The following is a 71,442-nucleotide window of genomic DNA, read 5'->3' as shown; positions in this document are numbered from 1 at the left end:
TGTGGGATCTTCCCAGACCAGGGCTCGAACCTGCATCCCCTGCATTGACAGGTGGATTCTTAACCACTGAGCCACCAGGGAAGCCCCTTGTTGCTAATATATTGAAGTATGATGGAATATTATACATTGATCTCAAGTCTTGTGACCTTGGTAAACTTGCTTATTAGATATAGGACTTTAAAAAAATATAGATTCCCTAGAATTTTCTGCATAGATGATCATATCATCTATCAATAGGGGTAATTTTATTTATTCCTTTACAATATTAAGCATTTTATTTCTTTTTCTTGCTTTATTGCACTTGCTAGAACTTCCAGTACTATATCAAATAGGAATTAAGTAACAATGGCTGAAAACTCCCCAAGTTTGGTGAAAGACATAAATCTGTAGATCAAAGAAGTACAAAAGTGGTAAGAGTGGATTTTAGGAGGGAAACATTCAGTTTGATGTTAGCTATTAGGTTTTTATAGACGCCCCTTATCATGTTGAGGAGGTTCCCTTCTAATCCTAGTTTGCTGAGAATTTTTATCAGGAATGAATGTTAGATTTTGTCAAATGCTTTTTTCTGCATCTATTGAGATGATCACTCCTTTTTTTTCTTTTCAGTTTGTTAATATGGTGAATTCCATATTAGAATTCCATCCCAGTTAGAAAAGAGGATCAGAAACAGTTCTAGTTCACAATGAATGATCAAAAATACTCACTTGGGCTTCCCTGGTGGCACAGTGGTTGAAAATCTGCCTGCCGATGCAGGAGACATGGGTTCGAGCCCTGGTCTGGGAAGATCCCACATGCCACAGAGCAGCTAGGCCCATGAGCCACAACTACTGAGCCTGCGTGTCTGGAGCCTGTGCTCCGCAACGGGAGAGGCCGCAACAATGAGAGGCCTGCACACCGCGATGAAGAGTGGCCCCCGCTCGCCACAACTAGAGAAAGCCCTTGCACAGAAACGAAGACCCAACACAGCCAAAAATAAATAACTAGATAAAAAATTTAAAAAATAAACAAAAAAACCCTCTTGTCTTAAAAAAAAAATACTCAGTTGGAGTTTCACACTCGTGTTAACTCTCCCGGTCCCTATCATAATATAGTTTGAATATATCTGGACCATCTGTACATCGTGCAGAATGCTACAATGGTCCTTTACATTGCTGACATCATACTGGCTGGGCAGGATGAACATGACACGGCTAGCACACTAGAGACCTTGGTAAGACACACACACTCCAGATGGTGGGAAATAAACCCTATGAAGATTCAGGAAATTGCCACTTTGGTAAGGTCCTATGGGATCCATTCATCAAGGGGATGCCACGATATCTCCTCCAAAGTAAAAGACTAATTGCTGCATCTTGCATCCTCCACCACAAAGAAGAAAGCACAGTGACTGGTGGCCTCTTTGGATTCTGGAGACAACACATTCTTTTTTTTTTTTTTAAGATTTATTTATTATTTATTTATTTAATTTATTTTTGGCTGTATTGGGTCTTAGCTGTGGCACACAGGATCTTCACTGAGGCATGTGGGATCTTTCGTTGCAGTGCGCGGGCTCTTCATTGAGGTGCATGGGCTTCTCTCTAGTTGTGGTGTGCGGGTTTTTTTCTTCTCTAGTTGTGGCACACAGGCTCCAGGGAGCGTGGGCCTGTAGTTGCGGCACGCAGTTCCAGAGCATGTGGGCTCTGTAGTTCCAGCACACTGGCTCTAGTTGAGGCGCACGAGCTCAGTAGTTGTGGCATGCAGGCTTAGTTGCCCCATGGCATGTGAGATCTTAATTCTCTGACCAGGGATCAAATCCATAACCCCTGCATTGGAAGGCGGATTCTTTACCACTGGACCACCAGAGAAGTCCCTGGAGACAACACAGTCTTCATCTGGGAATACTCCTCCAGCCCAGGTACCAGGTGGCACAAAATGATTTCAGCTTTGGGAGGGATCAGGTGCTCGTGTATATTTGTCTTTTTTTTTTTTAAGATTTTTTTTTTTGATGTTGACCATTTAAAAAATCTTTACTGAATTTGTTACAATACTGCTCTGTTTTATATTTTGGTTTTTTGGCTGCGAGGCATGTTGGACCTTAGCTCCCCGATCAGGTATGAACCCGCACCCGCTGCAATGGAAGGTGAAGTCTTAACCACTGGACCACCAGGGAAGTCCCTGTATATTTGTCTTAATTATTATTGTTAAGAAACAAATAATATAATACTTTTTTTGTTTGTTTTACTTGAAAAAGGGACATCTTTTTCTAATTTGAACAAAGACACCATATGTACTAGAATGTGCTTGAGATGAAACCTGTTTGATATCCATGGAGAGAAAGACAATGGTGGTTCTAGCCTGTGAGATAAGACACAAGCTAAATGCCCCCAAGTCTGTGAAAGCTTGGAAAGTGTGGAGGAAAAAAAGGCCAAAGGCTCAAAATGTAATGTCAAACTATTGCTTACTAAACTCTGCGTGTAGGAGGAATTGCAGGAACAATGTAGTGGCCCAAATCCTCAGGTTTCTTGGAACTTTGAAGTTACAGATGTTCTTTTAATTACAGCTTTATAATAAACACAAATATATGGAATTGTCTTTCTCAGAGGTTGGGGCCCTTAAGACCTGAGTGAGAAGTGAACATTTTTCAGTTATTTCTTCAAGTATTTTTTCAGTCTTAACTTTTTTATCTTTCCTTCTGGGACTCAGGTGACACTAATGTTAACTTTTTTTTTTTAATATATTTTATTTATTTATTTATTTATTTATGGCTGCGTTGGGTCTTCGTTGCTGCGTGCGGGCTTTCTCTAGTTGCGGCAAGTGGGGGCTACTCTTCGTTGCAGTGTGTGGGCTTCTCATTGCGGTGGCTTCTCTTGTTGTGGAGGACGGGCTCTAGGCACACGGGCTTCAGTAGTTGTGGCTCGCAGGCTCCAGAGCGCAGGCTCAGTAGTTGCGGCACACAGGCTTAGCTGCTCTGCAGCATGTGAGATCTTCCCGGGCCAGGGCTTGAACCCGTGTCCCCTGCATTGGCAGGAGGATTCCCAACCACTGCGCCACCAGGGAAGCCTCGAAATTTTATATTTTAACTGGCTTTTTCTGACACCAGTCTACCAGGGCAAGGCGGGGTGCTGCCAGGCAGAGGTAGAAAGTCTAAGTTTCTCACTTGTCCTCTGTTGACACCCAGGGGGTGGTGTTCCTTTTCACTGATGGGCAGATGTGGGAGGTCTGGCTCCAAGTGTGATCTCCACTGACAGCACAGGTTGGGGGTAGCCTTGTTACCTCTGGGCCATGGTCAAAGTCCTGACTCATTAGGTTTCTTGTGACACCATCCCAGCAGGGAGAATGAAAAGCCCCTTGTTACTGCTGAGTGGGGTGGAAATGCAGGCTTTTCACATGGTTTTCACTGACATGGTGAAACACGAGTGAGGCCCCAGGGGAGGCCTCATCGCCAGCCAGCGGGGATGAAAGTCTCCGCCCTTTACTTGGTCTTCTCTGGCATCACACTGGCAGGGGTGTTGGGGCACCTCATTGCAGCCTGGACAGGATGGAAGTTTAGGCTCCCCACTGGGCCTTTGCTGGTGTGAGTGTAGGTGGGGCTACAGTTTCTTCTGGGGGATTTGGCTGGAGTATAAACTTTTTTGTCTAAAAGTTTCTGTCTTACCGGGTTGCTCCTTTCTTGGTCTCTTGACTAGAGAGACAGCAGGTTTTTGTTGGGGCCTTTTGTTGTTCTCTTCACCCATTGGCATTTCTGAGTTGCCAGCTTCTTCTGTTCCAAATCTGGGGTATGTGGGGCAGAAAGAAAACCTACAGAGGGGCTTCCCTGGTGGCGCAGTGGTTAAGAATCCGCCTGCCAATGCAAGGGACACAGGTTCGAGCCCTGGTCTGGGAAGATCCCACATACCACTGAGCAACTAAGCCCATGTGCCCAGGGGTATTACAGCCATCTCCTTGCCAACTGTCATGCCCTTCATGCTCCAGGGCTCCCTATGGCATCAGGTTAGGCTCTGCTGATACCACATTCTCTTTTTTCTTTTTTTTTCCGGTACGCAACCTCTCACTGTTGTGGCCTCTCCCATTGCGGAGCACAGGCTCCGGACGCACAGGCTCAGCGGCCATGGCTCACGGGGCCAGCCGCTCCGCGGCATGTGGGATCTTCCCGGAACGGGGCACGAACCCGTATCCCCTGCATCGGCAGGCGGACTCTCAACCACTGCGCCACCAGGGAAGCCCGATACCACATTCTTACTTAGCATCCCCCCATCCCCACCCCAGCCCTGTCCTGCCTCCCTCAGCCCTTTTCTTCTAGAGAGCACTTCCACATGCACCCCAGCCCCCATTTCAGGCTCTGCTTCCAGGGAATCCCCTTACAGCAAGTGCTGCGTAAGTTGTGGGTCTAAATGTCAATGTCCCGCTCCTCCTGGGCAGTGTTGAGGGAAGAAGAGGCCTTGCTGCCTCTCTTTCTCCTGCTCTGGCAGCTCCGACTCCACACGTACACACACAGGCGCATATGCCTCCCTGCAAGCCCCTCCTCCCCAACTTTCTGCTACTGAGCTGCTCCCCCGAGGAAGTGGGCTTCGAGGAATTCTGTCAACCTTGAGGCTTGATTATGAGTTTTTGGTTTTCAGGTGAGACCAAGAGAGGGGATGCCCCACCTCACTCAAAAAGGGACAGAGCGATGCCTGGCAGCCTTTTTTTTTTTTTTTAATTAATTTTTACTGGAGTAGAGCTGCTTTACAGCTGGCAGCCTCTTGTTACCTGCTCCCGGCCTGGCCTGACCTGACCCTGGGGACCCTGTAGGGCTCCACACTGCAGAACCGCGGGGCACCACTGACAGGCCTGCCGGGTTGAGGCTTGCTAGCAGCCACTCGACCACATTCCACGCGGCAGCCACAGTTTGTCTTGGCGAGGTGGCCCTCTGGGCCCGGCTCCAAGAAGGGCCTGGGGAGCAGCCCAGACAAACCTGCTTTCACCACAGAAGCCAAAGCTGGCTGGGCTTGAGTCAGTGCCAGCCCCAGTGGCCAGACCCTCCTCCACCCACCTGAAGGTGGACTCAGGCTCTGGGTGAGGGGTTGGATGTGTGGAGGGGGCTAGGCTCCCAGTTGGGAGAACCCCAAGAGAGGCAGCAGGGGCAGGGACGTAGGCCAGAGGGCTTTCCTGCCCAACCCTCCACCCTAAGGCAGGCCTTCAGGAACTGGACTCACAGGATGGCTGCCCACTATAGCGTGGCCCTTGGCCATGGTGCTAGATGGATAGTCCCTTACACCCTAGCTGGAAGCCCAGCTCGAGGGGCCCACTGCACAGCGAAGGGTGTCTCTGGGGCAGCGTTCACTCCCAGGCTGGCAGGGAATGAGGAAGGAAAGGCTTTGGAGAACCAAGATGCCAGGATGCTGGGCCCCAAGGAATAACAGACCTGCTGTTGACGGTGTTTTCCTTCCCCTTTTAAACACTTGGCTCTTTTTCCCTCAAGGAATGAAATAGCCAAAGGAATGTGCAGAAACAGTCTAGTTTCTGTTATTGCCCTGGTGGGAAGCCTCTTCTATATCTTTAGAATCATGAAGTCTCTTCCATTCTGTCTCCAGTGGGGGGTGTCTATGGACTCAGAACACCCCTGCTTCCCCTTGGCAGTCCCCTCAGCTCTAATCCCAGCACCTGCCCCCCCTCACCCCCATCTCCCCAGGGGTGTCCCTCTGTGCTCCCTGCCAGGACTGAGGCAAGGAGGGGGTGGGAGTGGGGGTGTCTACCTTCCCCTTTGAGACGTGAGTGGAGGCAGGGGCTCTTGGACAGACGGTCCACGAGCACCTTTCTGGAACTCCAAAAGAGGAGACCCAGAGCTAAGAGTCCAGCTGAGGAGAGACAGGTTAGAATCGAGGTAGAATGACTTAGTGAGAGACTGATTTGCTTTCTTTCTTGTGTTTTTCCCTCCCCATCTCCCAGAAGGCAGCAGAAGGTATCATGACAGGGTGAAGTACTGAGGTGGTCTTCAGATCTCTGCATTTTGTTTCCCAGAAACCTAGCTTCTTGAAGAGAAGTGGGGAAGGTGAGGGCCAATGGGTACCTTCTGGGAGAGTAGCACAAAGAGAGAAAGAGATAGAGATAAAGAAAGAGAAAGAGACAGAAACAGAGAGAGAGAGAGAGAGAGAGAGAGAGAATGGAGCTATATGTTAACAAATGGTGTACCCTGGGTAAAGGAGACATGGAAGTGTACCATTAAGCATACAATTAATGCAGTTAATGCAGTGGTTTAACATTAGACATATAATGAATGTAATTCAGCACGTTAACAAAATAATGGAGAAATTCACATGATTCTCTCAATGTATGCACAGAAGCATTTCGTAAAATTTGGTTTCTATTCATAATTAAATTTTTTTTTTAGAAACTTAGGAATAGAAAGAAGGATGCTATAAAACCAAACATGATACTTAAATGTTAGAAGTTTACCTTTCGAGATCAAGAGCAAAATAAAATTGCCCACTAACACTACTTCTAATTAACATTGTATTGAAGGCACCAGTGGTGTATTTTGGCAAGAAAAGGAAAGAAAAGAAATAAGGATTGGAAATGAAGAAATAAGACTGTCCTTTATAGATGACATAATTATCAACTTAAGAAAATCCAAGATGGGACTTCCCTGGTGGTGCAGTGGTTAAGAATCTGCCTGCCAATGTAGGGGACACGGGTTCGATCCCTGGTCCAGGAAGATCCCACATGCCGCGGAGCAACTAAGCCCATGCGCACAACTACTGAGTCCGCACGCCTAGAGCCTGTGCACCACAACAAAGAGTAGCCCCCGCTCGCTGCAACTAGAGAAAGCCCGTGCGCTGCAATGAAGACCCAACACAGCCAAAAAATAAATTAAAAAAAAAACCCAAGATAATCTATGAATAAAGTATTACTATATGTGAGCTAAGCAAGTTTGCTGAATACAAGGCTATTGTACAAAAATCAACTGTATTTCTATAAACCCACAACAAATAGCTAGGAAGTGGAATTAAGAAAATGATATCATATATAACAGCATAAAATAATCAGATACTGAGGAAAAAATAAAAGATGTGTAAGACTTCCACACAGAGGCCTATAAAATACTGTGAAGAGAAGTTTAAAAGATTTAAATAGGACTTCCCTGGTGGCTCAGTGGTTGAGAATCCGCCTGCCAATGCAGGGGACACGGGTTCGATCCCTGGTCCAGGAAGATCCCACATGCCGCGGAGCAACTAAGCCCGTGCACCACAACTACTGAGCCTGTGCTCTAGACCCCATGAACCACAACTACTGAGCCCGTGTGCCGCAACTACTGAAGCCCGTACACCTAGAGCCCATGCTCCACAGCGAGAGAAGCCTCCGCAATGAGAAGCCCACGCACTGCAACGAAGAGTAGCCCCCGCTCGCTGCAACTAGAAAAAGCCCGCGCCCAGCAACGAAGACCCAACACAGCCAAAAAGTATACAAATAAAATAAATTTAAAATAAAATAAAAATATATAATGAGATGTCTTTAAAAAAAAGATTTAAATAGATGGAACAATACACAATATTCATAGATTGAAATATCCAACATTTTAAAGATATCAATTCTCCATTAATTGATCTATAAATTCAATACAATCTCAATGAAAATTCAGGAGGCTTTTAAAGAATTAATAAATTGATTATAAAATTTAAATGGAAATGCAAAGGACCAAGTATAGCTAAGATAATCATGAAGAACTGAGTTCGACAATTTGCTGTACTGGATATCAAAACTTACTATAAATCTAAAGTAATTAAGATAGTGTGGAATTGGTATAAAGGTAGACAAAAAGACCTGTACACATAAGGAAAATTAATTTATGATAAAGGTGCCACAGACTTGCAGTGGAGAAAAGATGGTCATTTTAATAAATGGTGCTGAACCAGTTGACTATCCATACAATAAATAAATAAATAAATAAACTTGATCCCTAGCTCACACCATATATAAAAATCAAAATATCTTCTTGATTTGGGGGTAGGTGAAGATTTCTTAAAAGGGTACAAGAAACATTAACCATAACGAAACGATTGATAACTTAGACTACGTTCAACTGAGAAATTCTAGTTATCAAAAAATCCCTTAATGAGAGTGAAGAGCAGGGGAGTGTGAAACAAGTGATAGGAGGGCTCTCACGTTGGGGTTGGTGAGAGAGAGCTTGTCTGGTGTGGTGTTCTTATGAACACCAGACTTCAAAGCTGGTGGCTTCAAGGTGGCTCATGCCCTTCGGTCACCCAGAGGGTGTTGTTACTGCACACTGGAATGGCAGCAGAGGAAGGAAGCTTGTGGGTATACGTGCAAAGGTGTGGACAGGGAGGGGAGGGTGGCCGGCCCAGGCGCAAGAGCGAGGAGCTTCTGAGAATCACTGAAGAGCCTGGCTCTTCTAGGGGACAAAGACATTGTGTGTGATCTGTGAATTTTTTCCTGTTTGGAGAAGTCATCCTCGGGAAGAGAAAAGAGATTTGGGGGTCCACTTGAACCACCTCAACCATGTTTAATGCTTGCCTCATTCTAAGTTGACCACATGGCGGGGGAAATAGACCTTAGAGGTTACTCTGGCAAACAACTACTAGTTTATCTTCAAGGGCATGAGGCTTTACTTTTTTAGCTTTCACATTTAGGTCCACAATCCCTCTTAACTGATTTTTGTGAATGGTATGTGGTAGAGGTCAAGTTTCATTTTGTCTTATGAATATCCAGTTGACCTAATGCCATTTATTGAAAAGACCATCCTTTCTGCACTGCACAGCAGTTTCCATTTTTCTGGGAGATTTTTCTTTTTCTTTTTTTTGGCTGCACCGTGCGGCTTGTGGGATCTTAGTTCCCCAACCAGGGATTGAACCCAGGCCACAGCTGTGAAAGAGCTGGACCACCAAAGAGTTCCCTGGGAGATTTTTCTTTTTGGAAAAAAATAAGGGCCCTGCCAATAAGGGCAGGAATGGGAAGAATGAGGACGTTTTGCAAAACAGTCAGCAGTAGGGCTGGTCAAAGCTGCTGCTGGGCTTCCCTTGAGCCAGTGAGACCTGTCCACAGTGGGTCCTATCTGAGCCAAGTACAGCCCCAGAGGCTGCTCGAGGATGCAGGGCACAGCAGCCTGGTTCTGCTGGGAAACATATGTGGGAAGGAAGCAGAGGATTTCCTGGGAGATGCTCTCTCTCTAAAGGTCAAGCAACCAAGTATCTGACCCCCATCTTACTTCCACCCCATCGGCCCTGTGGAAAGAAAGCCCGGTGGTAGGCTGATGCTCGGAAGGTCTCCTTTGTCACCTGGCATCTTGGTACCTCAACTAGAAACAGTCTGAGCAGAATTTCTGTCACCTGGTCCCAGGAGAGGCAGGACCTACAGATGACGAAAAACTCATAAACTTACTCCAACTAGGAAAAACTTCCCCTTCCACAGGCTGACTGCCCGGGGCCACCTCCAGTGCACACTGTTGTGCCCCATCCAGACCCCCTCATCTTTACCTCTTCAGTGTACACCTGTCTGTCCCCATCTGCCAGCACTGCATCTCTTCCCCTGAGAGCTTTCTCTAGCTTCTGGGGCCTGTTACCACCTGCGAGGCCACCTAGAAGTTCCAGAAAGGTGGTGCTCCCCTCCCACTGCCCCCGGAAGCTTCTGACCAGTGACTGACAGAAGTCGGTGTATAAGTAAGTACACAAGCTCCCTTGCCCCTCAGGTGGGAAATCTCTGAGGCGTGTGTTTTATACAGTTTCCCAGAGTTCCCTGGTGGGATTAAGCTCCAGAAAACTCACAGGAGTGACTTGCTCACAAGCACACTGTATTGGGCTTCCTTACTTTCCCTGCCTCCCTTCCCACCCCCCCCTCACTGGTGCTTCCTGAGATTGCCTCCCAAATAAACTCTCTGAGCACAAATCTTTGTCTCAGGCTCTGCTCCTGGGGGAATCCACACGAAGACAAGCTCAATTCCGGGTGCATGAGGCCACCCTGACTGATATGAACACAGGCACTGGGGCAAGGTTAGAACTTCCACCACTGGCCTGGGATGTCCAGCACCTGCAGGGGTCAGTCCCCGTGAACCAATCAATCCTGTCTTGTCTACAAGGCCTCAGGACTGTCACTAGGCTAGGACCTGGTGATATGCTAGCATTTAGGGGCTTCCCTGGTGGCGCAGTGGTTAAGAATCCGCCTGCCAATGCAGGGGACAAGGGTTCGAGCCCTGATCCAGGAAGATCCCACATGCCGCGGAGCAACTAAGCCCGTGCGCCACAACTACTGAAGCCTGAGTGCCTAGAGCCCGTGCTCCGCAAAAGTGAAGCCACCGCAATGAGAAGCCTGCGCACCCCAACGAAGAGTAGCCCCTGCTCGCCGCAACTAGAGAAAGCCCATGCGCAGCAACGAAGACCCAATGCAGCCAAAAATAAATAAATAAATATGCTAGCATTTACTGGGCAGTGGGTTCTCCATACAGATTTATGTAAGATCAAGACCAAGCTTCTGCCACTCAGTTTAATATCGTCCTGACTCAGGATGGCTGGATGTATGGAGAATGGAGTCCCTTTCGACTAGAGAATGTTGGAAGTCCAGAGAGGTGTTCTGGCTGTGAGGTCCAGAAAAAAATGCCCTTGTTGCTTTGCTGGAGTTGCTGCAGATCCAGATGCAGGCCCAGACTTGGTTGCAGGCTTGTCTTGTACTGACCCATGACTCAGGGTCCTGTTTCACTCACTCCTCACTGATTCATTGGCTACAAAAAGACCTGGTATGATATTTGCCAGATTTGGTTCATAGTGTTCATCTCAAGTGATGGCCCTGACTAGAGACTGTGTTAAAAATGATATTGTGACCCTGGTGGGTCTGTGGCATAGAACGGTTGGTTCTACTTGTCCATATCCCCTCAGACTCACTGTTCCAGAATTTGCTTACAATATCCTACAACAAAGTCTACTGGTGGCTTTTTCTCTGCAGGAGGGACAGGCAGGCCAGAAGTGTCAGAGAGTTAATCTCCTGGGAGCAGCCCCCAGGCAGTGACAGATGAGGGCTGGAGGATCAATACCCCAGATCCTCTGCCCCTTGGGTGGGAAAACCCTGAGTTATGTTCTACACTGTCTTCCAGAGTTCTCCAGCAGGGAACCTGTCTCAGGTTCTGCTTCTTGGGGAACCAAAACCAAGGCATGCGGGAAGAACATTGTGTTAGTCAGTCTGGGCTGCCATAATAAAATACCATAGACTAGGCAGCTTAAACAAAGAAATGTATTTTCTCATAGTTTCAGAAGCTAGAAGTCCCAGATCAAGGTGCAAGCTGATTTGATTCCTGGTGAGGACTCTTCCTGACTTGTAGGTGGCCATGTGTCCTCACATAGTGGACAGAGAGCTCTGGAGTCTCTTCCTCTTCATACAAGGACACAGTTCTATCAGATTAGGGCCCCACTCTTATGGCCTTATTTAACCTTAATCACCTCCTTAAAGGCCCTGTCTCCAAATATAGCCACAAAGGCAGAGGGGTTTGGGCTCCATGTATGAATTTTGAGAGGACACAATTCAGTCCAGAGCAAACATCATAATGATTAGCTCTGCCTGCTGTGGATGAGGGAGTGGGCAGTATTTATCTATCTATCTACCTATCTCTCTCTCTCTAACCTGCCACACTGTGCTGCTTGCGGGATCTTAGTTCCCTAAACCGGGACCCCTGGCAGTGGAGGTGCAGAGTCCTAACCACTGGACCACCAGGGAATTCCCAGGAGTGGGCAGTGTTGACTCAAATGGTGGCTTGAAGACAGTTGTGAGATCTACGAGGACAAATATCACATCTTATTTATACCAACCACGGCACCTGACCCATTCCAGGAACCAGTAATAACCTGCATCTGGTACAGATTAGCGCTCAGCAGGTGATCAACCTGGGAGGGCCCTGGACCGTGGAAACTGCTCGGAGCCTGAACGGAGCAGGGCATGGCTGGCAGGCTTTGGGGCTCTGCAACACAGGCTGAAGGCAGGAACTGAGGGGAGGCCAGGCGAGCACTGAGAATAAAGCAGGATTCTTAGGTAGGAGGCTATCTCATCACGGGCCCCGGTGAGATGAATCCCAGCTATTGGCAGGAACACAAGAGAAGAAAGTGGAGGCCTCTAAAGGACAGGGCCAGCCTATCTGCCTTGGCAAGTATTATTTGTCCAGAGGGCTGCAAGGCATGGGCTCATAGGTTGGGGAAGGACAGATTTCCAGAGGCCAGAGTGAAGAACTGCTGTCGGGAGGAGAGAGAAGGAAGCTTGAGGCCTGGAGTTGGACCCTGAGATCTCTGGACAGTGCACCAAAAAAGTGGCTTCCAGTGTCAGAAAGCTAGGCCTTTGGGGTCTAGGGAACACATTTCAGGCAGACAACTGGGATGCATCCTAGAAGTTGGGTAGATGAGCCTGGGAATCTTGCCTTTCTACCACCCATCCTCCCAAACTCTGTGACAGGAGAGCTGGAAAGTGCCTAGGCCTGGGAAGGAGGGAGGAGGTTTGGGGTGTCACTTAATCAGGCAATCCTAGGAGCCAAAATTTGCCCCACCCAGCAGCCTCCAGTCAGGGAGGATTTCACTTCTGAGCCTCTGTACATCTGGGTAGTATTTAGTTGGCTCTGTTCTGGTTCCCAGCAATGTCCTTCTGACACCCCCAACTTTGGTCCTGCTCAGACAGCTGGGGGACTGAGTCCTCAGTGCCCAGCATGGGCTCCCAGCCAGAGCTCGCAGGGTTGAGCCCGTGTGCTGGGTCTTCCCACCCCTCCCCAAACCCCCCAATTCAATACCCAAGAGCAGATATGGGGCAGGGAATACTTGCTCAGTTGAACTCTGATGCTGTTGAAAAAGTCCAAGGTATGAGAAGGCTGCCCAGGGGCATGGTTTAGAGTTGCAGAGCTGCTGAGAAAAGCAGACCCACACCAAGGAAGCAGACAAGAGAGGCTGGGTGGCCACCTGCACCTGTGTTTATTGTTTTCTCCAACCTCAGCAGAGCAGAATATGAGCCCAGGGGCAGCTGGACCCGTTCCATGGTTCTATGGGGCCAGCCAGAGTCATCTGTGTGTGGGGCCAGCGTCCATGAGACATCCACTGAGGACAAGATCCACAACCAGGGGGCCTGGCACTTCCTCTTCTGCACCCTTCATGCCCAAAGCCCCCACTGGGATTCATGATGTGGCAAGCATGAGTGCTCAGGACTCAAAGGGAGTGGGGCAGCCACAGAATCAAGTGGCTGTCAGAAGCTCCATGGGAGCCTAGGCAGGCCTCCTGAGGCTGCTGGGCACCACCCCTTGTCCTGGAGAGTAGTTGGGATGCCGGGATGGTTGAGATGGGTCAGACGCAAACAGGACCTTCCCAGGCCACCTCTCCCTGAGCTCATCACACTCCCCATCCCATGCTCCTGTCACCAGATGCCCTTGGTCTGCACAAGGTCCATCTCTTCCAGAGGAACCGACCCAGCAAGTGAGGTCAGGCATCCAGCACCTCCACGGGATGCTCTCCTAACAAGAGCATCAGCACAGTGCTGGGGCTTCCAACCAGCCTCAAGGGAGGTGAGAGAAGCCTGTGGGACTGAGGGGCCCTTGAGCACAGGGAGGAAGGCCTCTCCCTGTTCAGGCCTGTCGGTTGAAGTCTGCCTGCAGCCCTGGCCCTGCATCTGTCTGTGCTGCCATCCAGGGCATGGGTGTGAATCCTGGAGGGACCACTAGTCCGGGCTCAGTGGGGACAACACCTGTAGACCTGGTGGGGAGAGGAAAAGACGAAGGTCCTGTAGGAAGGCTGGCTGCAAGGGGACTGGAAGCCACTTCTCGCCTCTTGTTCAGCCTGGGCCACTGGGCTGGCTATGTGGCCTGACAGCTGTCTAGATGGGCCCTGGAGACGGAGACATGGACCCCAACTCCCCATCCCTGCTAAAGTCTTTTGGAGAGAGCCCATCCAAGGTCAGGAAGGGAGGCAAGACTCAGCCAGAGACCTACCATAATTAGGAGTACGCCAGGCCCTGAAGCCCCCGAGCTGGAGAGTGGAACTTGTCAGAATCTTCAAAAGGCTGGTCTGCAGTAACCAAGCAGGGGAGCCATAAGCCATGTGTAGCCTGTGCCCCTCTCGACTGGGGGCAGCATGCAGGACATATGGCACTTTTTGAGGGCAGAGCTATCAAGAGCCTTGAAGGTAGTCAGCCACCCCCAGTCCCAGCCTAGGCCCAGCACTGCAGACAGTTAGGTGAGGTGTGCCCCCCAGACCTCTTAGGAGGTACAGCCCCAAGCCCTTGCCCCCTAGTTTCTTCAATTGAGAGACATGACTGTGGGCTCTTCTTCCCAGCCTGTCTCTTCAGAGGGCCTGTCTCAACGTGAGGAAGCAGACGGCCATGTATCAGGACAGCAAAGGGAGGAGGTCAGCCTCCAGGAGTACAGATACCTAATGCAGCGGTAGCAGCATGTCTTCCTCCCACACCCCCACGAGATTCATCACTTCCATCACCCTTGCCTCTTTCTAACCCCCTTCCCATGGTTTGCTGCAGGAGAAACTGGTGGCCTTCTGTCCTTCCTATTCCCTGCATTTTAAGCTCCAGACACACTTAGGTTAAGAAAAATTATCCAAAACTTGGAAACAAGGCTAAATATAACTGTGTTCCACTTTGAATTATCCTAGAGCATCATCTAACAAGCCCACCCCAAGAGTCATCTTATTCTAAGGGATGCAACTCTTTTTGACTTGCTATATACACCACTGGTTAGAACCCAGGCTTTGTTAAGTTGGATGTTGACTTGGAGGAGATTGATAAATGGCAAATAACAATTATTTCACTAATAGGCTGCGGGAGGGGTGACCTGGTCTCAATTCCCTATCTGTAAAATGGGGAAGGTGAAGCTGGGCTAAACCTTATCTAAGGTCAGTCCCCCTCCATCCAGCAAGTGACCTGGTCTCTCACAGTGGTGTATGCTATCCTCCAGTGGACACAGGGAGGTACAGGTCAAAGGCACGCAGCCCATGGTGGGGTTCTTCCAGCTCTGCATGTTGGGTCTTTACTCTGGGCTCAACTGGATGAGGCCTTGAAGTGGTTTCTAGACCTTCTCCAACTGGTATTGTTGTCTCCTTGATGGTCCAGAGTGAGACCGTCCCAAGCTATGAGGCCCAGGGAAGTGGGGTCCAGATGGACCTCCTTGAACCCCTGCGGAGCTCCCTCCTCTGCAACCCCCAGGGAGAACCGGTCACCTGGCTTGAAGCTCTTGTGAGATGTGGATGGAGTGGGCCGCGCAGGCCCAGCTGCTCTACCAGGTTCCAGCGAGGCAGCACGGAGCACTCACCTGGAAGCCCCTCTCCGTGGGCTCTGGGGCAGGCCTGGGGTGGGGAGCTGGGTGGGCGCAGCACGGGGGCGAAAGCACTCCTCTGTTTGACAGCGGAGATCATGTTGACAGGCGAGAAGGAGAAGACGCTGGTGGTGGGGGCAGCCGCCGGGAGGGCCATGGAGGAGGCAGCGGCCAGCGGGGGGCTAGAGGGCATGACTCCAGGGCAGGGAGGGGCAGGAGCAGCAGGGAAGGCGGTGGGAGACACAACAGGGAGACAGCACCAGAGTGAGCAGCTCGGTTGCTGCCCTGGCATGAGCAGTATGCCCTGTGCGGGCTGCTGACCTGGGTGCCAGGCCCAGCCCTCACTGGGGGCTGTGAGGGTCCTGGGGAGACCAGTACAGGGTAGAGTCTGGAGGCAGGCTGGGAGCCTCTGGGGTTGCGGGCTAGCACTTACTCTTTTGGGGGTTCTGGAGACCCTTTCTTAGCGTTGGAGATGAGAGGGCCAGAGGAGGTTAAAAACAAACAGACAAACAAAACCCAAAAAACGAAAGCAAAACCAGAACATCCAACAAAACCAGATACTGAAAGGTGCCCGCAAAGATGAGGGATGAGCAAGAAATGGAACAGGTTAGGATTCCTGCTGAAGACCACTGGGATTCTGAGACACTAAGAAACACTGATGGGCCCTGGGGCATCAAGGTTAGAGTCAAAGGTCAGAGTTCATAGCAGAGCTGGGGCAAGTGGTCAGGGACGAAGTTTGGGGGGTACACATAGACTCTTGTTATAAGGCCCCTCTGTCCAGGATCACAGCTCACACAAGAACCCTTACTCCCCCCACAAATATGTTCCCCTTACCAATTACACTCCCCCCGACCCCCGACACTTTGTTCTCTTCTAGCTTAATGCAGGTCCTCATCATCTTCAGCCCTGGTCCTGGAGGCCTCCTGTATCTCCCTCTTGCAGCAGGTCAATTTTAAAGAAAGGTACAGGGATCCAAATCCTCAGATCTTCCTGTTCTCTAACCCCCTAGCCCCCATGGCTGTGGCTTGCTCTCCTGGGAATAGCCAGGGAGCCTCCTGCACACAGCCTTTGCCTGCCCCTCCTTCTTGCAGCCTCCTCTCTTGGGGGCTCCTGCCCAGGCTATCTCTGGATTCCCCTTTCTACAACCTCATCTGAACACAATCCCCTGCCTCTCTCTTCTAAAGACCAATAAGACTGTGATTTGAGTGTTGTCCAGGCAGCAGGCAATGGGATGAGGGTGGGGGCTTCCTGAAAGAAACCAGCAGCCTGAGGAAGCTGCTTTTGGTATCAGAACACCCCCCCACCCCCCCTCTTTGGACCAGTGATGCCTTCAACAGCTGCCCCTGTTCCAAACGTACTCAGCCCCATGGATCACCATCTCCTTTTAAGACAATGCTGACTGCTAGCTGATGAGGCCCGTGCAGCTCCGTGGAGGGCTTGAAATCAATGCCAGAAAATGTACTGTATCTCTCAAGGCCCAGAGCTCACAGCCGCATTTTGTAGCTTGGGTAGTACTGGGAGTTGTGGTTCAGTCCAGGGATGCTGGCGGCTGAAGCAGAAGACAGAGGGGAGGTCCGAGCAGACAGCCTCTGGCAGGGACAGTTCTGGAGGTCATTACAGGCACGTCCTGGCAAACTCAATGAGAATGATGCCCACTGGAGCTTCACCACAAAGCGTCGTGCACAAGGGGGAGTGGATGGGGACTGGACAGGACAATCCCACCAGATGGGACTGACCCTCAGGCCAGCCCAGGGTGTCCTCAGTTGATGCTGGAGTGAGGCTTAAGCAGCTGTAGAATTCTTGATCTCCTGGCTGAATGGGAAGACCCCAGGTGGCTGGCTTTTGCCCACTGGGGCAGTGTGCTCCTCCACTTCTGACTGCACTGTGTGTGCAGCAGAGAAGGGGGGCACTCCACCAGCTTCGACTTGGGGGGCACCCTGAGAGAGGTGGTAAGAATACTGTCCAGAACTGAAGGAAAGTAGGAGCAATGGAGCCTGGCCTGAGCAAAGGGGAGACAGGAGTCTTGGTGGGGACACCGGAGGGTCATGGTCTGTGTGGACACCAGCAACATGGGGCTTCTGGTCCCAGACATTGAGCCCAGGCCAGAAGTAGAGAGCCAGACTCAAACCCACAGCCAAAAAGAGCAGTACTCAGGATGTAGGCCATGGGAAGGAAGGCTAGGCAGGTGCCAGATATGTTGGTCTTCAGCAATAGCAAACATATGACAGGGGACAGGGGACAGGCGAAGGAATGGCAGGAAAAGCCTTCTTGGCCAGCCTTCCCCATTCCTCTGGCACAACAGCGTCTCCCAGGACTCAAGGTGCAATCTCTCTTACAATTGATGGGGGAGGCTCCTTGTAGGTGAGCAGGGGTGGAGCTGTCTCCCAAGCTGGGTGCTTTAAAAACATGTCTGCTGAATAGCTAAGCTATAAGAACCTGCAGACAGGCTGTTCTGGAACTTGCTGTTGGAAGGAGGGACTTGAGGGCAGTACATGGTAAAAGCATAAATGCCCTGTCGCCCATCCACCCAGCTCTGAGCTGCCCACCCCAAGAAGCCAGACAGAAGATGGTTAATGCCCACAGCCAGTGCTGGGATGCAAATTCACACACTCTTTCTGAACTGCATCTGGGCCCTTTATGCACAGTGGCACACTCAGGTCTGAGAAAAACCCTAGGCAACCGGTGATACTGATCCAGTTTTACAGAGAGGAAACTGAAGTAAAGTAACTTGCTGAATGTCAGACAGCTCCTGATTTGGACAAACTGTGAATCCAGGTGTCTGACTACACAGAATTCTTGCTCTGCCCAACCAGATTGCTGGGAGCCATGTCTCCCCTCCTCAGGCCCCTGCCTCTCCTGGGGGGCGTGGGGCCAGGTGGAAACCTACTTTTCTTGGGCCCTGAGTTCCCTCAGGCTTCCGGCAGGGGGCACCAGCCCTCCTCCTGAAGTCCTGGCATAAGATGGAAAGGTTGGCGGTCCACTAGGTTTACGCAGGATGTCCCCGTGTTAAAGCTCGTTTCAGTAGGAGGGGAAGGCTAGAAGCGATGTGCACAACTGCTGTCAGCAAAGAGAACTAAAAGTGCAAGAAGTGCCCCGGCGCCGGGTTTGAGGGCTGGGTCTCCAAAGGCAGAGAGAGAGAGGTCGAACACAGAGAGGGCTGCCCTTGCCTCTGAGGGCAAGGCCAGCGTCGGTGCTCATGCGACAAGTGACAGGAGCTCCCCCCACCCCTCATAGGCTAGGATGGAGATGGGCTGAGCCCCATTCTGCTCCCCGGGGCCTGGTCCCTCCCCCCCTCCCCGGGGGGCAGGGGACACTCACTGGCAAAGGGTGATGTGGCCGTGGAGCCATTGAGGAAGCTGGGGGACGCGGGCACACCGAGGCCGGCCACGCCCGGCGCCCCGTAGCCGCCGAGGCCAGCTCCGAGGCCGCCGCCGTAGCCACTCTGCTGCGAGCCCGGGCTGGGCGCGAACCCACGGGGGGACGCACTGCCGCAGCTGCGCGCGTAGCCTGCGGGAGAGCGGCCGTCAGCGGCGCGCGCCGGCAGGGAAGGGGCAGCCCGAGCTGCGCCGGCGGCTGGGAGGGCGAGGGCGGCGGGACGCACCCGGCTCCGGCCCTGGCGTGGCGTCCCCGACGGCAATGGCCAGCGGGCTGCTGAAGGCGTTGATGCCCACGACGGCGGAGTGCGGGTGGCTGGGGGCCAGGGGTCCGAGCGGCGCGGGCGCTCGGGGGGCGCTGTACAGAGCCTCGGCCACGTCTGCTGCGCGCTTCAGGAGGAGCTCCTGCGAAGACAAGAGCGGGCACGGCCGGGGCAGCCGCGGGCACCGGGAAGCGGGCAGCCCCGGGCCCGGCGCGGGGAGGCGGGCGGAGGCGCCATACCTGGTTGCCGCCGGGCACTCCGTACAGGGCCTCCGCCAAGTCGGCCGCCCGCTTCAGCAGCACTTCCTGGGGGCAAGGAGGAAAACAGCCGGACGGAGGGGCGGCCCCGGGGGCGGCAGAGGGGCCGGGAGCCGCCTCTTCTCCCCTCGGCCACCGGACACCCTTCTCCCCGCCCCGCTCCTCTGAGTACCTTGGGCAGCCTCTCGGGGTCTCCGGGGTGTCTGGGAATGACTTTCTGTAGCCTCTGGAATCCGTAGTCAATGGTGGGCTCATTCAGGGCTGGGGAGAGGGGCGGTGTTTGGAGGACGCCCCTCCCGGCACGGTGCCGGAGCAGGGCCAAGCCCTCCAGCAACCAGTCCGGGAGCCTTGCTGCAGACCTCCTCCAAGGCCAGCCCAAGCCTCTCAGAAAACTCCGGGCACCCGGGTCAGGGAGGCTCGGGAAGTTTCCTCAGTTCCTTTCTTGCTCATTCATTCAACAAATGTTTACTGAGCCAGGCCCTATGCCAGCTGCTTGGCATTAACACACATGCACTATACGATCCCATTTGTGATTAGAAAAAAGGCAACTGTATACATATTAGCTTCAGTATTCCTAGGGGCAGGACTGGAAAGTTTTGTCTGCATTTGGTCTTATCAGGAGTGAATTATTTATTATAAAAGAAGAAAAAAACCCCAACAGTCTTCATGTATCACAGCTCTGGTGGACTCTCAGCGGCGCCTGACCGTTAGGGGTATGCCTGTGTCCCAGGAATGGGCTGCCCCACACCCAGGGCTCTGGGGAGGACGCTGCAGCCTCCTGACCTGGCTCCCGAAGCCCTCCTCCTCCTCCTCCTCCTCCTCCTCCTCACCTCCTCCTGTAGCCTGGCCCCGACCTATCTTACCAGCCTCAAAGCCCTACCTACCTTCTCCACCTCCAACTCTATAGATTTAGTGAATTTCCTTTAGTTTCCCCTAAAATGTAAGGCACTCCTTCACGGGTTTTCGTACTTGCCATTTCTTCTCCGGGATGCCTTTTCCTCCTCATCTCTACCTCCTTATTCACCCCTCTGGTTCCAGCTTAGCAGTTTAGACCACACTCGTGCCTGGAGGTTTTCTCCGACAACCACTAGCTCCTCCATTGTGTAACTCTACCCAACCCATGCTGTGTTCCCTGTGTTCCCCCTTCACTCTTATACTGGAGCTCCCCGACAGTAAGTAGGGTCACTACTGAGTGTCCAGCGCCCCTTGAAGGGCTTGGTGAATGTCTGTTAGGTGGGGTGGGGGAATGGGGAAAAGTGCCAGACGGTGGAGGTGGAGAGGATACGGGCCAGTGGTCAGATAGACCTGGGAAGGGGGATGAAGCCACATCTTCAGGAGTAGCTTACACTCCTGTCTTGTGTTAACTTCTCGCCCTGGCTTCATGCAAGGTGTGTGTGTGTGTGTGTTCGTGTGCATGCAAAGTGAAGCCTGCGGTGGCTTGGGGGAACCAAGAGAACCGGGAAGATTTGGGGAGCAGCAAGCTATTCGGGGGCATCTTTGAAATAAATCTCCCTGTGGAGGTGTTCTAGACACTGGGGAATGCAGAAGGTGAAGGGGGTGGGGGGAGTTGCTCTGGAGAATGCCGGAGGCAGAGAGAATGTGCGGGCAGGGCATCTGAGGACGTGGAGGCCAGGGAAGGAAACAGAAGCACAGGGAAAGACGGTCCGGAGAGGAGGTGTCCTGGGATGTGGGGTGAGTGCCAGCAGGGGCTTAGGGGGCCTGGCTATTCGCTGACTCCTACACCAGGGCTGGTGTGTGTGGCGTGGGGCTCCATCCCACAACCCTGGGCCTCCCTTCACCCCCCTGACTCCTTACCTGTGTAGACAAAGCGGCCGGGGGCTCCCTTGCAAAATTGCTTGGACTTGTAGGACAGGGTCACCTCCACCACCCCAGGGATGTGCCGTGGGGGCGTCTGCACCCGTATGGCGTGGGGCGTGATGAGCTGCGAGGGGAGAGGGGAGGCCTGCGGGTTCTGACCCGGCGAGGGCAGGGTCCAGCCCCAGGCTGGGAGGGAGACCGGCGGGAGCGGCCCACCTCACTCCACACGAGCACGTTCCCAAACACGACCTGCAACCCGTCGAAGAAGTTGTCGCCGATGACAATGACGGTGGCGCCGCCCGTGGTCCAGCCCTCCCCGGGACTGATGGCCTTGATGCAGGGGGTGGCAGCTGGGAGGCAGGAGAGGAGCCAGGTCAGGGGCCCGTGCCAAGGTGGGGACTGGGGCTGGCTGGGCCCGCGGCAGCCGGGGCTGGCCTAGGGGTCCTGACCTTCGGAGGGGTCCAGGCGGCGCGCCCGGCGGCCATGCTTGGAGTTGTTGTGCACAAACATGTTGTCGGACACGGCCAGCACGTGTCCGTCCACGCTCACCGTTGTGGATACCACCACCTGTGGGGAGAGCCAAGGCCAGCCTGGCTGGGGCTTCCAGTAAGGGAGTGCTGGGGGGCACTGGCAACTTGAGGCCAGTGGCTGGATACTGTAGTTCAGGGTCACTGGCATGGGGAAGAGCTTCAGCCGCTCTGGAGCTGAGCTGGTGGAAGGGGGACCAGCTGGGTTAGGTGACACCCTCAGATGCACAATCTCTGGCTGCCCAGGGGAACTGACCTCCAGGAGCTAGAAAAATCAAAAGGCCTGAAAAAAAATCTCTGACTCCTTGGGCAGAGTGGCTACTGTTTTTGCACCCACATGTGTACCACAGGCTGTATCCCTAGCGCTCCAAGGCAGGAATGGGTCTTAGGCAAGCGGGAGTGAGCGTTTTGATGGAAGGGGAGCATCGGCCTGAGAGCCCATCAGCAGGAGCCCCCACTCTTGGGAGGAAATTGGGGCTACCTCCTTCTCCCCACTACCCTTCACTGGGCGGGGTGTGCAGGTTGGGGATGTGCTAAGGGCAGCTGCTCTCTGCTTCACGCTATGCAAATTAGCTGGGTTGTTAATCATGTAAAAATGTCACAATTAGCATCTCCTTAAGTGGGACTCTAATGAAGCCTCCCTTGGCAGCCAGCTTAAGTTGAGACAGAGCTGCCCCACCCCCAGCAAGCACCAGGCTCCAAAGCACTGGTCTGCGCAGGGGTCTGGCCCTGGGGCCTTTCTCAGGGTGGCAGGGCCACAGCCTCCCCGGCCGCCCCATCAGGAAAGGGCAGGTTTTACAGGGGAGAACTCTCTCCTCAGACCTACCTGGAAGCGGCGCATGTCTCGGGGATTCCCCGCATTCTTTAGGCAGTTCTGGTTGCATTTGAGGAAGAACTTGAGGAAGAACCTGAAACAGTGTGGTCGGTGGGCTCAAGGGTCTGGGGGTTCTAGAAACAGATGAAGATCCAACTGCTTCCTGCCACGCCCTCTCCCAGCAGGGTAACTTCCCCTCTGCCTGCTCACACGAGGCATATACCCCATATTCCCATCCTAAGCTGCATACACACAGGGTACATGTGACACATTCAGTAGACCTGTCCCAACGACAACTTCCCTATACAGAAAATCCCCCACCTCCACAGTGTACAGATCACACAGTGCTTAATTATCTCACAAAGTATATACTCATCACATCTATACACAGTATATTCATCCCAGAGAATACATCCATTATATATACTATATATACCTAGTACTCATGAATTATTATATACACCATATGTAGCAGGTACTCCCACTTACCTGTAAACTTAACCCACACCATGTATGTTTGTCATAGTATATGCCCATCACACGCATAGTGCATCCATATCACATAGTGTATCCTTCCCCCAGAGTATACCTATCAGCCACAAGATGTTTACTTACAACAGTATACCCATTATATCCACACTGTATATGCCTTATATACTACTACTCACAAGATACAACCATCACACATAATGTAGACCCACCACACTCAGGGTATACCTTCACAGAGGCATACACAATATGTACTCCACATCAGGTTGGACTCATCACACACATGTGGTATGCTAATCACACAGAGTCTATACCATCATGCACAGTGTGTGCCCATCCTACATAGTATATGCACAGAAAGAATATGAGTATATGCATTAGTGCACCATTTTTATGTTGTATATGATTACTCAGAATATAGTCATTGCAAATATTGTACCGTCATTACGGTACAATATAATGTACTGTATGTACAGGTCCCCCCTACAACAAATCCCTCTCACATACAATAGACTCCCTGCCCCGGCACATCTCCCGCAAACAGATCTCCCTCATACACATTCTATATCCCTTATACACATAGCAAAAACCTAACCACACAGAGCGTGTAGCCATCATATACACATGGTGTACCTGTCAGACACACTGTACAGATACAAAGTGAATACCTTCTTTTTCACATACGGTAATTAGAAAAAAGCACAGTATATGCAGCGATGTGACTGCTTTTTAGACAAACACATGAGAACTTGATCCTCCAGTCCTTCCGGGCAGCTGATGCGGATGGTGAGGCCTTGGCCCTGCCACCCCCCCGTGAGGTAACCATGGATTTGTACTCTTCATAAACTCAGGATACTATCAGTAATCTGCCTTCACCCCTACAGGACTCTGTGAGTATCCGGGAAGATGCCCTTTACAAACTGTAGTGTGCTGGGCTAAAGTCTGTGGGGGTCCTGGCACATGGCACAGCCTCCTGGGCCGCTCTATGAGCTCCTCCAGCTGCTGCCTGTTTATCAGCCCCCTGGTCTTGAACTCCAGATATGTACATCCATTTAACTCATCAGAGTTGCCTCCAAACTCTACAAACATGAAATCAGATTTATTACAAGCTCTGAAAGCTTAGTCCCCAAAGAGGAGGTCCCCAAGTTCTGGGAGGGGTGGGCACCACTCCTGGACAGAGTTGTCCCAAAGGGGCCGTCCCTCATTGGAAGCTGGCAGCAGTCACTTTCCTGGAAATGCAACTCCCCTTGCACCCTGCCTGTGACCCCCTCAGCCCCTGTCATATTCCCCCACACAATGGGCACCCTTCCGGGAACCCTTTTTAGTTCCCTTTCCATAGAGACATTACATCGGCACGCATTTTCATCCATAGTGGACACCACCCAAAGAATACTTTCATGTAGTGTAGACCTTCTATACACCCCCGCAGAGCATTTGGAGGTGCAGACACCTCATGTGACCCCAAAAAGTGCACACCCGTGTAGACACCACACACGTGCCCTCTGTACCCAACCCCACTCCCAAACCTGCAGAACCCTGGGATGTGGCTGGAGATGAGGGCTTTCCAGGCACTGCCTCACTGTGTGGCCTGGGGTAAATCCTTTCACATCTCTGGGATCCTTCCTTATTCATGAACCAGTAGAGTAGCAATTGATGCTTGCTGAGGTCCCTTCCGATCCTGTCTTCATTTCAGCCTCCCAAAGCCTCAGGCTGCTGTTTCCTGCAGGATCCTGGCTCCCTCTGGGGGGGCCCCCTTGTCATCCCCTCCTGCAGCCCTTGCCTGGCAGGTCTCCCACCCTCTCCCTTCCCAGTACAGGTTGCATCTGTCCTTTGGGTCCACACCAATTCTCACTCCCTGTCTGGCCAACCTCTTCTGGCCCTTCTAGGCTTTGGAGACCACCCTTCCCTGAGAACCTCAGGGCCCTGCCGGTACCTCCATCTATGCAGGCCTGTCCTGGGACATTTCAGTTTCTGAGCCTCGTTGGCATTATCTGCAGAGTGGTGTTGAGTAAAAAGCAGCCACACAAGGCCTGGGCCTTCTGTGGGGGATACTGAGGGTCAGTCCTCTTTTTCTTTCTCCCTGAGCCTCTAGCTCAGAGCTGCACACAGTCAATGCCATCAGTGGTGGAAGAAGGGTGGCTGAAATCTCACCCACCACCAGATGGTAGTCGGGGAGGCTGTGTCCAGCCGGCACCCATCCAGTCAGAGGCCAAGCCGATGCTAACACTGCAGACAGCCTGCGGCCCTACCACCAGTCTCAGGGTTTTTAAGCAAAATCATCTACAACTTGAAAATAAGGCAAAAAGATGACAGTGAGTCCTTTCAAAGTCATTCTGGAACAGTGGTTTTCAAAGTGTGGTGTCCAGACCAGCAGCATCAGCATCACCTGGGAACTTGCTGGAAATGCAGAATCTCAGGCCCCACCGCAGACCACTGAATCAGAAACTCCTGGGGTGGGACTCAGCCATCTGTGTTTTCATAAGCCCTCCAGGTAATTCCGATGCACCCTGAGGTTTGAGAACCACTGCTTTACAGCTGCACTATCCAATATGGCAGCCACCAGCCCCGAGTGGCACTGAGCACTTGAGATTTGGTTAGTCTGAATTGCTGTAAGTGTAAAATACATACTGAATTTCAAACACTTAGGAAAAAAGGAATATAAAAATATCTCATTAGTAATTTTTTGGTGTTGATTACATGCTGAAATAATATTTTGGATACCTTGGGTTAAATAAAATATATGATCACAATTAATTTTACCAGTTTCTTTTTGTTTTTTAAAATGTGGCTACTAGAAAATTTTAAATGACAAATGTATAATGGCTTACATCATATTTATATTGGACAGTGCTGTTCCAGAGTATTATGTTGACAAAGCCACCTAAGAGTTAGCTGATTCTCTAGGAGAAAAAACTTTGACTAATATTTGCTATTAATTGGGGCCAGACTCTATAAAGTTAGGTGCTAATTTGCAGAAAACTGATAAGGTGCAAATGATTTTTGTTGGGAGAAATAAATAACTTCTGTTCGGTAGAGAAATGAGCCCTAAAGCTTACAATTTTATTGTCCTATGGACATTAACTAGCTTTGTGTCTAACTTGGCAATCTTATTCAAGTATTTTTCACATATCCTGTTTTCTTTCCCTCCCTCCCTCATTCTTTCTCTTCTCACCTCTTTCCTCAACTGTCTATATCAGTTTCTCTTAGCCTTCTTTGAACCAGCTTTGTCATCCTGCTGGTTCCTTCATTAATAAGTTACGGAAAACCTCAACACACGCTCAGTAATAATTTGTATGAGAATCATACTTCTAACATTTTGAATATTATGCTTTAAAAAGGGTGACTAGCATCCAAAGGGTCCTGTCTTCCAAGGTTAGTCTTGAAATTCTGCAGCACATGGCCTGGAATTGGGGGATTTCTGTTCTGGTCTAGGAGAACCGGAAGTAGTGCCCAGACCTCTCACTCCTCCCAACAAGCCTGGCTACCCTCAGCCTTGGAAAGGGGGCTCTGGGCCCTTCTTTCCCCACCACTGGGAGACAGACACACCATTCACACCCCCGGAAGCTGGAAGGCCAGGGTGGGGGAATAACATGAGGACAGTCCAGGAAACTTCTCCACAGGTTGGCACCACGGGGTGACACTTTGTTCCACCCTGGGGGGTGGAGGAGAACCCAGAGCAGTCCGGGAAGGATGAGAATGGTGTCGGGAAGAGGAAGGAGGGACAGCAGATCCTTCAAGCCATGTCTGTGCAGAGGACAGATGTGGAGGCTGGGAAGTGGAGAGGGTCAGGTAACCCAGTGGGAAGGGGAGCTGTAGGAGGACACCCTACAGGGACCTAAGGCAGGAAGGGATGTGCACTTTGTTGAGGGCCTGTAAAATCCTGCTTTTCACCAGGGAAGCACCCCCCAACCCCCAAACCTGGATGAGCCCTAGTGCCAGTGTTTTTGAGCATTTCCCCTCCTACCACCTAGGGGCTGGAAGAGAGCCTGGGGAATCCCCTTTTCCCTGGCTGTGATGGGCCACAGCCCACAGGGTTGGCTGACCTGAGGGTGAGCATTTTAAGATGCCCCCTGGGTTAGGGCAATGACCTGTGCCCAATGCCATCCCTATTGTGGCCTTAAGGTTCTCTGGGGGCACAGACTCCTCATCTGGGCCTCATAGAAAGGTCAAGTGCTAGAAGCTGCCATTAGAATTACTAGAAGAAACCACCATAAATATAAGCATGAATTACAAATAAAATGCAAAACTATGCAAAAAAAATTTTTGAAGTGATCCAAGTCTAATCTATTGAGCACTTAGCAAGTGCCTGGAACTCTGCTGAGCCTACCACTTGCATTATCTTATTTAATCCTCTCATAATCGCGAGGTGGTGTGGTGTAGGTCTGCAATCATTCCCACTCTACTGATGAGAAAACCGAGGATCAGCAAGGATAAGCTACAAAGTCACAGTAGATGCCAAAGTCAGCATATGAACTCGGGACTTTATGAACCACTGATACTGACAAGAGTCATGGAAAAGTCCCTGTAAGTGGTGTTTTCGAGTCCAACCCGGCCCCAGCCACGAGGCTGCCAATGCAGGACAGTGCAGCAAGCCTTCCTTCAAAATCAGCCGTGAGAGGCAGGCTGTGCAGGGACCAGATTAGCCATTTTATGGGGATTTCCTCAAGGTTACAAATTCATCAGGGGTGCAAAGGAGAGACTCAGGTCCTAGTTTGGGGCCTTTGGCTATTGTGACAGCTGCTCTCAGTCTGAGAAGATTTTCAGGATTAAAGATCAGGACTTTAAGATGAGTCAAGAGTTGATCATTATTGAAATTCAGTGAGGGAAAGATGTGGTTCATTATTCTATTCTGCCTGTATGTTCAACATTCTTTATAATAAAAAGTTCAATAAATAAAAGACCAGATGAAGAGCTGTGAACAGTGGTCATCCAGCTAATAAAGCATGTAAAAGGTGGAAGTTATGCAACACAACTCTGATGCCTATGATATAAGTGAAAGATAAGAGCAGTTCACCCACACACCTAACTTGCCACATCCTGAACTTAGTCTAGCCTTCCTAATCATTTCTATAAATGCTTTTTATTCCGCCCTGTAAACACATCTCAGGATGAAATTAAAATGAACTTTCCTTGTCAATGGAATATTCCATACCAAAGAAGCAAATGCTGGATTGAATATGACTCAAGTGCAAACATGTGACTTGCACGTAACTTCTCAGGTGTGACACCATCGCACAAGGAAAGCTCCCCTCGCACAGTGCTTTACTCAAGAGACACTCCATACATAAGGAAAATGTGGGGTGATGGATGTGAGTCCACTGTTAAACTCTGGGTTCTCAGGGGGTGGAGAGCAGAGTGGGATAGAGATGCTCTTTGGAAGGCTGTGTCCAGGTATCATGGTGGGTTGGTGCCTGCCTGGGTTCCCCCACTCGCAGCTCCTGTGAGTGTTGGCTATTAAAGGGCTCTCAGCTGGCGAATTCCCTGGTGGTCCAGTGGTTAGGACTCTGCCCTTTCACTGGGGGGGCCCGGTATCAATCCCTGGTCGGGGGGAACCAAGATCCTGCAAGCCACGTGGTGTGGCTAAATAAATGAATAAATAAATAAATGGCTCACAGCTGCCCCCCCTACTCGAGAATTATCCTCAGCCAGAAGCATATGCTCCTCACCAGCAGCCCACAACCAAAGAAAGACTGACATCACAAGGAGGACCAACTCTTAGTACTATTCATACCCAGAACTCCCCAAAGGATCAGGCTGAAGCTAGACTCCAGCTGAGACTGTCTCCTTGCTAAGCTGCTTCTCCTGCCCGCTCCTGCTTCCCTCACTCCTTTTCTCCCTAGAGCTCTCCTCCAATAAATCACTTTCACAAGAATCCCCATCTCCAGCTCTGTTTCTAGGAATCTCACCCTAAAAAATCAGGGCACAGAACTTTCACCAGCTTTTCCCTCCCTACATCACTCTGAGATACTTAACTTAGAGCTAAAATTATGTTTGCGCTTCCAAAGAGAAAGCTGTTAGGAACTGAAAGAGCTGGGCTGAGCCCAAGGATGCTTGCAGCTACAGGCCTGTCAGGAGCAAGGAAATGGAAATCTGGATCACAAATGCTGTCTGATAGAACTTTTCCAAAAATGATATCCACTAGCCACAGGTGGATTTTTTTTCCATTTTATTTTATTTTTAAAAATTGTTTATTTTTTAAAATTAATTTTTATTGGAGTATAGTTTCTTTACAATGTTGTGTTAGTTTCTGTTGTACAGCAAAGTGAATCAGTTATACATATACATATATCCACTCTTTTTTAGATTCCCTTCCCATTTAGGTCACCACAAGCACTGAGTAGAGTTCCCTGTGCACATGTGGCTTTTGAGCACTTGAAATGTGGCTAGTGTGACTGAGAAACTAAAATTTCAATTTTATTTATTTATTTATTTTTTTGCCGTGACACACGGCTTGTGGGATCTTATTTCCTTGAGCAGGGATCGAACCCAGGCCCTCCGCAGTGGAAGCAAAGAGTCCTAACCACTAGACCACCAGGGAACTCCCTCAGTTTTATTTCATTTTAATTAATTTAAACTTAAATAGTCACATGTGGCTCAGAGGCACCCTATCAGACTGTATAGACCTAGAAAGAGGAAGTGGTGCAAGAGATACATGGGTTGGAGCAGGTGTTCAAAGCAAGTGTCCTAGGAAGGCTTTGGGAGAGAAAGCAGATTGAGAGCAAAGGGCAGAGTCAAACTAGAAATTTATTTCCAAGTGCAAAGTTGGCAAAGCAGCCTGTGGTGGGAAAATGGGGAGGGGGTCCTCCTAATTTTCACCCCAAAGGGCCTCGCCTTTGGGCTCATGAGCCTCAGAGGAAATGGAGCATCTGGGACAGGGTCTGTGCTCTCCACTGTTTTCATTGTCTGCTGCTCTCTGCCCCCAGCTCAAGGACAGAGGAGGATACAGATTGCTGGACCATTCACTCACTCAACACATCCATTAAAAAAGATGTATTAAACACCTTTTATGTGTCAGGCAGTAGAATCTAGAGGTGAAAAAGATCTTAAGGAAATGACAATCCAGCAAGAAAGACAAAAACTCAAAGTACAACCAGGAAGATAGAATGGTGGGCACAGCAGGATAACTGGCCAATCTGCGGCAGCCACTCTGGCTGGGAGAGGTGGAAGGAGTCCTAGAAGTCGCATGTGATCTTGGGCAATTTGGGTCTTGGAGGACTCGGGGCATTTTTCCTTGAAGAGAAGTAGGATGCAGGAGCCCTCCATGCAAAAGGAATAACAGTCCTGCCAAGAAGTAGGTGGTATGCATGGTGCCCAGTGGTGCCTGACAAGACTGAGAAGGGCAGCTATGGACCAGAGCTCTTGGGAGACTGGCACCAAAACATGCAGGATTTGGACCCTGTGGGTGATGGAGAGTCAGCAGGAGGTGCCTTATATTGGCTGTGTCCTTTGGAAGAGTCATTTTGCTTCCAAGGAGAGCCAGGCACCAAAGGGCCTAGGCCAGGGAAAGGATGGTGAATGAGGAGGTTGGTGTGATAGTCTAAGCCCAATTGGGGGTGGCCACAGTGGCGGTGGCACATGCTACTTCCTGGCCTTGGCCTGGGGCAACAGCTAAGGCTGAGTATCCCTAAGGCCACAGACCCCTGCCAGGCTTGGACCTGGCCTCCCTACCATGATCCCCACTTGGGGCAGAGGTGGCTGCAGTGCAGATGGGCTGGGGGACTATAAATAGCTGGGGCGCATACATTAGCATGCCAATGCACCCGCACCCCATCCTCTATGCTAATGGCCCACCATGCGCCTGAACACCTTCTGTTCCCCTGCATGCATTTGCATGCACAATTAGCATAATCTTGTATAATTAATGAACAGCGTCAATTTTAGCTCCTAAGTAATTTGATTAACATGTTGATAGGGCACTTACTAGGCTCTCCAAACCTCAGGGCTGGGCATGGGCCTGAGGAGAGGGGGAGAGGAGGTGGAGAGACTGCTAAGGGGCCCCCAGCTGCCCATGAAGAGTGGTGGTGATTCTACTTTCCCTTAATGGGGCCTGAGGGGAGGGAAGAAGGGGTGAAGGGGCTGTTAATGGGAGGTCTCTGGGCACCCCATGTGGAGTGTCAGGGACAGGCTGGAGCAGTGGGTCACATGAGCATGAAGCCTGTTTATTCCTGTGTGGACACAGACATACACATACACCCCTTGCACATCCCCCAGCCTGGGGAATCTTCTGTGAATGCAGAATATGGGATTCCATGGGAAGAACAGAACAGGAGGAGGGACTGAGAAAAAGTAGGAGGGCTGGGCGATGGGGGATGGATGGAAGCCACAGAGAAGGATGGTGTGCCTGTGAGTGATTTAGGGATGTAAAGCGGAAGGTGGGGTCCCAAGACTGAAGGGAAGAAGAAGTCGTGTGTTCCTCTGGCCTTGGGTGGGTGAGCCAGGCTCCAAAGCCAGAGACCCTGGTACTTCCTATTTGTGAATCATGTGAGGAGGAGGTGGGGGGTTGGCAAGCTTCCACAATGTGCCAAGCAATCCAGGGCAGAGAGAATAGACAGAAGGTTGAATGTTACCCCTATCCTATTAGAGAAGGACCCATTCCCAGCTCAGACCTCCCAGGGCCCCTGGCAGAGGCTCACATTCCTCTCCTGCTCATCTGTGTGGTCAGAGTCAGGAAGTACTTCTCTGGCTCTAACTAAACTTCCCTGCTACTGTCTAGGCTCAGTTGTACTTACCCTCAAAGAGGATCAGTTGGGGTGAGGGTGGGATGGGGGATGAAATAATATTGTGGCAGGCACTATGCTGGCACCGCATAAATACATCTTACCTAACTTTACAACATCCCTACCATCTGAGGTCAGCTTCTTTTGACAAACGAGGAGACTGAGGCTGAAGGAGGTGAGACCTTGCTCCGAGTCATATGACGAGACAGTCCAGGTTGGCACGAGTCCCGCAGCACTGACTAGCCCTTTATAGAGAGAATTTATCATTCAAATTGCAGACAGCTCACTCACTAGCCACGTCCCACTCCACCTATTACAGTCCCCAGACCTCTTCATGCCTGCACTTCCTCTCTCTTTCAATATCCTCTGGGGGCATTAACCACGGCTCTACTCCTGCCTCAGCATGGGGGCCACTCTGACCCCAATTGCCCAGATGTCCTCCCATAAGTCCTTGCTCTGAATTAAGGGTGGCTTGGGGACCCTTGTCCTTGTGACTGGCATCCAGTCCACATGACTCCCAGGGTACATGGGGGAATTTCTTATTAACCCCTTCTGCATCTCCTTCCATCAAATGCACGTAGCTCTGAAAAGGTTGGAGTAGGGAAGGAAGTGCAGTTCATTCTGTAGGCAAGAGGGAAAACCTCAGTCCCACTTCAGCACTGACCCAGCAGGGAGGTTATAGGACCTCAGTTTCCCCAAGGGGAATTGCCAGAATGGGCCCTAGACACAAGGCTGTGTTTGCAGCATCAGTGTGGGAGCCAAGAGACCCTACTGGAAAGCATAGGAGACAGATGCTACTGTGAGCTTGTTTTGTGGCTGCAGAGAAAAAGAATGAATGTTAAATTGACCACTGGGTTAGCAGGAGGGGCTGATTCTTTCACAGCTCCCACAACCCTTCTCATCAAATTGCATTTGTCAGGTTGTACCTGACCTACGCATTGGGGTCTAAGTTTGCCCACAACGGGGTAGACTACAGCTTACCTCTGCCAAGTGGCTCAGACATGACCTGTTTCAACAGTGTCAGTGTACAACATCCACTGTTCACCAGACACAACTGCATGCCAGGGAGTATCCATAGCCCACAGTGCCTGTCCAGCTGCAGGAGCCAGAGGAGGAGAGCTGTGGGCCTCCCATGGGAGGACATCTTCCCCATTCACTCCTATACCACAGTCATCCTGGCCAATCAAGTAAATATTTAGTCTTAGAGCTGCGACATCCAATAAGGTAGCCATATGTAGTTATTTAAGTTTGAATTAATTAAAATTAACTAAAATTTAAAATTCAATTCCTCAGCCACAGTAGCTACATTTCAAATGCCCAATAGGTACACGTGACTACTGACTACCATATTGGTCAGTGAAGCACATTTCCATCACTGCAGGAAATTCTTTTCCATAGTGTTGTCTTAAAGCCTTATATTATTCTCTAGTTCCTCTTATCATTATGTAAAGGCTTACGTAATTACGTTTTGTCTCTTCAACTGCTCTGTAAGCTTTCAGAGGGCAGGAATCATTGCTTAAACTTCTCTGTCTTCCCAAGCATCTATCATAGTGCCTGCCCCACAGCAGGTGCTCATTGATTCATAATTACTATGACAGGATGAACGCTGTATCAAAGCCCCCAAACAGAACTTTGAGAATTGCAGAGCAAGGATCTTTGAAAATCTGTTCCTCCATAAAGCAACAGGAACATAGGCAAAAACTGTCAAAATCAAACTTTTCAGAACTCGAACATTAACAAAAGGTTTACAACAATCCAAGGGGTGTTTATTCAAGAAAAATGGCTGAATCTTAGTAAAAACAGAGAATTTTGCAGTGGTTTTTGTTTTGTTTTGTTTTTTGGCCACGTTTCACAGCTTGTGGAATCTTACTTCCCCAGCAAGGGATTGAACCTGCTCCCCCTGCAGTGGAAGTGTGGAGTTCTAACCACTGGACAGCCAGGCAATTCCCTGCAGTGTTTTAATGTGCCCTATTCCCAGCTCTGCAGTAGGCTTGCAACCATGGTAGCTGTAAAAACTAGCAGCCTAGTAGCCACAAAAAGGGACAGATTGGATTTGGAACTTCTCAACAAGTTGTATTCCCAGACAATTGTCACTATTTGATCTGTCTGGCAGTTTCCTGACAGCCCTATTTTCAGGACTTGTTATTTGACCTGACTTAGAATTTGCTTAGTGGGAAGAACCCTACTCTCAGGGTGTTTGTTGAAAACAACCTGTAGCAATCGTTGAACACTGCTATTGCTTGAGACAATGACACTGGTTGAGGCAAACGAGAGTCTGGCCAAAAAACTTTAAAGGAAAGAGTGGGAATGAGATGTTCATAGGGGGCTCTGAAAAGCTCTTATATATTTCTGGATATCTAAATGGCCATGTGTATGTGCAGGGAAGAGAACGTGTCCAGGAAAGATCTCCAAAGGCCCTAGTCTCTCATCTCTGGCTGACCCTGAAACCCTGCACAAGCAGGAAGTAAAGGTTAAGGTAAAGTTGTAAATTGCTGGAGCATTGAAGGCATGCCCCAACACACACACAGAACATTTTGGCAAGGGTTGAAGACTTATTGGTTCAAGGCATTTAAGGAAATCCCTGTCCAATAATGAGCTGACCACTAACCTAACTGAACAGAAACTTCCGTGGCCACACATGACAGAAAATATAGACTCTATATAATCAGTCCAGGAAAGTCACTAAACAAACAAACAGCAACAGCAACAAACACTGGGAAGGGGGATATGATATCAAGAGTTACCACATTATATCATTAAAATATTGAGTTCTCAACAAATAATCATGAAACATGCAAAGTAATAGGAAAGTATGGTCCAAATGTGAGACGTAAAGCAGTCAATAGGAACTGTCCCTAAGGAAGTCCACATGTTAGACTTACTACACAAAGACTTTAAATCAGCTATTATAAATATGTTTAAAGAACTAAAGGAAACCATGTCTAAAGAACTGAAGAAAAGTATGAGAATAATATCTCACCAAATAGGGAACATCAATAAAGAGATACAAATTATTGTAAAGAACGAAATTTAAATTCTGGAGTTGAAAAGAAAAATAATTGAAATAAAAATTTTCTAGAAGAACTCAACAGCAGAAGAAAAATGAGTTGACAGAAGAAAAATGTCAGTGAACTTAAGATAAGTCAATTGAGATTATACAGTTCTGGAACAGAAAGGAAAAAGAATGAAGACTGAACAGAGCCCATGATGTTGTGAGACACCATCAAACATACCAACATATGCATAATGGGGGTCTCAGCAGAAGAGAAGGAAGGAAAAGGGGCAGAAACAATGAAGAAATAATGACCCAAAACTTCCCAAGTTTGATAAAAAACCTTATCCCACACATACAAGAAGCTTAATGAACTCCAAGTAGTATGAACTCAAAAAGATCCACATGTAGACAGACACATCATAATCAAACTATTGAAAGACAAAGACAAAGAAGGAATCTGGGAAGCAGTAAGGAAGAGAAGCAACTCATCATGTACAAGGAAGCCTGAATAAGATTAACAACTGACTTATTACCAGAAACCATGGAGGTCAGAAGACAGTGGGATGATATAAAGTGCTGAAAGAAAATGACTGTCCACCAAAAATTCTATATCCAGCAAAACTATCCTTCAAACATGAATGATAAATTAAACAAAATTAAATAAACATGAAAGATTAAGACATTTCTATATAAACAAAGACTGAAAAAATTCATCACCAACAGATCTTTCCTGTAAGAAATAGTAATGGGAGTCCTTTAGTGTGAAATGAAAGGATACAAGACAGTAATTCGAATCCCCATGAAGAAATAAATAATACTGGTAAAAGTTAACTATTCAGGTAAATATAAAAGACATTATAAATGCATTTTTGTTTGTAAATATTTTGTTTTCCTACCTAATTTAAAATACAACTGCTCACATGTGGGGAAGGGGGTACATAGAACACTGTACTTTTTACTCACATCTTCTGTAAACCTAAAACTACTCTAAAAATAAAGTCTATTAAAGAAAACATCAGAAAGCAGTAATTATAAAACTGTGTTGATGGGCTTATAATGTGTAAAGATAGAATGCGATTGACAAGGATGTGACAAGGAGAGGAAGGGGAATGGAGCTATATTGGAGCTATATATGAAATCCATTATATATTATTTTATATATTTGTATACTTAATTTTGAAATTAAGTTTATATTCATCTAAAATAGATTGTCTTAGGGACTTCTCTGGTGGTCCAGTGGTAAAGAATCTGCCTTACAATGCAGGGGATGTGGGTTCGACCCCTAGTCAGGGAACTAAGATCCTACATGCTGCAGGGCAACTAAGCCTGCATGCCACAACTACTGAGCTCATGTGCCTCAATGAGAGAGCCCGCGTGCCACAAACCACAGAACCCACATGCTCTGGAGCCTGCACACCACAACTACAGAGCCCATATGCCCTGGAGCCTGAGCACCACAACTACAGAAGAGAAAAACCTGCCGCCACAACTAGAGAGAAGCCCGCACGCTGCAACAAAGAGCCTACATGCTGCAGTGAAAGATCCCGCATGCCTCAATGAAGATCCTGCGTGCCGCAACTAAGATCCAATGCAGCCAAAAATAAATAAAATAAATTTTTAAAAAATAGATTGTCCTAAATTAAGACACCGAATGTAATTCCCAGGGCAACCACTAAGAAAAAAAGCAGTAATGGAGGAATAGAGCAACTATATATATGACAGATAGAAAACACAGCAAATGGCAGACATAAATCCTACTTTATCAGTAATTACATTAAATATAAATGGATTAAACACTCCAATTAAAAGGCAAAAATTGGAAGAATGGATTAAAAAACATTATCTATATGCTGTCTGTGTAAGACATAGTTTAGATTCAAAGATAGAAATAAGTTGATGATAAAAGGGTTGGAAAAGATTTGGAAAAGGGTTAAGAAAGCTCTAACCAAAAATTTCTGGAGCAGCTATATTAATATCACACAGAATAGACTTTAAGACAAAATTGTTACATAAGACAAAGACAGACATTTTATAATTATAAACGTGTCAATCTATCAGAAACAACAATTATAAACATATGTGCACCTGATAAAAGAGCTCCAAAATACATGAAGCAAAAAAATGACAGAACCAAAGGAAGAAATAGATAATTCAACAATAACAGTTGCAGATTTAAATGCCCTACTTTCAATAATGGATAGAATGACTAGACAGAAGTTCAACAAGGAAATAGAAGACTTGAACAACACTCATCACAACTCACACAATAAATGAATTACATTTTACATAGCACCTTCAAGACTTAGCATAATAAAGATTTCATTTCCACCTAGGGTGATCTGAATTAAACATGGTCTCCATAAAAATGACACACAATCAGAGTGGAAAGGCAACCTACAAAATGGGAGATAAGATCTGCAAATCATATATCTGATAAGGGGTTAATATCCAGAATATATAAAGGACTCCTACAACTCAACAACAACACTACAACAAATAACCCAATTAAAAATGGGCAAAGGAATTCAATAGACATTTCTCCAAAGATGATGTATAAATGGCCAACAAGCATCTAAAAAGATGCTCAGCATCTCTTGTCCTTAGAGAAATGCAAATCAAAACCATAATGATACATCACCTCACACCCATTAGGGTGGCTACTATAAAAATTTTAAAAAACACAGAAAATAACAAGTGTTGGTGAGGAAGTGGAGAAATCAGAAACCTGTGCACTGATGGTGGGATTATAAAATGGTGCAACTGCCATGGTAAAAAGTATAATGTTCCTGAAAGAATTTAAAAAACAATCATATGATACAGCTATCCCACTTCTGGTTATATATATCCAAAAAAACTGAAAGCAGGGTCTCAAAGAGATATTTTCACACTCATATTCATAGAAGCATTATCCATAGTAGCCAAGAGATGGAAGCATCTGAATATCTATCAATAGATGAACGTGGTATATACATAAAATGGAATATTATTCAGCTTTAAAAAGGAAGGAAATACACATAACATGTAGCATCCTATTACATGCTACAACATGGATGAAACTTGAGGACACTATGCTAGTTACAAAAGACTAATACTGCATGATTCCACTTATATGAGGTATAAGTATATAAGTATATATGTATAAAGTAGCCAAATTCATAGAAACAGAAAGTAGAATGGTGGCTATGAGGACTAGGGAAGGGGAAAATGGGGAGTTGTTGTTTAATGGGTATTGAGTTTTTGTTTTGCAAGAAGTTCTGGAGGTCTGTTGCACCACAACGTGAATATACTTAATAATACTGGATTGTACATTCAAAAATAGTAAAGATGGCAAATTTTATATTACGTGGTTGTGTTGTTTTTTTAACCATAATTTAAAAAATGACATCAGGAAGTAATTCTTTGATAACCTAGACAATCTAACTGTAAGGTTAATATGAAAAAATATGATTAAGAATAGTTGGGAAAACATAGAGTAATGAAGAAAGAGTACTAGATCTACCAGTTACCAAAACATTTTATAAATCTTCAAAAAGTAAAAAAGCATCATATTTCCATATGAATAAATAGATAGTAGGTATAATAAAATAGGATGGAAAGTTCAGAAATACATGCAATTACATTTAGACTATAGCATGGGTGATATTTACAATTGGTGGGAGAAAATGGATTATTCAGTAATTGCTGTTGGGACCACTAGCAGCTATCAGAAAAAAAAATATAGATGGACCCATATTTCCTACCTTTCACCAGGGTGAATTCCAAATGGATGATTTCCTCTTCCAGCATTATGGCAGACTACATATCTTGAAGTGCCTTCCCATTATAACTAGATCCTATGCTTTTATCTAAAAGGTAAGGAAAATCTCCAAGGATATTAAAAATCAAAAACAAGTGAGTTGAAATCTGAGTGGAAACCATGAACTATAAGCTAACACAAATATTAGGGTGGTAGTGGTAGCAAATACCAATATAAACACTGGGATGGAGAACAGAGACGCCTCAGAGGAGGGCCCTGGATCCTCTGAGGAACCTAGAAAGGTCCCAGGTTGGTAGCACCCCCTGTTCCTGTTAGAATCAAACACAAATCCTTCCAGAAGAAAGCATACCCCATTTTGGACCCGATCTGGTTCAACAAAATATGAGCTAAAATTATCACTACTACAATAATGACAAAAGCACCAAACCAAGGAACAAGCTTCATGAATGAGAGTCAGCAGAAGTAATGAACAATAGATTTAGAACCCCAAGGACTTTAGATATTGGAACTATCAAATACAGAATGTTGTGTTAGTTTGTGCTGTACTCTTCAGCAGCAACAATGGAAATATTTTCAAATTGCTAAGTAAAAAATAAAACACAGGGGCTTCCCTGGTGGCGCAGTGGTTGCGCGTCCGCCTGCCGATGCAGGGGAACCGGGTTCGCGCCCCGGTCTGGGAGGACCCCACGTGCCGCGGAGCGGCTGGGCCCATGAGCCGTGGCCGCTGGGCCTGCGCGTCCGGAGCCTGTGCTCCGCAACGGGAGAGGCCACAACAGAGGGAGGCCCACATACCACAAAAAAAAAAAAAAAAAAAAAAAAAAAACACAAAAACTATCAATCTAGAATTATATTCCCAGGAAAACCATTTTTCAAGAAAGAGACTGATATAAAGACATTAAGAGCAAAACAAAAGTGAGCATGCTGTTTACCAACACCGACCTTCACTAAAGTACAAACTTCTTAAAAGATGTACTTCAGAAAGAGAGAAAATGACCCCAGAGGAAGTTGTGAGATGAACAAAGGAAAAGAAGAGCAACAAAATTTGGTAAATCTAAAGAAAAATTGTTCATCTATAACAAAAAGAATAATAACAATGTGTGGAATTTTAAAAGAATTAAATTTCTGGGCTACGTGGCTTATAAATGGGACAGGGGTAATAAAACAGTCTAAGATCAGTGGTGTGCTGGTAAATGTTTAACAACCACTTCCAGAGGGGGAAAACCCCTGATTTATAATGTTTGTTGATTTCCATGGTTATAAATATATATGTTTCCCCCATGGCTGATTTCAAGCTACCAATATGATGTCATTAAATATGGAGTTGAGAAGAGATGCTAACAATTAGCTCCTATGGACCAGTATGAGCCAGCTCCAGCACACCACTGTCAAAGATCCAGTCAGGAAAGGAATTACAATTTTGTTAAGAGTATATAGTAAATGTCAAGGGTAATAAATAAAAGCATAAAAATGAAGTGAATAAACTTCTAAACCAGTAAATGGAAAAACTGAATAATAAATACATACACTATATTAAACAAAATATTCAATTTTTTTTTAATAGAAAGAAAGGGGCTTCCCTGGTGGCGCAGTGGTTGAGAATCTGCCTGCTAATGCAGGGGACACGGGTTCGAGCCCTGGTCTAGGAGGATCCCACATGCTGTGGAGCAACTAGGCCCATGAGCCACAACTGGCCCGCGCACCACGATGAAAAGTGGCCCCCGCTTGCCACAACTAGAGAAAGTTCTCACACAGAAACAAAGACCCAACACAGCAAAAATAAATAAATAAATTAATAAACTCCTACCCCCAACATCTTCTTTAAAAAAAAAATAGCAAGAAAGGAAAACAAAGAAACATGGAAGTGGAACAAATAGAAGGCGCAAAGCAAGATGGTAGAAAAGAGTTGAAATAAATCAATAATCTCAATAAGGTAAATGGATAAACTTGCCAGTTAAAAAATAGACTAGATTAAAAAAATAAACCCAGTGATATACTGTTCAAAGAGAAATATCTGAAACATAAGGACACATAATGGTTGAAAATAAAAGGATAGAAAAAGGTATATGAGGCAAATATAACCAAAAGTTGAGAGATCCTTTAAATAATATCAGATAGGGAATTCCCTGGCAGTCCAGTGGTTAGGACTTGGCGCTTTCACTGCTGGGGACGTGGGTTCAATCCCTGGTCAAGGAATAAGATCCCACAAGCCTCGGGGCATGGCCAAAAATAAATAAATAAATAAATAAATAAATAAATAAATAAAATCAGATTAAAATAGACTTTAAAGCAAAACTATTATTAGAAATAAAGGATCAATGCTGATAAAAGGTTCAATTCAGAAGGAAGCTATAAGATTTTAACAAAATAGTCTCTCTCTATATATTAATCTTCCACATGAAATTTCAGTTTATCTTTGTGGGATATAATTGATGAAACCCACAAAGGTAAGCTGAAAGTTCATGTGCAAGATTATAACCTCATCTCTCAATTTTTAATAGGTCAAGCAGACAAAGATAAATAAATACAGACCTGAACAACACAATTAATAATCTTGAAAAAATGGGCATATATAAAATGGTAGACTCCTAGATCCTAAAGATCAATGAACTCCCAGCACAAGAAACATGAAGAAAACTACAACAAAGCACATCATAATCAAGTTGTTAAAAATGAATAATAAAGAAAAAAATTTTTAAGCAGCCAAAGATCAAAGAAATATGTACACAGGAATAAAGATAATAATGGTATCAGATTACTTACTGGAAATGCAAGAGAAAACACAGTGGAGCAACACCTTAAAACAATAACTACTACTACTACTGCCAACCTATAATTCTATATCCAGTGAAAATATCTTTCAAAAAATTACAAGAAATATTAAAGGATGCCCTTCAGGCATAAGAAAAATGATACAAGACGGAAATATGAATCTATTGAAAAGAATGAAGAGCAATAGAAATAGTTATATGGGTAAATATATGATATTTTTCATATAATTTAAATATCTTTAAAAATAATTGACTGTTGAAACAAACATAATATCAATGTACTGTAGATTATAGAACATATATAAAAATAAAATTTAAGACAATAGCACGAAGTGGTATAATTGAAGGTAGACTGCAATAAGTTAAAGATGTGTACTTTAAGTCCTAAATCAATTACTAAAATAACAAAATAAAGAATTTTGCTAATAAACCAACAAAGGAGATAAAGTTGAATAATAAAAAATACCTGAATAATCTAAGAGTAGAAGAAAAGGAAAAGAACAAAAAAGAGACCGAACACCATAGAAAGCAAATATCAAGGTGATAGACTCAAACTTAATCATATCAATAATCACATTAAATGTAAATGGTCTAAATATACCAATTAAAAGGCAGAGATTATCAGATCAGATGAAAAACTGAATGACATACTGACTATAAGAAATGCATGTTAAGGACTCAGAGGCAAAAAAAAATATACAAATCAATTTTCACTGCAAAGTAAAGGAGCTGTTACAGTGGAGGATTACTGGACTGAATGTCAATATTATGACAGAAAAAAATATATATATGTGTCATCTTGGGCATGTTACTTAAATTCTTGTCTCATATGTAAAATGGGAGAGTAGTAGTATTGTTGGGAAATTATGTGAGATAGTATATGTAATGTAGAGCACTTAGAATGGTATATGGTTCAACCAAAGACTATATATGTGTTTGCTTTCTTCATGGTATTTTATTGTGTATATGCAATATAATTAATTTAGCTAGTTTCCCATTGATCAATGTATAGTATTTTCAATTCTTCTGCTATTCCAATGTTGTTGTCAATATCCTTACATATCCATTACCATTGGCCAAAAAAAAAAAAAGATAGTCTCCTTATTTTTCTCCTAAAAGATTAGCTTTTCATATTTAGATTTTCATTATTCTTATGGTTGTTTGATTTTTGTATTTGGTTTGTATTAGAAATCTATGGCTATTCCCACTGCCACCCTTAAGTAAAATAAATCACCCTTAAATAAAATAAAATAAATCTCAAAAGTAAGTTAGCTATGGTGTTAGAAGTTAGGACAGTGGTCACCTTTAAGGAAGAAAGAAAGGTATAATTATATTTACTGACCAGGGTGGTAGGTGTATTCACTTTGCTGATATACAATGATCCATAAACTAATGATTCGTACATTTTTTTGTATACATGTTGTAGTGGTGTGCTAAAGCTGGTTCACACTAGTTCATAAGGGCCAATTGTTAAACAGGAATTTGTGAGTCAAGTGTCAAACTGTTGGTAGCTTAAAATTAACAATTAAGAGAGTATTTACATAATTAATTTAATAAAAATTACAAATGAGCAATTTTTCTTTTCCCAAACTGCATGTATTTCTGTTATACTGCAATAAAAAAAGTTTTTAAAAATGCATGTTAAATATAAAGACACAAATAGATTAAAAGTAAAAGTATGGAAAAGATTTATCATGCTAATATTAGTCAAAGGAAAGCTTGAATGGCTATATTACTATATCAAAGTAGATTTTATGGATTCATAATAAAGGGGTCAATTAAACAAGAGGACATAAAATAATCCTATATATCTATGTATCTAATAACAGTTTTTCAAATTATATGAAGCAAGACTGATAGAACCTCAAGGAAAAATAGACAAATCCACAATAATAGTTGGTCATTCCAATACCCTTCTCTCAATAACAGAAAAAAAAATAGGCAGAAAGTCAGGCAGGATATAGTAGACTCAAAAACACTTATCAACTAATGTGACCTATTTGATATTTATAGGATACTCCATCCAACAACAACAGAATACACATTCTTCCCAAGTGCACACAAAACATTTATCAAGGCAGGCTATATTCTGGGCCATAAAATGCTTCTCAAAAGATTCAGAAGGATTCAAGTTATACAAAGTATATATTCCTTGACAATTGAATTAAATTAGAAACCAGTAATGGAAATATGCTAGGAGAATCCCCAAACTTTTTGAAACTAAATAACGCATGTGTTAAAACAAAACTCAAACAGGAAATCAGAAAGTACTTTTTTTTTTTTTTTTTTTTTTTTGCAGTACGCGGGCCTCTCACTGCTGTGGCCTCTCCTGTTGTGGAGCACAGGCTCCGGATGCGCAGGCTCCGGACGCGCAGGCTCAGCAGCCATGGCTCACGGGCCCAGCCGCCCCGCGGCATGTGGGATCCTCCCAGACCGGGTCACGAACCCGTATCCCCTGCATCGGCTGGCGGACGCGCAACCACTGCGCCACCAGGGAAGCCCCAGAAAGTACTTTTAATTAAATGGAAATGAAAACATAACATATCATGATTTGTGGTATGACCCTAAGGCAATACTTAGGGAGAAATGCATAGCATTAAAAGTCTGTTTTAGACAGAAGGAAAGGTCTTAAATAAATGACCTCAGCTTCCACTCTAGGAGACCAGAAAAAGGAGAGGAAATTAAGCCCAAAATAAGCTGAAGAAAGGAACTAATAAATATCAAAATAGGAAATAGATAAACAATGGGGAAAATCAATGAAACCAACAGGTTCTTTTAGAAGGTCAATAAAATGGATAAACCTGTAGCCTGACTGATCAGGAAAAAAGAAGACACAATTTGCCAGTATAAGAAATGGGAGTGCTGACATCACTGCAGATTCTAGAGATATTGGATAGGGAATATTATAAACAATTTTGTGCCAACAAATTCAACAACTTAAGAGAAGTGGACAAATTCCTTGAAAGATACAAATTACCAAAGTTCATTCTAGAAAAAGTAGATAGCCTATTCTATTAGAGACATTGAAATTATAGTTAAAATACTTGCCACAAAGAAAAGTCCAGGCTCAGATGGCTTCACTGGTGAATTCTACCAAGCACTTAAGGAAGAAGTAATACCAATTCTACACAAACTGTTGCAAAAAATTGAAGAGCTGGATATACCTCCCAACTAAATCTATAGGCCAGTATATCAGCACATCTGATACCAAAACCAGACAAAAAAGTTAAAAGAAAATTAAAGACAAATATTCATCATGAACATGCAAAAGCTCTAAACAAAATTTTATTAAATTGAATCCAACAATATATTAAAAAGATAATACACCATGACCAAGTGCAGCTCATCTGGGAAATGCAGGGTTGGTTTAACATCGGAAAACCAACTGATGTAATTCATCACATTAAACTAAAAAAAAAAAATAATAATCTTAATAGATGCAGAAAAAGCCCCTGACAAAAATCTAATACCGATTTCTGATAAAAACTCCCAGTAACAAAAAATAGTAGAGAATTTCCTCAACGTGATAAAGGCATCTATGAAAAACCTATAGCTACACACACACACACACACACACACACACACACACACACACATACATACATAAAAAAAGTACATAATGGTGAAAGACTGAGTAACTTCCACCTAAGATCAGGAAAAAGATAAGTGTCCATCCTCACCACTGCTACTATCAACATTGTACTGGAAGGTCTAGCCAGTACAATCAGGCAAGAAAGATAAATAAAAGTCATCCAGATTGGAAAGGAATAAATAAAAGTGTCTTTATTTGCAGATGACATGATTGTCTATAAAGATAATCTGTTGGACTCTTTGAAAAGCTACTAGAACTAATAAGTGAGTTTAGCAAGGCTGCAGGCTACAGAATCAGTTATACAAAAATTCATATTTATATATACCATAAATAAACCATTGGAAATTGAAATTTAAAACAGCATTTACAATAGCATCAAAATAAAGAAATACTAAAGGATAAATCTGAACAAGCGATGTGAAAGATCTGCATTCTAAAAACTACAAAATATTGATGAGAGAGATTGAGGAAAATCTAAATAAATGGAGAGATATGCCTTGTTCATGGGTTGGAAGGCTCAATATTGTTAAGATATCAATTTTCCCAAATTAGTCTAGAGATTCAAAGAGTCCCAATCAATATCTCAATGGAATTTTTTGTAGAAATTGACAAGTTGATGCCCAAATTCATATGGAAGTGCAAAGAAAAAAGTTGCAATGAAGAAACAAAGTTGGAGGACCTATATTACCTGATTTCAAGAATTATTATAAAGCAACAGTAATCAAAACAGTGTGGTATTGGCATAAAAGCTAGACTAAGGAATCAATGGAACAGAATAGAGGCCAGAAATAACCCCACACATATATAAACAATTGAATTTTTACAAAGTTTAAAAGAAATGGTGCTGGAACATATATATATATGTATATTGCAAAACAAATATATATTGCAAAACAAAACAAAACGTCTTGAATCTATACCTCTCATCATCTACAAAAATTAACTCAAAATGGTTCCTACTCCTAAACATAAAACCTAGAACTACAGGGCTTCCCTGGTGGCGCAGTGGTTGAGCGTCCGCCTGCCGATGCAGGGGAACCGGGTTCGCGCCCCGGTCTGGGAGGATCCCACATGCCGCGGAGCGGATGGGCCCGTGAGCCATGGCCACTGAGCCTGCGAGTCCGGAGCCTGTGCTCCGCAACGGGAGAGGCCACAACAGAGGGAGGCCCGCATACCACAAAAAAAAAAAAAAAAAAAAAAAAAACCTAGAACTACAAAACTTATAGAGGAAGGGGGAAATTTTCTGTGACCTTGGGTTAGGTAAAGATTTTTTAGCTATGACAACAAAAACACAATACACAAAAGAAAAAATTTATAATTTGGACTTTATCAAAATTAAAAACTCGTACTCTTCAAAAACACTGTTAAGAGAATGAAAAGACAAGCCACGGACTGGGAAAAATTTTCTGCAAAATATTTATCTGATTTTTATCCATAGTATATAAAGAACTCCCACAACTCGGTAATTAAAAAATAACCCTATAAAAAGGGAGGGGGTGAACAAACACTTCCCCCCCAAAAAAATATGGATGGCAAATAAGCACATGAAAACTTGTTCAACATCATTAGTCATTAGGGACATGCAAATTAAAACCATAATGAGATATCACTACACATCTATTAGAATGGCTCACATTAAAAACAGAGATCATTCTCATGCTGATGAGAATGTAGAGGAATTACAACTCTCATACACTGCTGGTGGGAAACATAAAATGGTACAACCACTTTGGAAAATGGGCGACTACTTATGAAGTTAAACATATACTTACCATACACATACACATATACATATACAACCATTCTACTCCTACTTATTTTAGCCAAGAGAAATGAAAGCACTTGTCTATATAAGGACTTGTACATAAATGTTTATAAAGCTTTACTTATAACAGACAAAAACTGGAAGGAACCCAAATGTCTATCAAGAGATGAAGGCACATTTTGCTATATTCATACAATGGAATACGACTCAGCAATAAAAAGAAATGAACTATTAATACATGTAACAAAATGGATAACACAAAAAATTATGCTGAGCAAAAGAAGCTAGACATAAGAAAAAGCACATACTGTATCATCCCATTTATATAAAACTCTAGAAAATGCAAACAAATCTATGATGACATAAAGCAGATCAACTGTTGCCTGAGGATGGAGGTAAGGGGAGAGAGGGAGAGATTCCAGGTGGGGCATGAGAAAACTTTTGGGAATGAAGGATATGTTCACTATCTCAACTGTGGTGATAGTTTCATCAGTGTATACATATGTCAAAACTTTTCAAATTGTATGCCTTATGCCTGTTTTATTGAATATCAATTATACCTCATAAAGTTAATTTAAAAATAAAGAATAAGGAAACATACTTCTAAATAGCCCCTGTATTAAAAGAGAAATCATAACAAATTTAACAATCCTTGGAACTGATAATGAAAATATGAGATATAATAATGTGACATAGGGACTTCCCTGATGGTCCAGTGGTAAATAATCCGCTTTTCAATGCAGGGGATGAGGGTTTGATCCCTGGTCGGGGAACTAAGATCCCACGTGCCGCAGGGCAACTAAGCCCCCGCGACACAACTACTGAGTTCGTGCACCTCAAGGAGAGAGCCCACGTGCCACAAACTACAGAGCCCCTGCGCCCTGGAGCCCACGTGCCACAACTAGAGAGAGAAAACCCGCATGCCACAACTAGAGAGAAGCCCGTGTGCTACAACAAAGAGCCCACACGCTTCAACAAAAAGATTCTGCATGCCTCAATGAAGATCCTGCATGCTGCAACTAAGACTCAATGCAGCCAAAAAAATTTTTAAAAATTAAAAAAATAAAAAATAATGTGACATAGAGGAAAGATAGTATTTTAAGGAAATGTCATAGCCTTAAATGAGTATATTAGCAAAGAAGGTCAACAATTAATGAGCTAAACATCCAACTTAAGAAATTAAAAAAGAACAACAAAATAAACCCAAAGAACTAAGAAGGGAGATGATAAAGATAAATGCAAAATTAATGTAATGTGAAACAAACATTAGAAAAAGATTGATAAAGCTGTCAGTTTTTAGAAAACACAAATAAAAGTAAAAATTGCTAGCAAAACTCATCAAGGAGAAAGATATGATACAAACAATTAATATCAGAAATGGAAAAGGTTCACAGCTAAAGATACAGCAGAGGGACTTCCTTGGTGATCTAGTGGTTAAGAATCCACCTTCCAATGCAGGGGACACATGTTTGAACCCTGGCTGGGGAACTAAGATCCCATCTGCCTCGGGGCAACTAAGCCCACGCACTGCAGCTACTGAGCCCACGTGCTCTGGAGCCCGTGCACCACAACTAGAGAGCCCACATGCCGCAACTACTGAGCCCACGTGTTCTGGAGCCCATGCACCACAACTAGAGAGCCCGCGCACCGCAACTACTGAGCCTGTGCGGCACAACTAGAGAGAAGCCAGCAAGCCACAATGAAGAGCCCATGTGCTGCAACTAAGACCCGACGCAGTCAAATAAATAAATATTTTTTTAAAAGATACAGTAGAGATCAAAAAGATAAGAGAACATTACGAATGACTTTACGGAAACAAATTTGAAAACTTAGGCACATTGTACAAATTCCTTTAAAAATGTAACTCATGAAAATAGAGTAAAAAAGAAATAAAAGGCCTAAATTAGTCCTATGACCATTAAAATATGAATAAATGACTTAAAAATTCTCTCCTCCTCAACCCCACAAACTAAAACCAAATTGTAACAAATTTTCAAGGAACAGGGCTTCCCTGGTGGCGCAGTGGTTGCGCGTCCGCCTGCCGATGCAGGGGAACCGGGTTCGCGCCCCGGTCTGGGAGGATCCCACGTGCCGCGGAGCGGCTGGGCCCGTGAGCCATGGCCGCTGAGCCTGCGCGTCCGGAGCCTGTGCTCCGCAACGGGAGAGACCACAACAGTGAGAGGCCTGCGTACCACAAAAAAAAAAAAAAAAAAAAAAAATTTTCAAGGAACAAATCATTACAAACGAATACAAATTCATTCAGCAAATAGTAAAAGAAAGAACATTCCCCGTCTAATTATTTAAGGGTCTTATACCACGGACTGTCAAAATCATACTAGGACATTGTAAGAAAAGAAAATTACAAGCCAATCATGTTGAACATAAATGCAAAAATCCTAAATATTATTAACAAAGCAAATCCTGTAGCATTTAAAGAAGATAGTAAATCATCATCAAGTTAGGTTTATACCAGGAGTAGTTCAGTATCAGAAAATCCATTAATGAAATTCAGTACATTAACAGTTTAAAGGAGAAAAGCCATATGATCAATTCAACACATGTAGAGAAAAACAACATGTGAAATTCAACATCTGTTCATGAAAAAAACCCAACAAACAAAAATTTAAAACCTCTTATACCAACCATTTTTAACTTGATGAAGTATAGCTACCAAATACCTACAATTAGCAACATTTTAAATGGTGAAACACTGGAAGCATTTTCTTTAAAATAAAAAACAAGCCAAGACTGCCCATTATCACTCCTTATTTTCTCAAGGTTGTACTTGAGGTTCTAGTCAGTGAAGTAATGTAAGAAAAATAAATAAAATGCAAAAGGATTGGATAGGAAAAACAAGTCATTTTTTACATGTCTGCCTCTATAGAAAAAACAAAACAAAAGAAATCTAAAGACAAATATCTACATGCAAATATCAATCGTATTTCTTTAAACTATCAACAAAGACTTAGAAAACATAGCAAAAGATATAATTTACAATAAAAACAAAATATAAATTGTACCTAGAAATAAGCTACCCATACAACTGAATGATTCATTCCCTCACCACTTCAAGTCCTTCCTCAAACTCCACCTTCTTAATTTGGCCTACTGTGACCACTTCATTTAAAACCACACCTCCCCCACCCCCATACTCCTGATCAGTTTTATTTTTCTCTATTTTTTCCCACCTATCACCTTCTAACATACTTATAATTACTGTTTATTGCCCATCTCCCCAAAGTCTTCTCTGTCCATGAATATGGATATTTTTGTCTGCTTTGTTTACTGTGGTATTCCTAGAACCTAGAACAGTGCCTGGTATATAGTAGATGCTCAATAAATATTTACTGAATGAGTGAATGAATGAAAACAATAAGTGTATGTAGACTTTACTGAGAAAAATAATTGAGAAAATTATAAACCTTTATTGAAAGGCTTTAAAGAAGATCTATATAAATGGAGAGAGAAACCATATTCATGGATAGGAAGACTCAGTAGCATAAAGATGTGAATTCTCCTCCAAACTGATGTATAAGTTAACCATACAAAACCCCCAAAGATGTGTCTGTGTGTGTGTGTTGGTGTGGAACTTTCTACATGGATTCTAAAATTTATATGGAAGCACAAAAGGCCAAAATAGTCAGTTCTTCCCTGAAGAACAAGAGAAGATGGGAACCTTACCCTACACGCTTGTCTATATTATTTTTATATAGATAGAGTGATTCAAACAATGCCATGTTAGCACAGAGATTATCAAATAGATCAAGAGAATAAAACAGAGTCTAGAATCGGACACACAAATAGAAGGAAACTTGATTTAGGACATAGGTGGTACTGAAGCTCAGTAAGAAAGGATGAGTTATTTAATAAATGATACTAGAATAATTAGTGATTCATAAATAAAAATAATTACATTGATACCTTAATTCACACCATGCCCCCAAATTAGCTCCACATGGATTACTAACCTAAATATACAAGGAAAAACTGTGAAATCTTTAGAAGAAAATATAGGAGAATATCTTTATGACTCAGCATAGAGAAAGGTTTCTTAAACAAAATGCAGAATGAAATCCATGAGGAAAATATCAATAAATTCAACTACATTGAGTTACGTGATATACACTTCCCTGACAAAGGATCAGTATCTAAGATCTATAAAGAATCATTAAAATCAATCAAAATTCCTGGTGATTTCAGTATCAATGTAAATAGATAATTCTTCCAACACATTCTTCTCTCCATTCCTTGAGTATCTCTCCTCCAATTACCTTCTCTCTACACTTCCTTGGCCACACATTACCAATAAACGGAATTTCTGAATAATCCTACCTACAGACAACCCACTCCCTAACCACCAGCTCCAACCCCTTCTAGTACCTCAACGCTAGTAATTCTTGGCCCCATCAAAACCTATGTTCCATTCATCCCGCCTTCTCTTCACTCTCCCATAGTCCTCTCCCTTCTGAGCTTAAATTCCTTGTTCCATTTTTGTAAACACCCCTTGCTTACACTTTTCACTATCTTGCCCTCTCATGTTTCATCGTATTCACACAGCAAACTCCTAACTCTGGCTATATGCAACCACTCACCTGTTCTGCACCTGCACTTGTGCAGCTCAGCAGGACTGGGGAAATTGCTCACTTTTAATTTATGACCACAGGTAATTCCCTGATGGTCCAGTGGTTAGGACTCGGTACTTTCACTGCCATGGCCCCAGGTTCAATCCCTGGTTGGGGAACTAAGATCCCGCAAGCCGTGTGGCGTGGCCCCAAATACATAAATTTTAAAAATAAATAAATAAATAAATAAATAAATTTATGACCACAGATCTTAGGTGGGCCCTTAGTGCCACTTGGCAATCACAGAACATTTCCATGGTCCACTCACTCTCTTGGACAACTGTTTCATGCCCTAGTGTCTCCCTCTCTATCCTTATCCTCAACTGTTGACCTTGCTTCCTATTTCACTGAGAAAACAAAGCAATCAGAAAAGAACATCCGTAAGCTCCTATGTTGGATATTCCCATTTACCCATGTCCAGGTTCTCTGTCTTCCCTGCTGCCTCCATGGATAACGTCTGTGCTCTCAGCTAAAGCCAGTCCTCCACGTGTGCAGGAGAAACCCTGCCCTTCGTTGATTAGAGGACATTGCTTCAGCCATTCTCCCTTCTAACGCTTGCATCATAATATTCCATTTCCTACTGGGTTTTTGTCATCAGCATCTGAACAAGCTATATCTTTTTCTTGGCCTTACACTGTGCTCCTGTCACCACGCTGTTCCATCGTGTTTCTTTGATCCCTTTAGGGTGAAAGTCCAGAGTTCCTTTAGTCACTGTCTCTAATCTCTCTTCTCCCATTCTCTCTTAGACATACTCCTATCAGAATTCTGCCCCTTTTGCCACTGAAATGGCTCCTGTTGAGGTCACCAATGTCCCCCACATTGCTAAATCTAATGATTAACCCTTAGTCTTTTTATCATATCCATGAGCAGCATTTGATGCAGTTGACTATTGCCTCCCTTTGGGATAATTTTTCTATCTAGGCTTCTGGGACTCCACTCCCCTGATTTTCCTTCTACTTTACTGGCAGCTGCTTCTCATTCTCCTTTGCTGGTTACACATCTCCATGACCTCTCAACATTGGACACCTCGGAATGCAGTTCTCGGACCTCTCATGTTTTCTTTCAACACTCGTTCCCTCAATGATTTCATTCATTCAAATCTACATCTGTAGCCTGGACCTTCCCTTTGAGAGCCACACTCATGTGTTCAGCTCTTTTTCAACATCTCCACCTGGAGGTTTAGCAAGAATCTTAAATGTCATACGTCCAAAACCAAACTCCTGATCTTCCTCCTCCCAAACCTGCTTCTCCTGAAATCTCCACCTTCTCAGTAAATAGGAGCTCCATCCCTTAAAGTTGCTCAGGTCAGAAACCTTGGATCCGTCTTTGACTTCTCTCACCCTGTCACCTTGTCTCTCCTTCCATAACAAATCCGGTCAGTTCTGCCTATGAAGTGTACCCAGAATCCAACCACTTCTTACAAACTTCTCTGTAACATCCCCTCTGTCGCAGCCTCCATCATCTCTCCTGGATAATTGTTATGGTTTCCTAACTCATCTCCCTGTCTTCACCCTTGCTTCCTGCGGGTCATCTTTAACACAGGAGCTAGAGTTAAAAACTTGTCAAAATATAAATCAGGTCATATCATTCTACTCAAACACCCCCACTGGCTTCCATGTCATCCAGAATAAAAGTCAAAGTCCTTACAATGGTTTACAGGAATGGCCTACATGCAACCTACAAGGCCCTGCATGGTCTGGCCTTCCTCCTGCCCCACCCATTGTATCTCTGACATCTTCATCTCCTACTGTCCCCCTCATTCCAGTCACCTGGGCCTTCTTGCTGTTCCTAAAACACGACAAGTACACTCTTGCCAAGAACATTCTTCTCCCAGATTCATACTTGGCTCGCTCCTTTACTTCCTTCAGGTCTTGGCTCAAATGTCATAGCTTCAGTGAGGCCTTCCTTAAGTACTCTAAAATTGCAATAGCCCCTTCCTGGGCACTCTCTGATCTTTCCTGATGGCTTTCTTTTTCTCCTTAGCTGTTATCACCATCTAACATGCTGTACATTTTATTCAGTTAGTTTATGTCTATCTTTCCTACTTGATTGTAAGCCCATCAACACAAGGCTTTTTGTGTGCGTTGGTCACTGCTTAATCCACAGCATATAGAAGAGACCCTGGCACAGGGTCCATTTTAACAGTAGATGTTAACATTTAACAATAGATGTTAAAAAATTGTTTGTTGAATGAATAAACAACATACTAATCGACCAGAATACGGCAACAGGCATTCTCAAAATAGCTGGTACGAATATCAATTGGTATAATCTCTACAGAGGACAAATTGGCAATAACTATCAAAAGTACAAATGCACCTTTGACCCAGAAATTCTGCTTCTAGTAATATCCTTTATATAAATTCACACATGTGCTAAGTGACACATGGACAAAGTAATTCACTACAGCATATTTTATCCCTGAAAAAGAATGAAAACAGCCAAAATGTCCAGCAATAGAGACTAAAGAAATTATAGTTCATCCATACAATGGAATATTTTACAGTAGAAAAAAGAATAAGGAGACTGCTTGTGTCTGCATTTTCTTGCACAGACTACCTCAGGAAGGATACCCATGAAACTGGTAATAATGCTTGCTTATTTGGAGGGCAATGGATGAGCCAGCAGCAGAGGTGGGAGACTTTGCTGTCAACCCTCCTAAACTTGAATTTTAGTACGCTGTGAATGGTTTAATCTACTAAAAGGAGAACAAGGCAGGGTTTATGTTCCAATATGGAATGAGTTCTAAGATATGTTGTTACAAATAGAAAGGTAAGTACGAAAGACTGTGTACAGTATGCTATACATAGGGGTGGGGCAGACATACTTTTCATTATTTACTCTTTTATACTTTTCAAATTTTGTACCTTATATATGCATTTCCTATTCAAAAAGGAATAAAAAAATTTAAAAAAATCATGGTGGGAGAATGCATTTTCATATGCATCACCTTGACAATCCTATGATTGAAGCTTGCTAAGTATTTCCCTATTTTTTAAACAAAGAAAACGGACGATCAGAGAACTTAAGTCAAACGGCACAGAGGCACCAGGCACCAGGACTAGAGCCCGCTTCCCTGCCAGGCCCTCCCAGCCCCTCTAGCCCTGCAGCCTCTACCACCCTCCACCCCTGCCCTCTCCAGCTCCTTCCCTTAGGATACACAACTCTTATGCCCAGCCCCAGAAGGTCTGCCACCAGGGCCTTCAGTCAGGGGACCGTTTCTCTCTGCTCAGAGCCACCAACAGGGTGGTGGGTGCCACCGTGCTCTGTGGCTGATCCCAGCCTGCCTTGGCCTTGCAGCTGCCAGGCCCTCTTCCCCCGGTCTGTACCTGTCAATGATGACGGGGTCTGAGGGTGTCTCATTCCGGTTGCCACAGCTCTTCCGGTCACAGCACCGGCTGAAGGAAAGATGAGAAGGGAGGGAAGGAGGAAGGGGGTGAAGGAGAGGGAGATTACAGCACGTGGTGTGGTGTGTGTGTGTGTGTGTGTGTGTGTTTGTGGCTCCAGGGTGAGGATGCTGATGTCCTGTCTCTGAGTATGGAATCCCTGGGCCAGAGGGGCTCACTCTCAGGGGCCTGGGGGAGACAGGCAGTGAGGGTCCTACACAGGGACCTGGAGAGCCCTTATCCCTGGGGATAAGGTTGGCCAAGAAACCCTTGTCCCAAAGGCATGCTGCTCCTGGAGGATCCAGGAAAGGGTAGGCTGCTGACCACCTACTCTCTCTTTACACTTTTTATACATATAGAAAAGAGCTCCAATTGTAAGCATGCACCTCATGAATTATCACAAAGTGAGCCCACCCATGTAACCAGCACCCATACCAAGAAATACCATGTGATAGTGCCCCAGAAGCTCCCTCATGCCCCCTCCTGGTCACTGCCCTTCCCAAGGGTAGCCACTGTCCCAACCAGATTTTTTTTTTTTTTTTTTTTCAGTATGTGGGCCTCTCACTGCTGTGGCCTCTTCCGTTGCGGGGCGCAGGCTCAGTGGCCATGGCTCACGGGCCCAGCCGCTCCGCGGCATGTGGGATCTTCCCGGACCAGGGCACGAACCCGAGTCCCCTGCATCGGCAGGCGGACTCTCAACCACTGCACCACCAGGGAAGCCCCCAACCAGATTTTTGAACACTATTTTCTTTTCCATGTATGAAGAGCTGCCTCGGAGGACCCTTCCTGACTGACATCTCCTGGGGAGCCCTTGCCTAGAAATGCCAAGCTCTAGGGGAATGGAAAAGGGGAGTCTAGCACTGTGTTCCCTCTTCCCCATCCTGCCTGTCCAGGGGGTGCCCTGAAGTTCACATAAGAGGCAGCAAAGTTTCCTCCTCCAGCTTCTGAGCTAATCCAGGAGGCCCAGGCCCTGCCCCCATCTCCCAGCGAGCCCTCCCCAGAGCTTTATTAGTTAAGCTTCCCAGTAGCAGCAGGAGGCCTCTCTTACACTCGGAGAAGCCACATAAACAGGCCAGGCTAATGGGTCCTCAAGGACCCTCTCCTCAGCCAGCACTGTGCCCAGGGGCCTCACTCTTCCCTCATCACCCCCCACCCCCAGGCTTCCCTGGGGATCAGTGGGGAGGGGGGGTTGGTGGCAGTGGTAGGGGTCGGACCAAGAGGCCAGGGGCAGGTGACCTAGCCCTTCTCACCTGCACATGATCTCGTGGGTGAGTAGCACGCGGCACATTTCGGGGTTCTTGTCCTGCCCCTCGTAGATGATGGCCTGGGGAAGGGGAAGTGCGCAGGCTGGAGGGGAAGGAGGCTCCTCTCAAGGCCAGGTGGAGGGGCAGCTGGGCCCTGCTCCCGGGGAAGAGCACGCCCTCCAACTCTCTCTGGGAGCCCAGGAATGCAAAGAGGGAGCTGGGAACCTGGCTTCCCAAACCAGTACCACCATCAGAATGCGCAAGAGTGGCATGAGGTCTACAGATTCTGTCTGTCCACAGGCAGCTCTTTCCGGAGCCAGCTCTACTCAGGGGCAGGGAGGTCCCCAGATCACCATGACCCAGGTCAGGTTGCCGGGAGGGCAGACACACTCCAACCTCCATGGTTCTCACAAGCATTGTCCCTCCAGGCTGTCCCGCCGGCTCCTTGGCCCCTCTCCCCATTCCTATCACCTCCGCAGGCCAGGCCAGTGGCTCCCTCTTGGACTGCTGGATCAGCCACCACCACCCCACTCCCCCACGCCCAGCCAGTCCCCCAGCCTCTCCTCAGCCCTGAAGCAAGGAGCGAGCTTCCCAAACCACACATTTGGCTTCCACCTTATAACCTCTGTGCCTCGCAGCCATCCCTTACTTGTGGGTTCCTCTCTCTCCGGACATTCTCCAACCCCTTCCACACTTGTTGACCATGCAATCCCACTTTGCCACTGCCTGGTCCGCCTCCCACACCATGGCGACCACAGGCTTCCTAGAAACACACCACTTCTTCCTCTGCCCTGGGATTGAGTGGGGGCTGCTGGAAGACTGTCTGTGTGGGAAAGCCCAAGTCTCCACCTCAAGTGGCAGGCCACTGATTTTCACATCTGAGACTCAGCCCTGCTCCTTTACCAGCGCACACAACCTCTCTGAAAAGCCTGAGGCTTGGGGCCCTGTGGCTGCACAGTCCATCAGGGCTGACTCAGGTTTCAGTTGCCCCGAGCTCCTCATGCTGGTCCCTGAGCCTCCTTCTCTTGTCTTTTAAAGTCAGCAAGGTACTGAGGGCCTGCAGTGGAAGCTCTGGGGCCCCACTCAGTCCCCTCTCCTGGACCAGTGCACCCATCCCCCAGCTGTGGGTAGCATTAGCTGCTAAGGGCTTTCTCTTGAGAACTGCTCTCAGCAGACAGGAGCTGCTTCCCCTGAAAATGTCTGGAAGGTTACACTCTCCCCTTGGGAGTGGTCCCCAGCCAGTAACTGACCAATACAGGGGACAGAATCCTGGCCTCCTTGCCTCAAGGGGGAACAACTCTGGTGCCATTCCTTCTCCAGGGCTCCTCGTGGATCAGGCTGAGGCTTGACTCCAGCTGAGACCACCTCCTTGCTGAGCATCCCCTGCCCTATCCTGCTTCTCCTCCCTCCCCTTCTGAGAGCTTCTCCCCTCCTCCCCAATAAACCATGTGTACCTGAATCCCCGTCTAGGCTGAACTTCTAGATAACAGGACCTAAGACCAAGTCGTTGAACAAATATTGTCTTTTTCTTGTCGAGAGGGCAAAAGCCACACATCCTCCTCCTGTGGACAGTGGTGAGAACTGTGGACAGCCAGACTGGTGAGGATGAAGGGCGTGGGGGAGGTGGGGGCAGGGACAAGGATGCTTGCTCAGACCACAGGGAGATGGGGGTCAGAGAAGGGGCTGGACAGGCCTGAGCATCCCCTGGGCTGGCTCACCTGCTTGGACATGGAGTCAATGAGACGCACATAGAGGTCCTGTTCTGTCCGAAGTCCTAAGGGTGGAAAGGCGGAAAGGGATTGTTATTTGGGGAGCCCCTGTGGCTTCTGATGACTGAACACACTCCACACCCTCCCCCGCTGAAGCCAGGCCCCCTCCACCCTGACAGTGGGGCACCAAGTGACATATGATGTTGCGGTACCCAGTGGGCAGTGGGCCTCACTCACCGTTGTTATATACCAGCCGGAGGCGATAATGGATCCCGTTGTTTGTCTTTTCACCCCCGGGCTCCTGCAGGGACAAGATAGGGAGGATGCTTGGTGCTCCCGGGGATCCTCCAGCCACCCCCCTCCCCCCCACTCCATTCCCACCCAACCTTCCTCCCTAACCCCCTCCCTCCCATCCATTCATCACCCCCTTCTCCACTCCTCCACCACGTATCCATCATCTGCTCCAGTGGGAGGGGGTTCCCTGAAACCCTCCCCACCCCCCCACCCTGTTCCTTCCCAGCGAGCCCATGAGCCTCTCACTCGGTCCTTCTCCACAAAGTCGATGAAAGCTGTACGCTCCACCTCCACCGGCTGCCCCTGCCGGTCATACATGGCCAGCACGAAGTGGAAGAAGTTGGATTTCCTGAGGTTGGAGGGGGGCTGCTTCTCAAAATGTGCTCGCGCCAGGCCCACGCCACTGTGGGGAGGAAAGTTGCTGGGCAACCACTGGAAGTGCCCTCCAGAGAGAAAGACCCCATCACCTCTGACCAGGTAGGTGGGCTGGCCAAGACTTGGCTCTGATGTGTCAAGAGTTTGGGCAGGAAATTGGATGGGCCCATTCCACCCTTGCCAGGGCCATCTCAGTTCTAGAAGAGGCCTCCCAGCCCTGAGGTCACCCCAGCCTGCTCCCATGGGAATGAGCAGCACAACAGGTGACAACAGAGGCATCCCTGGCAGACTCCTTCCCAGACTTTTCCCTGGGCCTCAAATTTTGGAAGGCTGATCTCTAAAACCAAATGAACAAGCAACCCATCTTACTGACCGCAGGCTCCTGTGACTGCCCTTTAGGGCCTCAAGGGGCAGCTGGGAGGTTTTGGAATGAATATCTCACTGTACCCCAGCTGCTGGCTATGTGCATGAGCCTACAGTATTGACTGGGAGATGATGAAGTCCATCAGACTCTCAAGAGACATTGAACTGGCTCAGAGCCACTAGTCTGCCCAGCCTGGACCCTGGGCTATGGCTGAAGGTGGGAATGTCCTCCCCAGGTATAGGGGGACCTGCCTCCATGCTTGGAGGAAGACATCACTGGCTCCCTTGGTCAGAAGGATCTTCTGGTCTGGCCTTGCTTTCTCCTGGCTCATCAGAAACCAGTCCCAGAAGCAAAGCCAGGGTGAGAGCAGGAGGAAGAGAAGAACCAAGGCCCTATCCACCAAATATTTCCTGAACCCCAATGATGCACCAAGCGCTGGCCACATGGCACCACGTGGGGCCAGAGGGAAACACCTGGAAGGGGAGGGAAGACAGATACAGAGAGCTGCAACACAAGACAGAGTGGTGGGTGCCCCCTAAGAGATGTTACTATATAAAAAACGGTAAAAGCAAAGGAAAAAAGATTAATTCTTTCTGTGTGTGATGAAGGGAAGACTTCACGGTGATGGTGGCCTTCCCCCTGGTCTTTGAGGAATGAATAGGAGCTCAACAGGGGCAGGAGGCAAAAGGGCAGAACTAACAGCATTAAGAAATGGCTGTAGGTATGAGGGTTAGTGTCACTGGACCACTTCAAAGAGTGAAGTGAGGAGAGAAAAGGTTTTATTGGAAGTGCCAGACTATCCATGCATACAAAAACCAGGCCATGGAGTTTAGACTTTCTTCTCTGGGCCAAGGTCTTCCAAAGTGTGTTCTCTAGCTCTCTCATGGCTCCAGATCCTCATCCTATAAAAGAGTGCTATAGCCACAACTGCTGGGAAATGCATACACAGGTGTATGTGGGGGGCCCTGGGACACCCTCCAGGAATGGACCCTCCTTGACCCACTCAGGCCAGTGCTCCCCATGTGTGGTAGCGAGCCTCCAAGATGGTTCCCCATGATCCCTGCCTCCTGGTAGTCAGGTCCTTATATAGTCTCCTCCCATACTGAATCAGGATTGGTCTGTGTGGCCAATAGCATATGGCACAAGCGATAGCATACAATTTCTAAGGTTAGGTCATACAAGACACATGGCTTCTTCCTTGTTCACTCTCTTGGATTAGTCACTCAGGGGGAAGCTGGCTGCTGTGCTGTGACGATACTCAAGCACCCCTATGGATGGTCCACGTGGAGAAGAACTGAATCCTCCTGCCAACAGCCGGCACTAACTGATCAGCTGTGTGAGGCCTACCAGCCCAGTCAAGCCTTCAGATCACTGAAGCTTCATAAGAAACCCTGAGCCAGAACTACCCAGCTACACTGCTCCCTGATTTCTAACTTTAAGAAACTGTGTGAGATAATGAATGTCGTTTTACGTTGCTGAGTTTGGGGGTGATTTTTTAAAATGTGGCAACAGGTAACTAACACACCATGCTTACTTGACTACAGAGCATTTTGGTGGAGGGATGTGGTTTGGGAAGTATGACTAAAGGCCACCAGAAGGCTCTGAAGTCAGGCAGGGCTTAGAAGATACTGTAAGCAAGGAGGGCACAGTGTGGTAGAAAAGTGAGAGGCTACTGTAGGGATGCAGAGGCGAGGATGGGAATGGTGGAACTGTCTTGAGAGCCATTTAGACCAGAGTCCCATCATGGGGACATGCCACTGTGACAACATCTGCCATACTCATCACTACTTAATATTTTTCTTCGTATAATTTTAAATCAACTTACTCTTACTTGGCTTCTTGCAAAGCCATAATATCTGAAATGTCATGGGCTTCAGAAGCTTGCTGTGTTTTTACTCATACAGATTACAGTAAATACATAAACAATAAAATGAAAACCGTTCCTCCTCTTGAAAGCCTGCTTGGGAGCCTCAGCCGTCCATGTAAAATGCTAATTTTGGAGGCAGAAGTGACGGGTCTTGCTTGTCCCTGATCAAGATGAGGAGGGGGCCACCAACACCTTCTCTTCCCCACCAAAGGTTATCTCTACACGTTCCTTGCTCCAGGATCATCCTCCTCCCTCCTTCCTCGTGTCCCTCTCTTCTCCTCAGCCTCAGGCTTACAGTCCTTTCACATCTAGGCTTTGACCCTCCCGCTTCCCACTTGCCAAGAGGCAGGGAAGCCTGAAGACAGCTTTGATCACAGCAGGTCCCTGATTACTGTTGATGAATATGCTAATGAGGCAGCAACCCTGACTCCTCCCTCCAGCCCCCAGGACCAGCTTAGGGACAGTGAGGCTCCCCAGGGACAGGACCACCTGGGGGTAGATAAGGCCAGGAGATGGGCTGTGGGGCCATCCCAGATCACTCTGCCCTTTACTCTGTCATCTAGCCCAGGAAAGGTGCCTGGAAGGCTCTCAGACAGTGGGGAGAGAGCGTAGAGAGAAAGAAAGAGGCCTTAACAGAGGAGGGGTGGAGGCTGAGCAAGAACACAATCCCCCTGGACCCCTCAACATACCCTATCTACACAGACACTCCTGTACTTCCCAGGCCAAGAGTCAGTCAATAATGCTGAGCTTCCTCTCCCATCCATCCTTCTTGGCAAATACCAGTCAGTCTTGGGTCCTGGCTGCCTGGGGTTCCTACCAGGCTCCTAAGGACCAGACCTGGGAAGTCTGCCCTAAGCCCCAAGCCAAGCTCCCTTCACAGGGCCTGCCCTCTCAGCAGGATGGGATTCCCAGGAAGAGTCGTTGGGGGGACCAGGGGAGGGGAAAGGGAGCAGGTACCCCTGCCTGGGGTCTGTGGACCAGTAGCCAGGGCTGCCAGCTGCAGGGCATCAAGGGGCTGCACTGTCCTACTCCACTGTGGGATCAGGTTCAATTCTACTTCCCTTGAGGCAGCCCAGCATCAGCCTCCATTCTCCACCTTGCTTAGTGGGTCTGAGGCACAATCACACACATCCACGCAAAGCAATGGGACAGAGGTGGCTAGTTTATAGCTCTGGGACAGGGATCACTATCAAGAATGACAGCAGAACAATATGACCCCAAGCAGACCAGGAGAAGATGGCAGAATAGGCAAGACCCCTCCTGGTCTGCGAATGTCTCCAGTTTATCCTGTTCATACCCCTGTGAGACAAGTGAGAAGACCGAGGTGAAATGGAAAAGGTTTTGGTTTAAAGAAATCCCCATATTTCCTCTGAACACAGAGAAGGACATGAGGATTAGAACAGCAGCTAGAGTGCCAGATGCAGGTCTGTCTGGACTTCTCCTGGTTCCCCCAGGCACCTCCACCGCCTACCTGCCCGTGCAGTAGGTGACCAATCAGCATCCCTGAGCAGAGTTGCAAGCTGCAAAGGGAGAGGGTGCGGAGGGGGAGGGGGAGACTTCTGCTCTTCTCTCCTTGGGAAGAGCTGATACTCTTGTAATGAGAAAGCAAACCAAGATTAAAGAACACAAAGAAAGAGACATAGAAATATGCTCAAACAGCTCAGAAGATAGACCCGGGCCGTGGAGAGGTCTGAGAGGCCTGCTGGGGCACCCTGGGAGAAGACATGTGCTCTCACAGTACCTTAGAGGCAGAGATGTGGATGAAGGCCAAGGTCTCTGATTCTGTGGTCTCCAAAGTGGGGTGGCCCAAGACACCCACTGGGGTGTGGAGAGAAACTTCAAGGATGTTTATTGATAGGAATCCTTTATCTGGAAGAAGGGAGAGAGGCAGGAGAGCCCCAGAAGTCTGGAGAGGCAAGTGTTTTATCTGGTTTCCCCAGAAGCAGACCCTGAGACAAGGATTCATATGTGAACACTTTATGTGGGAGGTGATTCCAGGAAACCCTGGCAGGTGTGGGGGGTGAGAGAGAGAAGGAAAGGCAGTCCCTAACAGGTGCATTATCCACGAGTAACCACTGAGGGCAGCTGCAGCTCAGCCCCCAGGGAGCTCTGGAAACAAGTCTAGAACATGTGCTTCAGCTAGTCAGAGGGCTGAGCAAGGGAGCTGGGGTCTTCATCGTCCAACTCCAGTCAGTCACTGGCTGAGGGCTTCTGGGGCGTCATCTCTCAGGTGCTTCTGGCCTGTTGGGCAGGTGGCTGGAGCAGGCTCTGGTGGTCTAAGAGTCTTAGGAGGCAGTTGCTGGCAGAGGAAGCAGACCCTTTCCCAAGGGTCCCCAGGGACGTGAGTGGGGTAGCAACTCCCAGCCATCTAGAGGCCTGCGGTGTGATGGAAGCCAGCAAAGCTACAGCTCAAGGGCCTGCGTGCAGCCTGGCAATATGCATGAGAACTGCCTCACCTGGTGCATATATTGCTGGAGCCTATAATTCAGAAACGTCTCATTCACTTAGCATGATTAGTGCACAAAGCGTGTCACATACGCGCCTTTTCCAGGTAAATGCAGCTGAGTGATGAAAACAGCCACATTAACCACTTTTGTAAGACTCCCAAATGATTTACACATCTCCTTGCTTTCTTAAAAAGATTGTTTTCAACAAAACACTTCCCTATCAACTCCGGAGTGTGCTGAGGCGGTGGGGCATGTGCTCCTGTAAAGAGCACGGATGTGGAAGGAGAAAGTGCTCATCTTCATATTTACACCAGGGCCCACTCACCCCCTCCCATCTTCTGAAATAGCCCCCAAATTAAAGGAGACTGGGACAGAAAAGCTTCGGTGTGCACAGCTATTTTTTTGGTTGGAGGACATCCGAGCATGGGTGTGTGTGGGCTTCCTGACTACTGTGCTGGGAATCCAGGTTAAAGGTGACACCAAGGGCAACCTGACCTTTACAGCCTGAGTCATTCAGGTAACCTGTGCTTCAGAGTACAGGGGGATGCATATGGGGGCATCTGGGGGCTGCAGAGTTGTCTGGCTGCTATTGCTTGGCCACCCAGGGGTCCCTGGAGATGCTCCTTTTAGAGGATGAGCAGGATGCCCCAGGAACCTTCTTGCAGCAGCTGGACCTCGCCACAGCTGTCTAGGACAGACGACGCTTCCCTCACAGTCAGTCTCTGCTCTCGGGTCAGAAGGCCATTCATAAGTCTTTACATCCTTGATTAGGTACTTATTATAAGTGCTAGCAATTTAAAACAAGCATCTCAAATCCCACAGAGGACAATGGCCGAGACTGGAGCTTTGGCCTTCCCCCAGAGGCACCTTCAGGCCTTTGTCTCCCCTGCACCCCTCTGCCCTCTACTAAATGCTAACTCTTGCCTGCCTTGGCAGCCCAAGGTTCCGAGCAGTGCCTTGGCTTGGGCCTGATCCATCTTGGAATCTGGGATGTTGGGGAAATGGGGAGAAGCCCTGCTGTTATCAGCCGTTGGGGGAGGCTCCTTTTTGATCCCCCCTCCACCCTGGAGGTGGAAGGAGTAAAAGTGTGTATTTCCTGCATCTCATCCTTTGTCTCAGATTTCCCTACTGTCTCTGCTAAATCTAGATCTTCTTTTCCCCATCCTAGCATGGCTGCATAAGTCCCACCTTCCTCTCCTCTGCATCCTCTCTTCCTCCAAGCAACCCACTGGCCGTGGCTCTCCCTGCAGGCATCCTTTGGGTCCCTGGGACTGCTGATAATCATCAAGCTGGGTCTGGCATTCCTGACTCCAGCCAGGATCTACTGGCCTAGCCCAGAGCCTGGGAAGATAAAAGCAGAGGCTCACTGGGGTGAACCCACCCCAACCATGCGACAGTGCAGGCAGGAGGACCTGGTGCCTAGAGGCAGCTGCGCAGAACCTGGGTCTAGAGGGGCCTGCCGGAGATGAGGCTTTGGGGCTGCTTCATATCCCCTGCTCACTTGCCCCAGGAAATTATCTCAGCCACCAGGTCCCTGGATGAGGGGGGAGGGGAGGATCTCACTAGCCAGCTCTCCCATGTTTCCTCTTGCTCTCAATTCTACCCAAAGACTGTCCACCCTGCTTCTCTGTGCCCACCCCCCTCACCACCCACCCACAGGCCTGCCTGCCAGGTCCCAGGCTGAGGAAGAGCTATTAATTATTAAAGCAAACAAAAGCATTTCCTAGCAGGGATGCTAGCCTGCTGCTGCTTACAGGAAACGCAGCCCCAGCTGGCTTCCCTCTCAGGGCCCGGCTAGTGTTCTGGGACCAGCTCAAGGGGGAGGGCTAGCCTGGGTGCTCCAGGAGTCTCCCCAGCCTGGGAGTCACATCAGAAGGAGAGGAGAACTGCTTCTGTGCTGAGAGATAAAGTCCTGTTGGCCCAGGGTAGGCCAGGGATCCTTGTGCAGAGTTCCCCACCAGGAAGACACTGCTAGCCTTCCCTCTTACCTCCAGCGTATGGTATGCAGCCTCTCTTTTCTCCCTACCCCTCTTTCGCTCAGAACTTTCCTTCCTGTTGGCAGGCCCTCCCTCACTGATCTTAGCAGGCTCTGGGCTTTCTCCTCCTTCTCCACCTTCTGAAAAACGCTGGCGCTGTAAAGCTGGGCAGCAGCAGCTGCTCCAGTACCTGGTTCCTGGGGTCAGGTAGATCACCAACGTGGACAGCAGAGCCCAACAAAAACGGACTTAGTAACCTTCTAACATGCACTCCTGCTTCCTGCAGCAGATACTCATTATCCCCTATTGACTGCTCGAACCTGGTGCTGTGGACACGAGGATGAATGAGCCACCATCCATGCCCTAAAGGAAGGTGTAGGCTGGCAGGGCAAGGAAGCCCAGGACAGGCAGGGCACAGCTGACTCTGGCCTGTGATAAGCATCCTTAGACAGCACTAAGAACTGCTCCCCTGGGCCGGATGGGAGGGCACAGAGAGAGAAGGTGCTGGGGGGGGAGGGTCCCAGAGGTTGTAAGATTTTATTCAGTGGGTGTGTGGGTGCTGGGAGCAGGGGAACTGTTTCAAGAGACATTGTTGTATGCCAAGAGTCATACAGAGGCAGAGAGGAAGCTTGGGATCAGACTGTGATGGGCCTTGAATGCTGAGTATCTGGGAGGAAGTGTGTGTGGGGGTCACTTAAGTTTTTAATTGGGGAGGGACACAATCAGAGAAGAGTTCTTTGGAAATGTTTCTTTGGCCCCTGGTGCATGGCAGACAGTCAGACGGTTTGGGGGGGTGGGGCGAGGTGGGAGGCTGGGACAGTGGGCTAGCAGGCTGAGGTGATACACTGGGGTTAACCTTCAAGCCAGGGAGGAAAGTCGTGGAGGGCAAGAGTGTGTGTCATGGTTACGAGCTGGCCGTGGGCACTGTGATTAGGAATAGGACCCAGAGGCACCGTCCAGAAGCCTTGACAAGCTGGCGGCTGTGGGGTGAAGGTGAAGAGCACATCAAAGACAGCTGTCAGACCCCAAGCAGCCTTGCAGGGAGTGTTCCAGGGCAAGTTCCTCCGAGACAGAGGGAGAGGAGCCTTTGGAGGTGGAAGAGAGGGGAGGGGCAGAGAAAGGAATTCCTGTCATTGCTGTTTTAGGATGAAAAGACCCGAACAGAGGACTGATGGGGGATCAAGAACCAACAGATGAGATGATGGCATCTCAGGAAGAATGAGAAAGAAGTACCTCCCACCTGCTCCCCTCGGCAGGAGGTGCCCAGAGGCAACCAAACGTGTGGGGGCTCCCAATCTGTGTCCTGAGACAGAGAAGCCTCTGGACTTGGAGATGAGTGGCCCAGGCCTGAAGAAATTCCTCTCCTCAAACTGGGGAGGCCTTCCGAGTCCTGGTGATGCGGCCCTGGGGACTCAGACTGGACACCTCAACCCCACTCAAGACCTCTTCCCCATGTGCAGACAACACTGCTGAAGCCCAATCTCATGGGAAGAGCCTCATCGCCACACTTCCTGCACCCACACAGGCTACAAGGGCACTGCCTCCTTCCCATCAGCTTCCTGCTCATCCAACCTGCTGACAGGGACAGAGGGGAGTGTCAGAGAGAAATAGGAACCTTAAACCGTGAGGCCCCACTGGAACACTTCATCCTCTCTTACAAGGAGCTCTCACCACAAAGGCGGTGGTGGATAAAAAGACAAAGAAATGACCATCTCAAATTAAATGAAAAACCAGAACCAACAGAAAAACAAACAGGATACAGAATTGTATGTATAACACAGGAAAAAAATATGTTAATGGGAAGATGGGAAGGAAATACACTAAATTATTGACAGTAGCTATTTAGAGAGATGGGGTTTTGTTTTCTATTTTCCTTTTTTTTCTAGAAAAGTTATATCATGAGTAAAAATATGGATATTAATACATAGGCAAGACCCTTTCTCTTCCTAAAAAGGTGAGCTCCAGAGAGAGGCCCCAGTGCTCCCTCTGGACAGTCATGAAAGCACAGGAATGCAGGAACACCATTCAGTTTGAACATGAAACAAGGTGTGTGTCTGTTAAGGGGTGAGTTTGGGGTTGGTGGTGGGGTGGTATCCCCTGAACAGGATTGGGGATGTGAATGTGCGGCTGGCATCCAGGTCTGGTCTGCCCTGGAAACCCCCCAGCAGAATCCCTTCCAGCTGCTGGACAAGCAGCTGCTCAGACCTCTGGGAAGCCCTGCTCCCAAGTGTCCCATGTATCTGCAGAGGCAGCACCTCCCTAGTCCCAGGCACTGAGAACTCCAGGTAGGATGTCTAACCTCCCCTCCCCTTGCTCACAACTGGGGATACAAAAAGCCCAGGTGCTGTGGGGGGCTGGTCAACGAATCATTATGCTTCCTTTCCAAATCCAGGAGTCCATCCCCCACCCAGGCTCCCTGCCCAGACTCCTGCAAAGGAGTCAGATGGGTCACTTAAGTGAGATGGGTGTGGGTGCTGGGTTCCCAGGGACCCCCTGCCTCGGGTAGGACCCACCAGAAAAACACCTGGAGGGACCTGAGCGGCCCTGACCCATCCTCAGCCCCAATCATTCCACCAAGCCGACTGCCCACCTCTTCTCTTCCCCACCAGCCGCTTCTCCAGCTCCACACGTCCCCATCCTCCAAGTCTGAGGGATGTGAGAAAGCAGAAAGGGGGCTGGGTTTCGTGCCTTTCCTGGCCGAGATCTATGGAACTGGACAAGGAGGGGCACTTAACTGCCTGAGAAGGAGGGGTCAGCAGTTCCTTAACAGCTGGTGGCTGCGGGACTGCGGGCAGCCGGGAGACCTCCTTCTCTAGAGCCATGGACGGTTGGGCCAGCGAGCGGTAGTCAGAAATCAGAGCCGGGACATCCAGGAGTGGAGGCAGAAGCCCCGCCCCGGCCCGCCCCACAGTCTCAGGAAGAAGCAGAGGCGCTCAGGGCGAGGTGGGCACAAGAGCTTGCCGGGACAGTGCAGAGTTGGGGCTCCCTCCAACCCCTCGCCCCAGCAGCTCAGCAAGCTGAGAGAAGGCGGCGCGGAGCCGTCCAACCCGAGCGCGCCCGGTCGCGTCCGAGCGCTTACCTCTGCGCCGCGGTGCTGGCGTCCAGGATGCCTGCGCCCTGCATCCAGGAGCGCACCGAGCCCAGGCCGGCGGGCAGCAGCGGCTCCTCCTTCAGGTTCAGCCCGCCGCGGGGCAGAGCGTCCTGCGCAGGAAACATAAGGGCGCGCAGTCGGTGGGCGCTCCCACAGCCGGGGATCCGGTCCCGCCAAGGCTGCGGGGCGTCTCAGCTCCGCCCGCCCGACGGCACCCGGCGCCTGCAGGAGCGCAGCGCAGCGCCAGCCCCGGCCGCTCAGTGCGCGCCAGCCTCCTGGGCGCTCCCTCGGAGAAAGCAGGTCCGCTAGCGCCGGCGCTGTCCCCTCCCCTCCCGGGGCGCGGGGCGGGGAGATGGAGGGATTTCCCCGCGGCCTGAGCGCCGGCGGGCTGACTGAGCGCGGGGCGGTGAGGGAGGGGAGCGGAGACGGCACCCGGTCCGCGCAGAGGCGCCCTAGAGGCGCGCTCTGGCGGCTGCCCAGGGCCGCGGTCGTCGGAGGGGGGGCCCGAGCACCCCTTGAACTGCCTCAGGCGAGGCGGGGGCGCGGGGCTGCCCGCCCTTTCCCCCTCGCCGCCCCCACCTCCCGCCCACCCGCCCGCGGCGCCGGCGCGGGACGCTGATTACCATCCAGGAGGAGGAGGCTGCGGGCGCGGAGCTCGGCGGCGGCGGCGGCGGCGGCGGCGGCGGCGACTGCGGCGGTAGCGGCGGCAGGAGCAGCAGCAGCCGCGCGTCCCGAGGAAAGGCAGGGGCAGCGCCGGGCCAGCAGACGCCTCCGCCGCCGGCGCCCCGCGTGCTCCGGCGCCCCGGCCCTGCCGCAGCCGCGGGCGGCAGCACCTGGAGCAGCAGTAGCAGCAGCCCGGCCGACTCCCCCCTGGGCCCGGTTCCCGCGCCGCCCCGCCGCGGCCGCCGCCGCCCGCCGCTCCCCGGGGCCTGGCCGCGGGCCCGGGCCATCCCGCCGCCGCCGCCGCCGCCGCCGCCGCTCCCGGGGGAGCGGGAGCCGAAGGCAGGGAGGGCGGGGGGGGGGGGGGAGGCCGGGAGCTGGCGGGCCCAGGGGACTGGGGGCCGGGGGAGGCGGGGGCGGGGCGGCGCGGCCGGCCGAGGGGCGGCCAGGGACGTGACATCATCGGGGGAGGAGCGGCCGGGCCCGGGCCGCCGCGGCGGGGCGGACCCTGGCGAGTCGGTCGCCGGGGCTGGGGGCTGCGGCCTGCCCGAGGCCGCGGGAAGGAACGGGAGGGACCAGCGTGGGCCCGGGAGGCCCGGGCAAGGAGCTGACTGGACTGCGCGGCGGGGGAGCCCGGGCGAAGCCGGAGGAGCGAGCAGGGCCGCACTCAGAAACCTCCGCCGCCTCCGGGTCGCCACTGGACGAAGTCCCGGCTTCTTCTCCTCTCATCTTCGTCTCCCAAGTACCCGCCGTACTCTCCACGCCGACGCCCGGTTCCTGCACTTGCCGCTCATTTTGACGCCTTCAAGCTTTTACTCTTGATGTTCTTTGCTCGCCCCATTGGTCTTGCCCGCCTTCCCCTGACCTCCGTTTAACCTCAGCCTGGGACTCAAACCTTTCTCCCTTAGGCTGGGCCCCAGACGCGCCGAGCGCAGTCCCTGCACCCCCCATCCCTAGTCCAGTCCCTGGCTTGTCTAAAAACTGAAAGCATTTTCGTTTCCAACCTGTGCCTTTCAGACACCTCTTGGTTTTTGATGCAAGTTGGATACTGAGTTAGGACTCAACTTCCTCTTGCTCCCCAGCCAGAGAATCTTCCCTCTCAGATTTCATTCCTCTTAGTTCCCGGGCCAGAAATCATCTCGCCCTTGACCGAGGGCTGAGCCGTTTCTGCCCCTCTCCCCACATTCTGGCTTGGTGTGTCCTGACCAGGCTTTGAACAAGCCTAGAATGAGTCCAGCACTTTCCTGCAGAACAGCATGGGGGTGGCCTACCCAGCCTGCTGGTTCATTTTCAGACACCCCTGGAATATCACTTTCCTGCCCTAGCTGACTCCCATCCTCTTTTGGGGGGCCTCCAAGTGTGCAGTTAGTGGTCCACCCCACATGGACCCAAATAAAGGTCTCAGGGCCACTACTGGGCCTCCTACTACCCCAGAGGCACCCCCACCTCCTTTTCTGACCTATGCCCCCCTCCCCATCACCTGCGGGGGCTGTCATTCCCACCCAGACTTCTCAAGGTCTCAGTTTTTTTGTTTTGTTTTTTTTTTTTGCGGTACGCGGGCCTCTCACTGTTGTGGCCTCTCCCATTGCGGAGCACAGGCTCCGGATGCGCAGGCTCAGCGGCCATGGCTCACGGGCCCGGCCGCTCCGCGGCATGTGGGAATCTTCCCGGACCGGGGCATGAACCCGTGTCCCCTGCATCGGCAGGCGGACTCTCAACCACTGCGCCACCAGGGAAGCCCCAAGGTCTCAGTTTTTACCCCATGTGAGATTATCAAAGGTAGTCTCTCCTTAAGGTGCATTCTTATACCAGTCTTTTTGTCCATCTCCTTATCTGGCTCTAAATCCTTGCTCCTCCCAGTGTGGTCCCTGGACCAGCAGCTTCAGCATTAAGTGGGAGCTTGTTAGAAATGCAGAATCTTAGGCCCTGCCCAGACCTGCTAAATCAGAGCCGACCTTTTACCATGATTCCAGGTGATTTGCATGCACATTACATTTGAGAAGCAATGCCCTAGAGAAACCCCCCAAGGCTGTTACATACTTGCTCCACCCCTCTCTCCAACCTTCAAACCTACCTCTGGCTCTCTAAAATTTCCAACAGACAGCCTACCTCTTATTTACTGGAGAGATTATAGCGACTCTTGGCAGAATCCTGCTGGCCTTCTCAGCCGTCCATGTTTTTCCTCCTTTCTCAGTCTTCTCACCCATTCTCTATTGCCCCTGCACCCAGAGAAGCATGTGGGCTCAGGGACCTCTTTGCTCAGTCCCTTCTTCTGCACCTCTTGATGTTGTCCCATGCAATCTGTTTGTGTGTTGATACTCCTTTCCTCTGCTCAGACCTCCCCATTCTTAAAAGAACCCTCCCTTTGTCCCCACCTCCTCCTTCTCCAACTTGTGCCACTCCTGTTTCTGAGAAAATTCACAGGCGCACTCCACCAAGGCTGCCTTGCCAGCCCCCAGCAAGCCACTCTTGAAGCCCTGTTGGTCTGGCTCCCTTCCAGTTCTGCCGCTGTTTGTTCCTCTCTCGGCCTCAGGCCCTCTGACCCCCGTGCAGCACTGGCCTCGGCGCACCTGCCTCCTCCACACACCTGGGAAGGCCATCCTGATGACCAGAGCACACTGTCTCTCCTCTTACCCCTGGGTGCGCCCCAGCTTGCTGTGTCCTGCTCCCTTCTCCCTTTCTTCTCTCAGAGAACTCAGGCTTTTCCACAGTCTCAGGGGCCATTTTTGGGGAAATGATGTCCTAGAGTGGGCCTCCATCTGCTTCTGTCAGTCCTGAGGACAGAGCTGTCCTTGACCCTTGGGGAGGAGGGGAGCACCTGCTTCCAGGGAGCGGCTCTCTCCCAAGTAGCTCTGCCCCTTAGCCGGGGTTGGGGCTGCTTCATCTCCACATGCCCAGCCACGTTCATGCCTATTCCCCACAAACCAGCTCTTCCTCCTGGCTCCCCTGTGTCTGTCCATGACACCTCCTCCTGATGCCCACCAGGCTTGGGGCCCAGGAGTTCATCTCTGCTACTTTCCTTGCCTG

General features: G+C 48.1%; 1 protein-coding gene and 1 non-coding gene across 3 annotated transcripts; one reads left to right on the top strand and one right to left on the bottom strand.

Moving 5' to 3' along the window:
* Positions 1-12,887: 12,887 nt before the first annotated feature.
* Positions 12,888-68,705, bottom strand: EBF4 (EBF family member 4). 2 transcript variants are annotated; one of them, XM_024117134.3, is made up of 18 exons: positions 68,379-68,705; positions 67,744-67,865; positions 57,882-58,038; positions 57,579-57,642; positions 57,351-57,406; positions 55,639-55,712; positions 54,332-54,400; positions 22,310-22,391; positions 21,406-21,523; positions 21,173-21,306; positions 20,954-21,080; positions 19,311-19,399; positions 19,121-19,186; positions 18,846-19,023; positions 18,563-18,751; positions 15,242-15,439; positions 13,913-13,988; positions 12,888-13,676 (listed from the first exon to the last, which is right to left on the bottom strand). In XM_024117134.3, exons 1-17 carry the CDS (start codon positions 68,703-68,705, stop codon positions 13,918-13,920), a joined length of 2,121 nt encoding a protein of 706 aa, XP_023972902.2. In that variant the 3' UTR covers positions 12,888-13,676; positions 13,913-13,917. The 2 variants fall into 2 exon arrangements, with proteins under 2 accessions (XP_023972902.2, XP_054946614.1); XM_055090639.1 differs by having other exon boundaries at positions 15,242-15,426; positions 18,846-19,186.
* On the top strand, positions 51,049-51,121 carry TRNAE-UUC (transfer RNA glutamic acid (anticodon UUC)). Its single transcript has one exon. It is a non-coding gene; the product is annotated as a tRNA-Glu (tRNA).
* Positions 68,706-71,442: the final 2,737 nt, after the last annotated feature.

This window comes from Physeter macrocephalus, chromosome 14 (assembly GCF_002837175.3).
Source record: "Physeter macrocephalus isolate SW-GA chromosome 14, ASM283717v5, whole genome shotgun sequence".
NCBI lineage: Eukaryota > Metazoa > Chordata > Mammalia > Artiodactyla > Physeteridae > Physeter > Physeter macrocephalus.
This window is presented reverse-complemented; position numbering and strand designations above follow the sequence as displayed.

Bases quoted from the DNA above. Each gene is read 5' to 3' on its own strand.
- EBF4 (XM_055090639.1), bottom strand. From the start codon at position 68,705: ATGGCCCGGGCCCGCGGCCAGGCCCCGGGGAGCGGCGGGCGGCGGCGG. The intron at 67,866-68,378 runs GTAATCAGCGTC...TTTCCTGCGCAG, and splicing joins CAGCCTCCTCCTCCTGGATG to GACGCTCTGCCCCGCGGCGG. The intron at 19,400-20,953 runs GTAAGGAGTCAG...CCCTCTCCCCAG, and splicing joins CGGCCGCTTTGTCTACACAG to CCCTGAATGAGCCCACCATT.